General features: G+C 36.0%; 1 long non-coding RNA gene across 1 annotated transcript; it reads left to right on the forward strand.

The window, feature by feature from the left end:
• Nucleotides 1–15,246: 15,246 nt before the first annotated feature.
• On the forward strand, nt 15,247–55,273 carry LOC118623019. Its single transcript, XR_004958173.1, has 6 exons — nt 15,247–15,351; nt 26,791–26,929; nt 42,091–42,213; nt 48,808–49,001; nt 51,425–51,534; nt 55,213–55,273. It is a non-coding gene; the product is annotated as an uncharacterized LOC118623019 (long non-coding RNA).
• Nucleotides 55,274–72,089: the final 16,816 nt, after the last annotated feature.

Genomic DNA, 72,089 nt, shown 5'->3' on the forward strand with positions numbered 1-72,089 from the left:
TTCTATTGCATTGATAGAGATGACCAATAGCAATCATTTCCAAAAACTTTTTATTGAGCTTGTAATATCAGTATCCTTGAGAGATTCATTAAAAAAAAAGTTGAATGGGTACCTTTTATGTACTAACAGTGCTAAGGATTGAGTTGTTAAAGGCAAATGAAGGGACTGGGAAGGGATCTGACAGGGACATGAATGAACAAAGTACTGGAGATTTCCAGGGAATATGCTGCCTTCCACTCTTCTTCACTTTCAACGTGAGCTGGCTCCATGTAAGCATACACTCACCCAGCTCTGGTGATTTGGAGGACATAAGGCATTTCTGAGAAATGTGATTATAAAGCACTACTTGAAACCAATATAATTATACATTCCAGAAGATTCTCTTCCTTGAAAGTCCACGTATAGCTCTTTCACTTTCAAGTAAATAAGTTTATATAGCAAAGAAAGAAATCCCAAAATCAAGTCCATCAACTAGGTAGTTATTCATCTGATCTTGCTAGCTGCTATTCCTCTCACTGGCTCATCTATTTTCCTGCTAGATTTATATGGTTAAAGGATCAAGAACATACCTGTGTGGATGACTTATTTTAGCTACCCAATTTTTTATTTCTTTCTTAGACTAGGTATTATTTTATGCTGACTTCATATCAGTTCATTTTTTGGTCAATTCTAACATAGCAATACTCTTTGAACACAAAAAACTGTTGTCTCTTAATAGATATTACATTTCTAATATAACATAAACAGTTTTTACTTTTGGCTTTTTAAAAAATAGTGATATTACAAATTGCCGCTTATATTTCTGATCCTTTTCCCAAATGAATCTTTGAGAATAAATCAGTGTACTACTTCCCAAGTTTACATCATACAACACTGACATTTGAATCACTGCAAAAATGTGTCTTGGAAATATTTCAGTGTCTTTTTAGTCAAAGTTTTATAACTTAATCCCTACATGGGCAATTGTTGACTTTGCTGTATCTTTTCCTGTATATAACTCTATTTAAGATTCTCTGGTCTGTTCTTTTATATCAAATGAGAGAAAGAAGTAAACATGCTCTAAATATAAAGATACAAAAGATGTAAATACATCATAGAATACTCTCATTATTGTCTGACTGAGAATCTTTTCCTCTTCAGGGTCTTTTGAAAAAACAGTGGTACCAGATAGACCAAATAAAGCTTTTCCTTCCCATTTTGCATTATTGCATTTTCTCTTTTCCCTTTTAAGCATTACATTCTCAACTCCCAGGAGCTCCCAGTTTTCCCCTTTTCACATCTATAATTAGCATAATTTGTGAATCCTGGTTTTTGCTCTCTTTTGACTCTATTCCATATTTTGCTTCTTTTATCTTTCTTCATCCATATCTGTAGTGCCAACATTTTATTTAATTTGCCTACTCATGTCCAGTCTTTTTCTGTCATTACTGCAGAATTTTTTTTTTTTTTAATGCATTCTCTTTCTCAGTATTTTTCTATAGAATCGTCATAGCATTCATTCGAAATACAAAGTAATTATTATTCTCATACTAGGCATTTTATATAAATAAAAAAACTGAAGGAAAATGACCTGGATAGTGTCATAGATAATGACAGATTCAGGTTAAAGATTTGAATCCAGGTCCAACTTTAGTCCAAGGCTGTCCTGACTGCTAGACTGTGGTTTCCCAAGTCTATGAGAGTAAGTTATGACATTTTGAGCTCCAACTTTAATTTATTTTCCTTTATATAAATTCATAACAGTAACCTCCAACCTTGTATTTAGTAAGTTGTTCTTTTTTTTTTTTCAGGGCTTCCCATTTTAAGTAGTATTTTCCACAGAATACTAATTTGAAGAAGGCAAAAGAAGCCAAAGTGTACTGGGTCAGACATGCATGACTCAGCACATTTTTGCTAATTAGACAGATGATGTGCATAACCTCAAAATATCTTTTTTAAAAAAGTATCATACCATGACCAATTCTTGGTCCTCAGACAAAGAATCGTCCAAGAATCAAATTGCTCCCAATTTGTTGGATTTTATCCTTTCACTATTAAGAATGGTCTCTCTATTTCCTCAGAATTATTTGATATTAAAGAAATCTTCAAGGGTTATTATCAGACACTGATGGAATTAAAAGCCCACTGATTTGTTCATAAAGCGTCAGACAAGATTAAAAATAATACATATGTGGTTAATAAAACTGCACTGAGAAAAGAACATATGCTTATATTAGTGGGTTTTATTAATAGCACTCATGCATAACTATTTTTTGTTTAACAAAGAGTTGAAATTTCTATATATATAGAGTCATCCTTAACCAGGCTAATTTTGAGCAGTATGTTTCCCCTTTTGTAGAATATAATGTCACATGAAACCATGGGAAAAAACAGAATTGACTTATAATTTTAGGCAGCTAATTTCTTAATATATTCCTGATGTTTGATTTCCAGAAGCTCATTAAGCTGTCTGGACATAATACAATTACTGATCACCTGTACTGTGTAGGCTGTCTTCCTTGTTTTAACCACCCTCCCCCCAAAATGAGACTCTCCTCTTTTTCTTGAACCATTGTGGTAAAGGAGTCATTGCAAGTGTAAAGGAGGACCCTTTTTGAACTAATTGTTGTTTTTTATTTGAATCCAATCAAACTGACAAGTGATTAATTTGAGGTTCTAAAATTTGTGGCCACTGAAAAAATAACTTTCCTGAATTAATGAAAGATATCCAGATGGCTGGCTTCTCCCTAGCCCTCAGCACCTCCAGTACTCCTAACCCCTTTCTCTTCTTTCTGAGGTGTTCCAGCTCTAGCATACCTAATTTGGTTCAAGTACAAAAAATAAATGGGTTTACCAATGTAGCTAATGTTCTGAAATTGTGTGTGTGTGTACTGCGTTATATATGATGTGTTATACACACACAATCACTTATCAACTAATTTTTCTGTTATCTTGGCATAAGTTTTAAGTAACAAAATTGTATATTCTAGGTAATTCTTGTGGACCCACGTTCATGACATAGAGGAATAACTGTAGGCTTTTGAAAAGAATACACCTGTGTTTAAATCCAGCACTTACCATTCAGATAGCTTTTCACAAGTGGAATGACTAAGTTTATGTGTAGTGAAGCAGATTGCTCTCTCTAGCAAGGGTGGGCCTCAACCAGTTAGTTGAAGGCCTGAACAGAACAGAAGGACTGGCCTTTCCTTGAATATGAGGGCATTCCTCACACCTGATAGCATTTCAGTTGGGACATTATTTTTCATCTTGCCTTCAGATTGGAACTGACACATCACCTCCTCTTAGGTCCTGAGCTTGCTGGCCTTTGTACTAGAATGACACCATCTACGTTTTGGGGGCTTTAGCTGGCTGACTACTGACCTTGGAACTTGTCAACTTTTATAATTGCGTGAGCCAATTTCTTCTAATAATGTCTTTCCATATATATATGTATCTCTCTCTATATTTACATAAGATATCTGGAGAACTCTCACTGATATAACAGATTACTCACTCAGTCTTTTGCAACATCAATTTCTTTACATGTGAAAAATGGATAGTATTACCCATTTTACAAGGTTACTATAAGATTTATCAGATCACATGGCAAAGTATCTTGCATAAAATAGGTATTTATTAAACGGTAATTGTTGTTGTTATAATGATGATTTTTCAGAGCAGAGAACCTTTCTAAAGGCCCTAATCTTGAAGGAGACAGTTCTAGTTAGCTGCCTCACCTCCCTTTTTTTTTTCTTTCCAACCTTTCCTTCCAACTGCTGGAAGATGGAGATTTTGATTTCTGACCAAGTCCCGTTTCTGTTCTGATGTCATCTCCTTCAAAATTCCTGGTTGAAATTGTTTCTTACAAAATTCTCTAACTCAGCAAAACAGCTAACTATCCATTGGTAATAATTTTGGTTCTCCTATTCTATCTCCTCAGTCTTCAATTTCTTTTCTTTCTTTTTTTGTTAATCCTCATCTGAGAATATTTTTTCATTGATTTATAGATAGAGTGGAAGGGAGGGAAGGAGAGAGAGAGAAATATCAACATCGATTGGTTGTCTCCCTCATGACCCTGACCAGGGATTGAACCTGCAACCCAGGTATGTGCCCTTGACTGGAATTGAACCTGAGACCCTTAGGTTGGTGGGCAGAAGCTCTAACCACTGAGCAAAACCAGCCAGGGCAACCTTCAATTTCTTAGGATTGAGGTACCTGGACTCACCTTTATATAACACACAGTCCTTAAGCCTGGACAACAGAAGAAGTTGTCATGAGAATTTGGACCTTTCAGGCTTGAGGTCAGATCTAGGAATGTGGCTGGAAGATGTAGGTTGTGTGGGGGATTTGAAGTCAGATGGGTCATGTCAAATACTCAATGTAGAAGGCCATGCTTCATAATTCCCCTTGAAGTGAGCGCCTTTTCTTCCTAATTTTTCCTCCCTTATACCTCCAGACACACATGTACCATTTTTTTATTCTGCTACATTTCTCTGACTTGCCTTGGTGTATGTGCACCAAAATTGCAGTTAGGAGCCATGATTGAGCAAGTGCTTAACCTTTCTTCTCTAATTCTTTCAACTTTAAAGTGGTGCTAGTAATACCTCCTCCTGGGATCATGGGGAAAATCATATGATGTATACAGTGTCTCATATCTGGCCTAGTACACAATAGATATAACATAAATGGTAATTATTGCTATTATGAGACTCAGAATAGACTATGAATTGCAGGGTGAGGCTACAGAAGGGAGATTAGGCCAGCAAGATGTAGGGCAATGAAACCTTGTCAAATTCATGCGGGCAAAAAACTAGAGTTGAAGTAGAAGGTACTTCTGTATATCAAAAATGTATATTAGAAGTGTATATGGATTGGCATATGCATATATATGTATGTATTTACATATACAGTTGACCCTTGAACAAAGTGGAAGTTAGAGGCACATAGTTCTCTGCCAGTTGAAATCCAAGTATAACCTTTAAAACTACAGTCATCCCTTCATATGTGAAGATTCAACCAACCTCAGATGAAAACAGTATTTTCAATCCACTGTTGGGAATCCAAAGTTGAGAATGTGAAAATACTGTTTTATATATGTGGTTGTTGAATCTGCAGATTTGAAATGTGCAGATACAAAGGGCAGACTGTTTTTATTGAAAAAAAAAATCCATGTACAATTGGACCCAGATGGTTCAAACCCTTGTAGTTCAAGGGTCAGTTGTACATGGCTATATGTATATATACTTAAAGGCCAAACTAAGTTCAGGTATTGGATTGTCCAGCCAAATGGAAGCAACTGGCAAGAAGAAGTGCTGGAGCTGGTTTGTAGGGACCCAGAATCAATAGGAGGGAGCAGGAAAAATTGACAGTCCAAGTATGACAAGAATATATGTTATGGGCAAAATTCTGAAAGATGACAGGCTGATAACTTGCATATTGTCACAGTGAAGCATGAGATGATATCTCCTTATGGTTTTGATTTGCATTTCTCTGATGATTAGTGATGTTGAGCATCTTTTTATATGTCTATTGGCCATCTATCTGTATGCTCTCATTAGAGAATTGCCTATTCAATTCCTCTGCCCATTCATTTTAATATTGTATCGTTTAGTTTTTGTTATTGAGTTTTATGAGTTCGGTAAATAATTTGGATTTTAACCGCTTTTCAGATATATGGTTTGCAAATATTTTCTCTCATTCTATAGGTTGCTTTTTCATTCTGTTGTTTCTTTTGCTGTGCAGAAGCTTTTGAGTTGGATGTAGTCCTAGTTGTTGATTGTTGTTTTAGTTGCTTGTGCTTATATCTAAAAAATAATAGCCAAGGCCAATGTCAAGGAGATAGTGTCTATATTTTATTCTAGGAGTTTTGCTTCAAGACTTATGTTTAAATTTTTAATCCATTTCAAGTTGTGTGTGTGTGTGTGTGTGTGTGAAGTAGAGGTCTAATCAATTTAATTTTTTTGCATGTGTTTATCTAATTTTTCTGAAGTCATTTTTTGAAGAGACTATCCTTTCCCTATTGAACATTAGCTTCTTGTCAAATATTAGTTAGATATTGGTCAAAGGGTACAAACTTGCAGATATTCTAAAGATCTAATTAATACACAGAATTATGATTATAGTTAACAATACTATATTGTATATTTCACAGTTGCTAAGAGACTAGATTGTAAATGTTCTCACCACAAAATAAAAAAAAAATAAATGTGAAATGATAGAGGTGTTAGTTAACACCTTGGTGGTTATCATATTGCAATGTATAGATGTATCAAATCAACATTTTGTATACCTTAAACTTATACAATGTAAGATGTCAATTATCCCTCAAAAAAAAAAAAGTTACAGCCAGAGTATGAAGAACCATAGAGGCCCAGGCATCAAATACTTGTCTTATTCCCTCATGACAGCATACCCTTAACAAGGATGAATATGGTTAACTGTTATTTTTGTGGACTGATTCTTTTTTTTTTTTTCTGGACCACACAGCTACACAGAGAATTAGAATTTGATCCCAGCATTTCCAAACACCAGCTGCTCCACAGAGCATGCATTTGACCACATCCCACACTACTACAGTGCATGCTTCCTGAGAAAGCTTTAGGAAATAGAAAACACTTGAACTACCTTTTGAATGGCCTTCTCAGCAAAGGGCCCTGAATGGGAGAGAACAGATTTTTCAGAGAGATAGTCGTTAGAGCAGAGGGTATCTGAGTATAGGCACAAAGTGGACATGATAATGGAAAATGAGCTTTGAAAAAAGTTTAAGTTAGTAGTCCTTGAGCTAATAAATAGACATATTACCCTGGAGTCCTGGAGTTGTTGAGATCATTAGACTACATTAAGCAAGAATGATACAATGAGATTTGTGTTTGAATGTGTAGAGAATGAATTGGAATGTGATTAAGCTGGAAACTAGTAGATAAATTAAGAAATATTTCAATAAATGATAAGAAATGTCAAGAAGCCCAGTGTAGAAAATGTTGGCGATGTTGGAGAGCAGGGAATACCTTTAACAAGTATTAAAAACATTCAATGTAAGGGAAGAGAGTGAGAGGGAGGCGTCACTAAATGAGGTAATTAACACTGGAGGAGGAGTGACTTCTGTTACCAAGAGATTTTCCAGTTGGCTTGCGACCCTGCTTTATCAGGAGTGATTTTGGCAGATAATGTGCTCCTTGGTCTTAGCCTACTACATAGATTTCTAGGAAAAACCTATTCATAGTCTTCCTAATTTGTGAAACAGAAGGATACCTTCGGATCTTGTTGAAAAGGGGTGTATTTATTTGTCTTTGTCATCCTCTTGCAATTAAATTGCTCCTTTTCTGAATCACTGAGATTCAGAAAGTGTTGATAAGCTCTAAAGAATATTTGGTTCAGATTCATAGTTACACAGCAGATAAATTTTTTCTGATACTGAAGATGAAGTCTTCACTTAAAAATATTATGTAAATTGAATAAACATCATTCTGCCATATTGTGGCATGCCTACAGGTACCTGTTCAGTTACATATTTTGTAATACTTTTTAAAAAAATATTACCATCTCATGGTACACCTAGGAAAACTATTTTTGTAGGTGCTAAAATAAATATATATATATGTGTGTGTGTATATGTGTGTGTGTGTGTGTGTGTATATGACTTTGTCTTTGTATGTGTTTATGATTAAGTGTTATTGAGCATTAAGAAATAAAATGCTTTATAATTTTTTTCTAAAATCTAATACAGCAAACTTAATACCCTAATTGCAAACTAACAAGAGATGCTTTTATCATTACTTCAATGTTTGTAAGGTTATGACTCATGAACAAATTACTTTCATGGATGGGTTGCGTTTATACAAGACAGGGTGTGAATTTTAAAAGTGAATCAACAAGATAGGACAGATTTAGGTGTGGACACGTTTACGTAACATGTTTAAATATGGGCATAGAAAAGTAGAAAAACAAATACCTCTTTTGGCATGTTCGATACCAAAAAAAAAAAAAAAATTGTGCACAATTGTATTAATGAACATTTAAGGAGATTGAACAAAAATTGGCCTTAGGTAGGACCCTGGCAAAGATCCCTTCAGTAGAGTCAGTTGCAAGCTAGTGACATCTTAAATCCCTAAGAAAATATGGAATAATGCCACTTGCATCTTTCATTTACGACAGAAAGAATTGCAAGCTCATTCCAAATGGCAGGCTGCTCAACAGTGGCAAATGAAATTAAACCAATAATGGTAATGTGAATCTGTGGGGGGATAAAAAGGAAATAGACATACAACTAAAAAAATTAAAATGGAATATTAATACTGTGTTTCACATCTGGTAAAACATGTCACTCACAGGTGATATTCTAACTCACTCTAGTGATGGTCAGTCATATGCATTGTCCTGTTACATGCTGATTTGCCCTTTTGCAAATATAGTCCTATTCTTGTTATGTATTTTCCCCACATCTGAATCCTCAATCCCTCAGACAGATTTAAGATGTCACTATATTTAGTGCAGTTCTTTATAAAATAAGCTCTCTTAAGGGCTGATGGATCTTAAATAACTTTTCTCAGAACATTTAACAAGGATCCAGTGAATCTTCTCTGTGGTTCTGAAATCATACCAAGTGTCTCCTAAACAACTCTGCCCATGGGTAAAACCAGCCGGCTCATAAGCAGTCTCTGAGCAAGTTCTGAATTGTGCAGCAAATAGAACACTAGGTATTAGCATTTATATCACAGCTAAATTGGTCTTATTAAAAGATTAACTATAGACCAAAAGATAACTCCTAGAGGCTTACAAATTCTCTTTTAAATGTATCTCCCAGAAAGAGCCTACAAAAAAATGAATTATCATCTAACTAACAAGACATTTGTTGTTGGTGGTGGTCGGGGTGTGGGGGAGATTATGTAACAAAGGAGCTCAGATATACTACATAGACACGGAAACATTTTAAACTATCTTTCTGTATATATATAATTATGCATTTATTATGCAATATATATTTATGCACATATATAAACGCACATGTTTAACTGTAATTCTAAATATACATGGGCTAAATCAGATGCTTACATCATACTTCAGTTTTACTAACTCTTGAGATTTTCTGTTACTAATAATTAAGAGAGTAAATCAAATTGTCACAGGTGGATTCAGAATTTCTGGGATACTAAATCTGCAGGTAGATAATCGGCAGCATCTTTTGGTCCCTTTTACAGAAAACAGTTTCCTCTTTCCCAGAAATAGCAAAGACTTGTGATACAAATACTCTTGCCCTGAGCTTACCGGTATGCTCTGAGCTTCCTGACATCCTTGTGCGGTTCTCAGAAATAATGGTGCGTCCCTTTTCCTCTGGCTTATAGCTACTTCATTCACCATTCCTAGAGGGTAGCTAATATCAGTGTTCTCAGGTACAGAATCAAAGCTTCTTGCCCTGGCCGGTTTGGCTCAGCGGTTGGAGTGTCGGCCTGCGGTACAAAGAGACCCGGGTTCGGTTCCCGCTTAGGGCACGTACCTCGGTTGCAGTTTGTCCCCGGCCCTGGTTGGTCGTGCGGGTGGCAGCCACTCGATGTGTCCCTTCACATCAATGTTTCTCTCTCTCTTCCTCTCTCTCCCTCCCGTTCTATCTGAACAAAAAATGGAAAAATGTCCTCAGGTGAGGATAAAAAACAAAAAAACAAACAAACAGAATCAAAGCTTCTTTCAAGGATTAATTCTCAGTAAAGTTTCTCAGAATCCTTGAGATTATCTAGAGGACATAAACTTTCCTGATGATTGTGGAATGTATGGTCAAATGACCCTTTAAAGTACCTTCACAGATACTGCATTGCAAAGATAGGCAAATAGGAGGTGTCCAAAATTTGATACCCGTACTTAGTAAGAATCCTGATAGATGTTACGTATCTCTGCCATAATCTGTGAGACATCACTGTCTTTCTCTTTCTCTCTTCTCCTTGTCCTCCCCCTCCCCCTCCTCCTCCCCCTTCTCCTCCCCCTCCCCCTCCTCCTCCTCCTTCTTCTTCTTCTTCTTGGTGATCTTCACCTGAGTATATTTTTTCATTGATTTTTTTTTTTGTTAGTGACAGTGGAAGGGAGGGAGGGGGGAGAGATGGAATGAAGCACTGATGTGTCAGTTGCCTCCCACAGGGCCTTGACTGGGGCTGGAGATTGGACCTGCAACCCAGGTATGTGTCCTTGACTGGAATCAAACCCACTACCCTTCAGTCAGCAGACCGACACTCTAACCATGGAGCAACACTGGCAAGGGCCCTTCTTTCTCTCTTTTATCCATATATCCAGCCCTGTTCATCCCATCTGTTTAGCATCTTCACGATGGCTGAACCATCTTTTCTTACATGGATGTCGTAAAAACATCCTCTTTGATTTTTTCACACATACCACTGATCCATTCCAATCATTCTTCATGACAGTCAAGGTAACTTGACAGTAGTACACACCTTATTTTAGTCTTCTTTCTCATTAAAATCCTTCCATGACTCCTGTCTGTTCTTAAGATAAATCCAAAATCCTTAATATGTTCTATAACATATTCAATAGTTTCATCTCTTGTAACACTCTCTCTTGAGGTGAGGTCTTTGGCCCTTTCCCAACATTTCCCCTCTCTCTGCCTCATGACCTTCCCAAATGCTCCTCCTTCTTTGGAAAATACTTTTTTTTTTTACTTTTAAAAAAAATTTTAATTAATTAATTTATTTTTGTTACAGATGTTTCTCCTTTTCCCCCCACTGATTCCCCCTCCCCCATCCTCACCCTATCTCCAGCTTTATTGTCCATGTCCATTGTTCATACATACATACATATAAATTCTCCCTGACCAACCCCTCTCCTGGGGATTGTCAGTCTGTACCCCACTTCCATATCTTTGGGTCTATCCTATTCCTCAGACTGTTATGATAATTATATTCCACAAATATGTCAATCATATGATACTTGCCTTTTTCTGTTTGGCTTGTTTTGCTTAGGATGATGCTTTCCAGGTCCCTCCATGTCATCTCAAAGGATAAGAGATCTTTCTTTCTTACAGCTGCATAGTACTCCATTGTGTATATGTACCACCACTTTTTTATCCATTTGTCTACTGATGGACATTTGGGCTATTTCCAGATCTTAGCTATTGTAAATAGTGCTGCTACAAACATCGGGGTACATATATTCTTTCTAATTGGTGTTTCAGGCTTCTTAGGGTATATTCCTAGAAGTGGGATCACTGGGTCAAATGGAAGTTCAATTTTTAATTTTTTTGAGATAACACCATATTGTTTTCCATAGTGGCTGTACCAGTCTGTATTCCCACCAGCAATGTACTAGAGTCCCCTTGCCAACACTTGCTGTTTGATGATTTGTTGATGGTGGCCATTCTGACAGGTGTGAGGTGATACCTCATTGTTGTTTTAATTTGCATCTTTCTGATGATTAGTGATGTTGAGCATCTCTTCATATGTCTCCTAGCCATTTGTATGTCCTGTTTGGAGAGGTGTCTATTTAGTTCCTCTGACCATTTTTTAATTGGGTTCTTTGTCTTCCTTTTGTTGAAGGCAATATGCTCAATTGATATTTGACAAAGGTGGAAAGAGCATACAGTGGAGTAAAGACAGCCTCTTTAATAAATGGTGTTGGGAAAATTGAACAGCTGCATGCAAAAAAATGAAACTAGACCATAAACTTACATCATACACAAGAATAAACTCAAAATGGATAAAAGGCTTAAATGTGATCCATGAATCCATAAAAATCCTAGAAGAAAATGTAGGCAACAAAATTTCATACATCATACACAGCAGAATTTTTACTGATACATCACCTAAGGCAACAGAAACAAAGGAGAAAATGAACACATGGGACTACATCAAACTCAAAAGCTTCTGCACAGCAAAAGATACAATCATGAAAATGGAAAGGCAACCCACTGTATGGGAGAGCATAATTGCCAATGATATGTCAGATCAGGGGTTAATTTCCAATATATATAGAGAGTGCTCATACAACTCAACTAAGGAAAATACTTTCTACTCCTCTATCCATTTCTTTATCCATAGGTCCTACTAATCCTTTGTATTTTAAATTAAATATCCCTTCCTCAGGGAATCCTTTACTGATCGCAATAAAAACCATGTGAATAGGTAAGATCACCGATTATATACTCAGCCCAATATACTTCATTGGCAAATAATCACTGACATTAATTGTTTTATACTTGTTTTCTCCTTTAGACTTTAAAGTTTGAATGAACATGGACTGTATCTCATTCTAGTTTTACGATGTTTACATCATTGTTTTTTTTTTTTTTTTAAATCTTTATTGTTGGATGTAAAATGTATTACAGATGTTCCACATTTTTCTGCCAATGACCCCCTCCTCCCCACTCCCGCCCCCCTCCCGCCTTTTCTCACACTATTGTCTGTGTCCATTGGTTATGCATATAAGTTCTTTGGTTTATTTCTTCCCACCCCCCAACCCCTTTCCCTTTGAGGTTTGTCAGTCTAGCAATGAATTTGTACTTCTTAATCTCTTCACCTTTTTCACCCATTCCCCCAAACCCCTCCCAACTGGCAACCAACAAAATGTTCTCTGTATCTATGAGAATGTTTCTGTTCTACCTGTTCATTTTGTTTGTAGATTCCATTGTTGATAGATATGTATTCATTGCCATTTTGTTTGTTCATACATTTTATCTTTTTCTTCAAAAAGACCCTTCATCATTTCATATAATAACGGTTTGGTGGTGATGAACTCCTTTAACTTTTTCTTGTCTGGGAAAGTTTTTATATGGCCATCAATTCTAAATGACAGCTTTGCAGGATAGAGTAATCTTGGTTGTAGGTTCTTGCTTTTCATCACTCTGAATATTTCTTGCCACTCCCTTCTGGCCTGCAAAGTTTCTTTTGAGAAATCAGCTCACAGCCTAATGGGAACTCCCTTGTAGTTAAGTAGCTGCGTTTCTCTTGCTGCTTTTAAGATTCTCTCTTTGTCTTGAACCTTTTGCATTTTGATGGTGATGTGTCTTGGTGTGGGCCTCTTGGGGTTCATCTTGTTTGGGACTCTTTGTGCTTCCTGGACTTGTATGTCTGTTTCCTTCACCAAGTTAGGAAAGTTTTCTGCCATTATTGTTTCAAACAGGTTTTCGATTTCTTGTTCTCGCTCTTCTCCTTCTAGCACGCCCAAGATGCGAATGTTGGCACGCTTGAAGTTGTCCCAGAGGCTCCTTACAGTATCCTCATTTTTTTGGATTCTTTTTTCTTTTTGCTGTTCTGATTGGGCATTTTTTGCTTCCTTATATTCCAAATCGATGGTTTGCTTCTTGGATTTACATACTCTATTATTGAAACTGTGTAAATTATTCTTTATTTCAGTTAATGCCTCCTTCTAACTGTGTATCCATGATTTCTAACTGGCCCTTTTTTATGCTCTTGAGGCCCTCACTAAGTTCACTGAGGTTCTCACTAAGTTCATTAAGCATCCTTATAAGCAGTGTTTTGAACTCAGCATCTGTTAGGTTGCTTATCTCCATTTCACTTAGTTCTTTTCTTGGGGTTTTGTTCTGTTCTTCCATTTGGGACCTGTTTCTTTGTCTCCTCATTTTGGCTGCCTCCCTGTGTTTGTTTCAGTGTATTACTTAATGAGAGGTATGGGGCTCGCTGAGACCAGATGCTGCTCATTTGAAAGAATTTAGGAAAACCTGAAGCAGGATCCAAGACAGGCCAATCCTATGGTTAAGCAACTGGCAACAGCTTGGGTGGGCTTGAAAGTTGTGTGGGGCAGGGCGGGGCCTCAGGGAGTCAACGGGGCGGGGTTACCAGTGTGAGCCAGGTTGCTGGAGTCCCAGATGTGGAGGCTGTCTGCCGCCCCAGGGAAGAGCTCACCAAAGGAACAGAGGCCTCTGACAGCATGTTTGTCCCGGAGAAAGCCCCCTCTCCAGCCCTCGCTCCAGTGCCAAACAGCTCAGTTCTTCCCTGTATGTCTCTGGCGCCCCTCGAGCTGCCTCCCCTCCAAGCTTAGAGGGAGAGAGTCCGATAATTTCTTGTGCGGGCCCTTTAAGGAGCTGCCTGGGGCTCCAGCTGCTTAAGTTTCCCTGAGCCTCAGTTCCTGCTGATTTTTCCAGCCAGAAGTTATGGGGACTTCTCTTCCTGGCACTGGAACTCTGAGCGGGGCACCTGGTGTTGGATGGGGACCCCTCAGTACTCAGGAAGGACCTTCCCAGCTGAGGTATCCTCCTGATTTTTATCCGCCAGACTTGGGTGTGGGACCAGCCTGTCGCAGCGCCGTCGCCCCGCCCCTCGTGCTTCCGCCCCTCCTACCAGTCTGGATGTGGCTGCTGCTTTAATTCCGTAGTTGTAGGACTTCCATTCAGCTTGATTTCAGGCGGTTTTGAATGATGGTTGTTCTGTAGTTTAGTTGTAACTTTGATGTGATTGTGGGAGGACGTGATACCGCGATTACCTACTCTGCCATCTTGACCGGAAGTCATCATTGTTTTTCTTATACCTAGGTGAAAGCATTGCATCCAGTAGGTGCTCAATAAATATTATCTATCACTTTTTAGGTACATGTATAGCTTTTAATTCAATAGAGTAAATATGAACAATAACTGTAATACATTTTTTATTACACTGTTAAAACTTCAGAGCACATAAAATATTCAAATTTTTTCTTATTTTTAAGTATGAACAAAGTATTCAGGTGAACCACTTTTTCTTGGAAAATAATGTTGTTTTTTTTTTTTTTTTTAAATCTTTATTGTTGTATTACAGATTTCCTTCTATACCCTCCTCCATTAACACCCTCCTCCCTGCCCCCCTCCCACTGTTGTCTGTGTCCATTGTTTATGCATACATGCACATAAGTTCTTTGGTTTATATCCCTCCCTTCCCTCTGAGGTTTGTCCGTCTGTTCCCCACTTTCATGTCTATTTTGTTCGTCAGCTTATTTTGTTCATTATGTTCCACAAATAAGTGAGATCATGTGATATTTGTCTTTCTCTGATTGGCTTATTTCTCTTAGCATTATCCTCTCCAGGTCCCTCCATGCCATCTCAAAGGGCAAGAGATCTTTCTTTTTGGGCAATTATGTCTTTTTCTCTTAATATCACATGATGCCTGTACAACATATAGGTGAATAGTTGGTAAATTCTTGATAAAGTTTTAAGAGGGCTTTCCACTGCCCTAATTCTTTGACTTAGCTATTTAATTTGTTTTTTTTTGTTTTTTTGTTTTTTTGTTTTTTTGGTTTAATGTTATCCTATGAATTCTAGGAACCTGATACAAAATTCCTAAGGAACTCATTGGAAGATACTTTAAACGATACATCACCATGTTTTACTAAAAAATATCCCTCTGCCCCTGGACCATATTCAAGAATTTTACCCTCTTCCAAGAGGTGAGTTCCTTCTCAAGCTGGTACATTGTCTAGAAAGGTATTGGTGACCATACTTATCAAGTTAAAAGCTACTTTTTAGCCCCAAAGTATTTAGTCATTCTCTACTAGGAGTCTACTAGGTCTCATGCAATTAAAATTCAAATTAGACTTGTCTTTAATTAGTATAAGATTGATATTATCCAAACTAAATACAAATGACAAAAAATAAATAAATATATATCCCAAACTATGTTTACAGCTCTTTCTTATTTAGGGCTATAGTTTTACCTATGCACTAAATGATGGTGTTTTATAACCTCAATTTGGGTTTGAAATACATTTAAGTTTTTTAATTGTCATATAGTCTGGGGCAGGGAGGGGGCTATGTATGATGAAGGAAAACCCCCACTGGAATCACATGTGCTCTTGTACCTGATTTGAGTCAGACTGATTACCTGTATGTGATTATACTGATAGAAAATACTCATGTTTGGACCTGCACACCAAATTGGATTTTTATAAGCAGCTATTGCTAACAGAATTGCTCCTGTATTTCTTTCTGAACTGTATCATACAAGAGAAACTTAGGAATATGTCTTGGTTCTCTTTTCTTCATATCATCTTTCAGCGGTTTCAAATTAACAAAGGTTAATGGTGAGAATAATATCTTCTCTTTGTGTGTTAGCATATATGTACAAATTCAGAATGATATTAAGATGAACATGTGCTTTTTATATTCTGGATTTAATTTCATTTTCAGATTCTAAACATATAGATGTTAAAATCTGTGCTTAGGTATAGATTTTATGTCTCTTTATGAAAAAAATAATGTGATTTTTGGGCTGTCTGATAATGACCTATTTATCTGGCTTATACCTAAGAAGTTTTCCTTCAGTTATTTATTTTATTTTAAAATTTAATTATTCCAGTCATACATAAATATGTCTGCATTGCAAAAGATGTAAAACAACACAAGCAAAGCAAAAATCCCTCCTGGTTATCACATCCCTCTCTCTTAATCTCAGTCCCTTTTCTAGCAGTGGCCATAACTAGATGTTTGATATGTATTTTTTAAAAATATATTTTAAATATATCATGTAAATATATCAATAAATATATAATGAATTAGATCAAACCTCTCTCTTTAAAAAAAAAAATATATAATTTTAATTGTTCTTTATTAAAGAATTGAATTTATTATCATAAACTTCTCCACAAATAAAATATTAGGCCTAGACGGGTTCACTGGTCATTTCCAACAAATATTTAAGAAAGAAATATGCCAATTTTATACAAACTCTTACATAGGATGGGAGAAAACATTTTATACTTTTATTGATTTTTAGAAAGATGTGAAAGTGACACATTGATCGGCTGCCCCTACTGGGGATGGAGCCCAAAACTGGGGCATGTGCCCTGACCTGGAATCGAACTGGAAACCTTACAGTGCCTAGGACCATGTTCAACCAACTGAACCACAGTGGCCAGGGCCCCTTCTCTTGTTTAAAACTCTCTAATGGCTTCCCACTTCACTAGGCATGAAATGTATGTCTCTCTTCTTGGACTACAGGGCCCTTCAGGTTCTGGTCCTTGCTTATTTCTCTAACTTATTTCCTGCACTCCCCCACTTGCTTACTGTGGTTCAGGAACACTGGGTCATTCCATTTCTTTAATATGTCCTGCATCTTCCTCCCTTAGTATATCATCATGAGCCCTTTTCTCTCCCCAGGACCATCTACACCCAGCCTTTGCATGGCTGGTACCCTCTCATCATTCAGATCTTACCTTAAATACTATTTTCTCAGACAGGTCTTTTCTCAGAAGCTATTCTAATTATTTAGTCTCCCACCAGGTACTCTCTTGCTAATTATTCTGTTTGAGTATTCACATAACTTACTACAACTTAGAATTACACATTCAAAAACTCCCCATGAAAATGATCTGCTTTCTTCATTAGAACATAAGCCTCATGAGGGCAGGGTCTTTGACGGGCTTATTCACTGGTTTATATCTCCAGTGCCTGGATAGCACCTGGCGCACAATCACTACATGTCGATGAAAGAAGACTGGAAAGCCTGTTCACATTATGATTCATATGAATGTTTTAAAAGTCAAGTGGAATTGGATACAGTTTCTATTTATAGTTGTGTGTCATAAGTTACTTAACTTTTTAAAGTTTTCTCACTATTACAATAATAATAGAAATTGCTTCATCAAATTGTTGTCAGAATATTAACTGGGATAATGCCAGCAAAGTAATTGGTCTTATCCATGATATATATAGTATGTGCTCATAACAGCTAAAAGGAGAAAGAGGATAGGATTGTGGCTGACTTTTTTTTTCAATCCTCACCCAATGATATCTTCCATTGATTTTTAGAGTGGAATGAGGGAGGGAAAGAGAAAAGAGAGAGAAAACATTGATGTGAGAAACACATCAGTTGGTTGCCTCCCTCATGACCCTGACTGGGGCCAGAGGGCCGGAGACTGAGCCTGCAGTGGACAGGGTCTGGGGCATGGGGATCAAACCTGCAGCCCACGTATATGCCCTTGACCAGGAATTGAACTGAGACCCCTTGGTCCGTGGGCTGACACTCTAACTGCTCAACCAAACTGGCCAATTGGGATCATGGCTGATCTTAATTAGATGTTGCTCTTTTGTCTCTCCCCCACCCCCCCAAAAACCCACAATGATTTGGCATTCATCCATGGGAAAAAAACATCTTTTGGGAGCTGTGACATCTAACACCATATGTCACGTGACTCGAGAGGAGTCTCACCACCCCGTGCGTCAGGTGATAGGCATACAGACCTCAGTGTCGGTTTTGGACCTTGCAGTGGCCCATAAACTGGCACCAGCCACTTTTGATTATGGTCCAGGAGTCCCTGGAAGACACTTTCTTGGATAATCACCCACCAATGAGAGAGCCTTTGTGAACATCCGGGTTTCCAGCAGAGAAGTTCCAGTACACCATGGGAGCAAAACAAAACAAAACAAGAACAAAGACACCAAGTTTGGAGGCATTGGAGAAGGTAAAATAAGCAGTTTTACTTTACCTGTGTCACCCTCCTCCAAGGCAGCACAGCTTAGGGCCAAGAAGAGTCTTCTAAGCCCTAACAAATAAAATAAAATAAAATGAAAGAGGAGATAATATAACTGGTCCACAGAAACACAAATTTCATAAGAGACTACTATGAACAATTATGCACTAACAAATGGGTGACCTAAAAGTAATGGATACACCCTGAAAATATAAAACCTACCAGGGCTGAATCCTGATGGGATAGGAAATCTGAACAGACAATTTACTAGTAAGGAGGTTGAATCAGTAATAAAAAAATCTCCCAAAAACAACAACAAAGCCTAAGACCAAATGGTTTCTCTCATGCTCATTTAATGAAGAATTAATGTCAATTTCTTTCTATCCCAAAAATTGAAGAGGAGGAAACACTTCCAAACTTATTTTATGAGGCCAGCATTACTCTACTACCAAAGCCAGATAAAGACACAACAAGAAAACTACAGATGAATACCTTTGATATAGATACAAAAGTCCTCAACCAAATATTAGCAAACTGAATTCAACAACACATTAAAGGGATCATATTCCACAATAAAGTGAGATTTATCCCTGGGATGCAAGCTGGTTCAACATATGCAAATCAATAAAGATGATACATCACATTAATAGATAAAAGATTAAAATCCTATGATTATCTGAACAGATGCCGGACAAGCATTTGACATAATAAAACATCTTTTCATGGCAAAAAATAAAAATCTTAACAAATAGGGTATAGAAGGAACGTACCTCAACATAATAAAGGCCACATATGACAAACCCACAGCTAACCTCATTCTCAATAGTGAGAATTTGAAAGCCTTTCCTCTAAGAACAGGTAAATATAGGGGTGCCCACCCAGTCTTACCACTACTATTCAATGTGGAAATTCTATCCAGAGCAATCAGGCAAGAAAAAGAAATAAAAGGCACCCATATTTAAAAGAAAGAAGTAAAGCTGTCTTAGTTTGCAGGTGGTATAATCAAATATGTAGAAAATCCTCAAGATTCCACCAAAACACTGTTAGAATTAATCAACAAATCCAATAGTTTCAGGATAAAAAAGTCAGCATTCAGAATCAGTTGCACTTCTATACACTAACAACAAAATCTCTGAAGAATAAATAAAAAACCAATACCATTCATAATAACACCAAAACCTATAAAATACTTAGGAATAAATTTAACCAAGAAGGGGAAAAGATCTGTGAACTAAAAATTATGGGACCTGATGAAAAAAAAAATTGAAGAAGATACAAAAAAAAAAAAAAAAAAGTAGATAATCTGTGTCATAGATAGGAATAATTAATATTATTAAAATGCTCATACTGCTCTGGCCAGATGGCTCAGTTGATTGGAGTGTCTTCCGTACTCCAAAAGGTTGCAGGTTCAATTCCCTGTCAGATTGCAGGTTCAATTCCTTTTCAGACAACATATCTAGGTTCTCTCTCTCTCTCTTCCTTTCTCTAAAAAAAAATTTATAAAAACATATCTTCAAGTGAGGATTGAAAAACAAATGTTCATACTACCCAACCCAACACCAGATTCAATATAAAGCTTATCAAAATTTCAATCACATTTTTCAAAGAATAAATGATTTATTCAAATGGAAGCACAAAAGACCCCAAACAACCCAAACAATCTTGCCAAAGAAGAACAGAGCTTGAGGCATCACACTCCCTGATTTCAATCTATACTACAAAGTCAAAGTAATCAAGACAGTATGGTACTGGCGTAAAAACAGACCTGTAGACCAATAGGACAAAATAGCCCAGAAATAAAACCCTGCATATGTAGTCAACTAATATTTGACAAGAGAGCCAAACATACTCAATGGGGAAATAATACACTCTTCAATAAATGGTGTTGGGAAAACTGAAGAATCACATGCAGAAGGAGGAAATTGGATCCCTGTGTTACATCACTTACAAAACTTAACTCGAAATGGATTAAGGACTTAAATATAAGATCTGAAATCATAAAACTCCTAGAAGAAAACATAGAGAAAATCTTGTAATTGGTCTTGGCAATAATTTTTTTGGAAATAACATCAAAAGCACAAGCAACAATTGTAAAAATAAATAAATGGGACTACATCAAGCTAAAAATCTTCTGCACAACAAAAGATACAATCAAAAAATGAAAAGGCAACCTATAAAATGAGAGAAACTAATTGCAAGTAATATCTGATAAAGGGTTAATATCCAAAATATACGAGGAATTCATATAATCCAATAGCAAAAACAAACAAATAAGCAAAACAATCTTATTAAAAAATGGACAGAGGATCTGAATAAAAATTTTTCCAAAGAAGATATCAACTGGCCAACAGATACATGATACGTGCTCAACATCACTAATCATTAGAAAAATGCAAATCACAGCCACAACAAGGTATCACTTCACATCTGTTACAATGGCTCTGTCATCTAAAATGCAAGAAGTAACAAGTATTGGTGAGGATGTGGAGGGAAAAAAAGCCCTTGTGAACTTCTGGTGGGAATGTAAATTGGTACAATCACTATGAAGACAGTATGAAGGTTTCTCAAAAAATTAAGATAGAACTACTGCATGATCCAGCAAGCCCATTTCTGGATGTATATCCAAATAAAATGAAATCAGGACTCCAAAAAGATATATAACATCCCATGTTCACTGCAGTGTTATTTACAATAGCCAAGGTATGGAAATAACCTCAGTATCTGTTTACAGATTAATTGGATAAAGAAAATGTGACGTATTTATCAGTCACCCCAATAAATTTAATTAAAAAATAACAAATGTAATATATACATACAAATATTATTCAACCATGAGAAAGAAGAAAATCCTGCTATTTGAGATGTGTACGGACCTTGGGGACATTATGCTAAGTGAAATAAGTCAGACAGAGAAAGAGCAATGCTGTATGGTACCACTTACTTGTGGAATCTAAAGCAGCCGAACTTATAGAAACAGTAAAATGGTGGAAAGTTGCAAGAAGGTAGATCTTAATTGTTCTCACAACACCCCCCCCCCACCCAAAGGTAATTATGTGAGATGATGGAGGTGTTAACCAACCCTAGTGTGGTAATCATTTTATAATATACATGTGTATCAAATCAGCACATTGTACAACTTAATCTTAGACAATATTAAATGTCAATTATATCTCTACAAATCTGGGGAAAAAATGACAGCTAAAAGAAAAGAAAGTAAAGAAATAGAACTAGGTTTAAAATTTGGTATCAACTAATAAGTCACATTTCTGAGGCCTCTCATTTTTTCTTCTAATTTTTTAGCTCATGATTCTTACTAGGGAGGAAAAATAAGTGTTTTTTTAAAATTTTTGTTTTGTTTTGTTATTGTTGCTTTTTTTTTTAATTTAAGAAACATGAGAAGGTGGGAAGGCAGAGATAAATTGCATTGGAAATCCATCTCTTCTTGCCCTTGGATGGATGTACTTCCAATCTTTTATTTTTTGGAAATAATTCAGGTATGAATATGGAAGGAGGATCAGGAAACAGAACACACTAAAACTCCCTATTTTATTTACTACATAAATATGTACTATTAGCAGAATTTTCTATCTCTACACAGTTTAGTCTACCCTCAGTGGACAATTAACCATATTATAAGCAGCTAACTTAAGATGGAGACAAAAAGATGGTCTGATTGTTACTTTAGGACTAATGTTTGCCTATTTCTAGTAGACAGGATTTCAGTTTATCTAAAACTGTAGACAAGCCTTTCCTACCAACCAAATAATCTTCTGTTATTTACAAACAATTGCAGTTTGGAGTCCCATTTAGTTTGTTCGTGAAGACAAACAGGAAGGGAAAGATGTGAATTTCCTAAGACTCTGCATTATAAACAATCAACCCAGGAAAGGAAGCCGACCGCTGTGGTGGGGTTCTCTCTGGACCTTCACTTCTTCATTCTCTTCTTCTGTCATTAAAACAGAATGAAATTAATCTGATTAGTAGGAATTTCCCTTGTTGAAAGGTTATTTAAAAGTAGGCTGAAAACTCTGCAAAATGTTTTCTTCATGTAATAGCATAAACTGGAAATATCCAAGTCTCTGCCACCATTTCAAGTCTCTGTAACAACTCTGGTTGGTGGGGAAAGATCTGGAAAGATATAAGGATGAGATTAGCTGGGTATGTCTGACCTTGGAACTCAGGATAAGAAATAGATAGTACTATATAATGAACTTCAGCACCTCCAGGTTCAAGAAACCACAAGCAGTCTGCAGTAGACTCTCTTAATTCTCATTTTTCACTTAACTAAAAAGTCAGTAAAATCCTGAGCTTGACATATTGTCAGAAGATCTTTTAGTTTTCTCTAAGGTAAATTTCTCCTCTTGCTTTGTCTAATTTCTGCCAATCCCCTTTCTAGTTCCTAGACCTTTCTGCAGTGTGTTTCCTTTCTTTCCTTTTCCTGAGAACCTTGGCGTGGTTCTTGGGCCGAGTGTGGAGAGGAGCCAGCCGTGGGGAAGCTGACCCCAGCCACTGCTTCCGCGGTGGAGCTTCATGGAAGTTATTTCCCCTCCCAGTGCCTTGCTTTTGTCTCTCTAAATGGTACTTAACTGACAACTTCATGGGGTTGAGTGAAGATTAAGTGAGTTAATAAATTAAGTGTGTTTAGAAAGTTTTCTAGTACATAAGAAGTGTTATGTACACTTTAGCTACTCTCTTTATTTCCAGTGGAAGATTTGGTTTAGTTTTATCTGCATTTGTTCAATTTACACATTTATAAACCAGTCCTTTCGATACTATTTTTTTTTTTTTTTAATCCTCACCGGAGGATATATTTTTACTGACTGGTTGTCTCCCATGCACAGCCTAACCGAGGATGCAACCCACAAGTGTGTACCCTGCCTGGGAATCGAACCCATGGTGTACGGCATAACGCTCCAACCAACTGAGGCACCCAGGCAGGGCTCGAAGATACTCTAAATACTTAGAAGAGGTTTTTCTAGGTATTATTATTATTATTTTTCTGCCAACTGCCTGTACTAATGGCTTATTGGTCAAGAAACAGTTTCTGTAATAAACATTATTATTATTTTGTGTCCAAGAACCATTTTTCTTTAACTTTTAAATAACATCTGGTTTTCTTTTGGGGAATTGTCTCATAACCTTCAGGTACAATCTGTTAGTGAGCGTGTTTTCTTCTCCTCAGGCCTAATTGGGCATTCTGGGAATTCTGAGGATTTGAGTAGAAGGGAAAATTGACACATACATTAAAAATGGTTGAGAGGAAAGGTGGTTGGGGAACTGGGTGAAGAAGGTGAGAAGTACAGATTGATAGTTACAGAATAGTCATGAGGATGTAAAGTACAGCAGAGGGAATATAGTCAATAATACTGTTATCACTACGTATGGTGCCAGGTGAGTACTGGAAATACTGCGGGGGGCGGGGGTGGCACTTTGTAGAGTATATGTATGTCTAATCACTATGTGGTACGCCTGAAACTAATACAAAGTAATATTGAATGTAAACTGTAATTAAAAATAAAAATAGATGAGGCTCTATTTATTTCAGCTGCAGTGCACCTGGAGGAACTTCTCAAGCGGGTCCTCCTATCTTAGACTGTCTGAAAGCTACCCAAGTTTTCCTCTTAGTTCTCAGTGCTCTCCCTGTATCCATGGAACACATTATCTTCTTCTATGCTTGTGTCCAGAAAAAATTTCTTTTACTCAAAACTGATGAATCCTATTTGCTACAGACTTCTTCTCCCTGTGCACTCTCCACCCACACAGTGTGGGCCGGCCCCGGTGCTTGGCTCTGTGTTCTGTGTTTCCCCAGCAGGCTCTGCGATTTTCCTCCTTGCCACAGGGGCAGGTATATTTCATTCTGTTGCATCTGTCAGAAAGAATTGTTTCTTGAGTAGTATCTGAATTGAAAATGGTTTCTCAGTTGAGCAAAAATGATCAAAGCTATACTAGATTTGTTTAGAATGGCCTGCTTCATTTCCCCCAGCACTTCCTGAGGGTAGCTGCTTTGGTCTTTGCTCGCTGGTGAGTGGGTGTGTTCTGGTCATGGTCCATGCAACCGCACCATCTGGCTGATGCTTACTGGACCAGCAATGTGCACCTAGCCCAAGACAGCAAGTCCATGTTTCAGCAAGGCAGGAACTTAGGACTTGCACAAGGTGACTAGAAGAAATGTGAAGAGAGCCAATCAGATCCATCTCTGAGGAATTTAGAAGTGGGCAACAGACCTATCTAGGGCAGTTTACCTTAGGGGCATCACAATGACATATGAAATGTTGCTATGGTGCAGAAAGGGCTGAAGTCCTCCCTTGGAGACTTGTGCAAGCTGAAGCAGAAGGGACCTTGAAAGAGTGGCAGATGAATGAGGTAGTCTAGCAGAAAAAGGCAGAAATGCATGAAACCATGATCTCAACGGGGACACTGGGAGGCTTTGGTTTCTGGTGGTTTTCTTGGTACAGTTCTTGTGAAGCACTGCTGCCTTCAGATTTCTGGGATCTTTGTATATTCTTAAAATATTACATGCTACACTTTCCCCCTATGATCCATGAAGTGAAATGTTTCCTGCTCAAAGCAGATAGTATGACACTTCCGAAGTAACACCAATAATCCTACTCTTTGGCAGTAGGTGGTCAGGATTATTTTTCTTAAATAGCATAGAGAGTCTCTTGCTTTAAATTAAACTATTGGTTTTGCATTTGCCACCCATTCTTCTTAGATTGTTGCTTTATCATAAAGTCAAAGCAGTAGTGGTCTGGACCGAGATCCACCACACCTTTAGGCTGCACCTGTTGTCGGTGTGGTCCACTGAGTCTTGTGACTCATTCAGGAGCACCATGGTTCAGGCAGATGCTTAAAGTTGTTCAATTTTTCTCTTTAAAGGAAAAGATAAATTAGAATTTTCTGTGGAATTGGGACAGTTGCTTTGTTCAGATGTAATATAACTATCTCTACCCCCTTCTCTTCTGTAACTGCCAATTCCCCTTGACAAAGTATAGAAAATCTTTTAGGAGTTTCTTGAAATTATGCTGCTACAACAGTACAATGATTTTTACAAGCTCTGGCTGCTGAGGTAGCACTGAGTAGTCAGCACCGTGGAGTGTGAAGTCTTGTTTGGTTTGACCTCAGCCTTTATAACTCATGAGTTATTTAAAATGGTGATAATGGTAGTACCTGAGCAATGGCTAGGATATAGGATAATCTACTATTATAACAAAACCTCTTACTACAGAGTATGAAATGAATAGAAAATGGCCCTATAATCCTCACACATAGTTGCAACATGTGGGTCCCAGGTGATTGCTACAATTTTTACCCTCTCCATTTAGCAAAAAGGAGAAAAGGATGAGGAGGTCTTATGACAACTGTTTCACAGATATACCTGAGAATTGCTCATACATTACATCTTTACTCTTGCTGAAAGGTCACCTCCTTGCTTCAAAGATGTTGAAAAATATATATTTTTTTGGGTGAGCCCAGCTTCAAGACTGGGGAAAAGGAGAAGGATACCTAATAAGTATCTTTAGTTTTCTGCTGCAGTGCCTCACAAAGTTGCTGTGAGCTTTGCATTAGTTAATATAAATAAAGTATTTGCAAATGAGTTTAGACTCAGAAAATAGAGTAACAAATCATATATGGATTCCCAGTTACATGTCAATTTATTTCCAAAGCATTTGCATTGCATTTCTTTGGCAAGAAAACAGAAGCTTTTTCTAAAGAAATCATAAATACAATATAGCACATTATTTAATCCAGGGTTACTAAATCTTGATAGTATTGATATTTTGGGTTAGATGATTCTTTGTTGTAGGGGGCTATCCTGTGCCCTGTAGGGTGTTTAACAGGCTACGCCCAATAGATGTCAACAGCACACTTACTCATAGTTTCCATAACCAAAAAGGTCTCCAGACATTGTTAAATGTTCCATTCAGTGGGCTGCGGAAGGAAGAGTGGGCAAAACTGCTTTCATTTGAGAATCACTGCTCTAATCTCAACTCTGTCATTATTATTATTTTCAATGCATATGTTGATTTTAATCTGCCTTCTGAAAAAATTCAGAGTATCTTTACCATTTAGTCAATCAATAAAAAAAAATACTCATGACTGCGAATTAATGAGAATTGTCTAAAATTTTGCCATGTCAAGAGACATATTCTCACCCTGGCCTGGTAGCACAGTTGGTTAGAATGTCGTCTGGATACATCAAGGTTGTGAGTTCGATCTCTAGTCAGGGCACATACAAAAAGCAACCAATGAACTCATAAATAATTGGAATAACAAATCGTACTCTCTCTCTCTCTCTCTTTCTCTCTCTAAAATCAATCAATAATTTTTTTTTTTTTTAAAGAGACAAGCTCTCTTGGATTTTCTAGGGTTTTCCACTTGTTCATTGAGTTAAAAATAATCTTGGTTCTCTGTTTTCAGCTGATAAAAATAATTTTGGCCCCACCTAAATCTGTAACTGCATCTTCAACTTTTCAAGATTTCTCTACAATATATACCATAAAATGACCACCAGAGGGTGAATTTGTGTTCCTTAGAGATCCAGATGAAAGGGTGAAAGGTAAGTGGCTGGACTTCCCTACAGGGACCTTTGGGAAAATATTGTCTAAAAATGTCATAGAAAATTTCTCAAAGTAGTAACATACATTTTTCAAGCTGCCAATATGACTAAGGGACTGTGGATCCTCTCAGTGGACAGAAAACGTTGCAAAGCCTTATTGGTGTGTAGTGGGTTCTTTAGAAGAGTTAATGCATCCTCCCCACGATACTGTTCCAAATTATACCATGTGGGTGGAGCTGAGTTAAGACTAAGAATCACAAGCATCTTGTCTGCAAAATCCACATGAACTTATAAACATAATATATATTTTACTGAAATTATTACAATATCATTGCATGAAGCTTGAGAAACTCAGAAAAGTTCAAAGATAAAAATTCCTAAATTTCATTCCCCTCTCCCAATGAAATTTAGTAATTTATATATGAAACATTTGTTTTATTTTTTTATAGTTTATATTTTGATGAATGTTCTAGTGTCATCTTCTCCTTTCCTCTTTTTCCTTAGATAGAGATGCTTTCAAGTTATGCCATCATCAAATAATGATAATTTTATCATCTTTATCTATCTTTTTCTTACCTTATTATATTAACTGGAATTTCCAAAAACTGTTAATGTAGTGAATAATGTTAAACTAGTAATAATCTTGTTTTTGACTGTATTGGAAATATTTCTGTCATAATCAAATGTAAAAATAGCTATTATTATTATTTTAAATGGGATTTTAAAATATTAATTAATTAATTTATTTTTATTACAGATGTTTCTCCTTTTCCCCCCATTGACACCCTTCTCCCCCTCCCTCCACGCCTCATCCCCAGCTGTGTTGTCCATAACCATTGGTTATGCATACATGCGTATAAATTCGGTAGTTTATCTCTCCCTCCCTCTCACCCCCTCTTCTGGGGATTGTCAGTCTGTACCCCACTTCCACGTCTCTGGGACTACCCTGTTCTTCAGACTGTTATGTTCATTATATTCCCCAAATCAGTGAGATCATTTGATATTTGTCTTTCTCTGCTTGGCTTGTTTCGCTCAGGATAACACTTTCAAGGTCTCTCCATGTCGTCTCAAAGGATAAGAAATTTTTCTTTCTTACAGCTGCATAGTACTCCATTGTGTATAAATACCACAGCTTTTTTATCCATTCGTCTACTGATGGACATGGGCTGTTTCCAGATCTTAGCTACAATAGCTATTATTTAAGATAGATACTATTTCGTATCTGTTCTGTCTATGAGGTAATTATCTATCATTGATAATTGATTAAAGTTTTATAAGTAGATATTGAATCTAATTACATGTATTTTAATTTCAATTAACATTGCCTTATTTTTATCTTATTATTATTGTTTTTAATTGACTATTTTTTTTAGAGAATAAAGAAGGGAGAGAGAGAAAGAAAGAGAAAAACAACAATATGAGAGAGATACATTGATCAGTTGCTTCCTGCATATGCCTCAATAGGGAATCGAACCCACAACCTAGGTATGTGCCCTGACTGGGAATCAAATTTGATACCTTCCAGTGCACAGGATGATCCTTCAACCAAATGATCCAAACCAGCAAATACTATTTTTGATATAATAGATTATATCAGCAGATTTTCTAATAGTTTTCTATTGCTGGAGTTAACTATATTTGGCTACTGTGTGTTGTTATTCTAAGACAGCAGTGGATTCTATGGACTCTTTAAGATTTACTCTCTTTACGTATAATTTAGATTGGCTTATGGTCATATTTCAAGTGGCATATTTTTCAGAAGCCTGTCTAACAAGAAAACTTTTCATAGTTTAAAAATGGTCACAGATTAATATCATCCATTATCACTTAAATACTCTGATAAAATCCTACAGTCAGAAATTTGTTTTACTTAAGTTTAAAATTTTAAAGTTATGTTTAATTAGAAACTTTCAATTTTCCCAAGGCATATTTAGTACAATGTGAGCTAACTAGAATTCTGCAAAACACACTTTGGGGAAGATTTATTTGCTATTTTTCTTGTGGGGGATAACTTTAATGATACCAGGTTCTTCAAGGAAAGAAATGTGATGGTTTTACATATATTTTATATGTCTGAACGATTTAAATAGCACTGTAATTATTGATTCATTTAATTTACTGCTATATGTATGTGAGAAGAACAAACTTTTCTGTTGAACGTTTTTTTGAAAACATTGCAGGTACTTCATTGGTTATAGCTTTATTTAATTTTTCCAATATTTCTGAACAAATTCTGACCTATATCTTTCTTCAAAAATATTTTTTTTTGAAAATAATCTATTAACACAGAGCTTTATACAGATTCTTCTATAATTAAAAAAAAAAAAAACTCTTACAATTATATTCTTTTAAAGACCTTTGGCAAACTTGTCATTTATTTTTTTCTTAATCTTGTTAGAAGTTTGTCTATTTTATTAGTCTTTCTGATGAACCAGCTCTTAATTCTACTTTTCAATTCTACTATTATTCTGATCTATAATTTAATAACTTTGTCTTTGATTATTTTAAGATATTTTATTCTTACTTTCCTAATTTTAGTTGAATTCTGACTGCATTTTGATTGTCTTACTTATAAATGAAGGACTGAAGATTGTGCATTATAAGCACCCTTTGAAAATATCTCCATAATCAGGTGGTCTTCACATTTTGTTACTTTAAACTTGTCTAATTGCACTATTGTGGAATTAATTTTTCTTTGAAGCAGAGTTATTGGAAGTTCGTTTATTTTTTAATTTAGTGTGTATGTGTGTGTGTGTGTAGCAACATTTCTAAAAAAATAGAACTTTGGTCATAAAGTTCTGATTTTAATAAATTCAGTGGCCTTACATTTTATTTTTAGGTATAGTGGTCCAGCAGTGGGGAAAGCTGTCAGTGTGCCTTCTCATTTTTGTTTGATGTGATAACCATTTCAGTTTTAGAACACAAACCTCTACTTATTTCACCTCCAACTTACCCTTTTTAGGGACTTTATGATCAATAGCCCCATGTCCTGGTGATTTCAAGTACATAAGGAAATGGATAATAAACAAAAATTGAATGGTTCATTTTAAATCATTCTAATTATTGTAGCAGACTCTTAAAATTTTTCTATGACATAATTATCTATAAAAATGTGAATCTTTTGTATCTATTTCTTTACTTTTTTATTCTCATTTGTTTCACAAGTGCTTGGCATATTGTTTTCAAAGATAGCTAGAATTCCTCCTATCTCATCAGCCCCCTTAGTAATGTGACTTTATCACTCTTTTTATCAAGAGATCAATTTTATTTCCTTTCACCTTGATCCATGCTGGTCCCGTGATCTGCTATGACCCATGGAATGTAATAGATGTGACTTCTGCCCCTAAGTGTTAAGACATCTTGGGGCTTCCATTTTTCCTCTTGAAAAGATGCTCAACTGAGAATACCAAACTATAAGAATAGACTGAGACTACCAAGTGCAGACACATTATGTGGGAGTCACGGTACCGATACGTGAGTGCACTATCTTGGACCCTCCAGCTCCAGTCAAGCCCCTCCAGCCAATACTGTATGGAGCAAGAGAATCTTGCTTGAGTTCCTGATCTGCAGAATGGTGATTGTTTTTAGCCACTAAGGTTTGGAGTGGATTGTTAGGCAGCAATAGATTGCTAGAACTGTCTTTGCTTCCTCTTGATAGTATGTTGTCTTTTTAGGGTGCAAACCATGTCCAATACAATTTTTTGGGGTGTTTCTCTACAGAGCAATGTATGGATTGCACAGTAACTGTAACTAAGTTGATTGCACTTAATATACCTGCAAAAAATTTCTCAAGATCAGGTTGATAATATCCAGCGACTATTAGTGTGTTTTGGAAAAGCAGTTTTGTTATACAGTAATTTGACATTTTAATTCATGACCTCATGCAAGTCAATGGATTACATGAGGTCTTGGTGCTGTTCATTGAAGTCCCTGAGCACTTCCATCTCCAAAAAATTTTGTGAAACCACAATTCTGTGACCAGGCCCAGCTAAAGCCATTAATAAAATAGAGAATAAAAATAGGTAGGTATAAAGCATTGGAGGGAAAAATGAATGTAAGTTTAATCATGCCATACTTCAAGGTGGTTTAATTTATTTGTTCTGCATTGTGTATCTTGGCCTTCTGTTTTACAGTAAAGTAAGTAATATCAAATAAAGCACAAATAGATAGTATAGAAGTGACATTGTGACTCCTATACAACTCCCTAATCTCTGTAACTGAGAAAAATACCACACATTGAGGAAATAAGTATTAAATGACAGCTATAGAAAAATGTGTCATCAGTATACTAAATCAAACCTGTGGTCTTTTATCATGAACACAAAATAAAGGCTAACCTCTGAGTAAGGTATAATATTTTAAAGCAGATATGGGCATTGTTAAAGGTGTTACTGTTTTGCTTCCTCTCTCTCTCTTGTCTTCCCTTCCTTTTTTCCTTCCTTCCCCTCGTTTCTTCATTTCTTCTACTGAATGGGCTAATTATATATAAAAGAAAAACAATCTAAAGTGCCAAAATGAATTTTTGGTCTTGCTTCTTCAAGTAAATTTATTTTGATTGGTTGGAAATGACTTCCTATCTTACTGTTACCCCTGACATCTACGCATGGGAAGTTGCGTCTTTATTTATCTATTTTTATTTCTTCCATTAGTGTCTAAATAACAGCCACTTGTACTGAATTACTGCAGGGATTGTCTCTCTTTCAAAAAAAAGTCATTCATTAGGGCGCCTCACCTTTCCCAAGAGCCCTGTTCTCAGCTTCGTGGTGGCCGGCAGCCAGGGAAGCAATTTCCTTTTCTTCACAAGGGGTTGGAAAGCATCTGATTATATCGGGAAGAGGTATTTCAGTTTTCAAGGTGAAAGAACACTTGCTTCTTTTACAGATAATGGAAGAAATAAGATACAGTAGTGAAAGGCAGAGGGCACACCAATTAAAAATATCCAGGAAGGGGGTGATGTAGTCTGTCCACGTTATCTCAATGTAAATTAGCAGAGCCGGTTACGATACTAGTTTTCTCCACTCTGACTTAAATAATTCAGCTTTTAAAGCAGATGTTTCTTGAACATATTTTCTATACCAGAGCAACTGATTGTACGATATTTATTACTTAGAAGGTCTTCAATTTTGGGTCCCTGTATCGGACTAATATTGGGTCCCTGTATCGGACTAATGTTAAATATTGAACTAATATATAATGCTGGGAGAAAAAAAATGTTCTATTTAACTGATTTTACCCTAGCCTTTAGAATATTGTTTGGGGGGGGGGGGGGACTATGGGAGTTACTGGAATTAGAGGATGTAAGAATAATAGTTATTAAAATTACCTTTGATTGTTGTGACTCTTAGATAACACAACATAAATGAAAAATGCCCAGCTCACACAGGATATTCAAATTAATATTCAAATTAATATTTCTTGTCTACACTTTCCCACATATCCTCTTTACCAAGGCTGTCCAATAGAAATGTAATGTGAGCCACAAATATGAACTACCTATGTACTTTTACATGTTTTAGTAGGCATATTAAAAAATGCAAAAACATATGCTACATTAGTTTTAATATATTTTGTTTCTTTTTTTATACTGCATCTTCAAAATCTATAATGTTCAGATTTTACATATAGCATAAATAAATCTAGACTAGTCACCTTTAAAGTTCTGAATCACTACCTATGTCTCATGGCTGCCATACCAGACGACACAGCTTTAAGTTTTCTTTATTCAATCTCTGTTTATTTTTTTTTCTCATGTTTATTTCTAGGATCATATTTTTAACTTCTGGTCTTTCTGGTCAAGTTTTCCATGTCTACTTTGAGGGAGACACATGAGGCTTGCTCTTCCTGCCTGTGGAAATATTTGTATCGTAAATATCCTCGCCTCTTGCCTTGGCCGGTTTGGCTCAGCGGTTAGAGCGACGGCCCATGGACCAAAGAGTCGCAGGTTTGATTCCAGTCAAGGGCACATGCCTTGGTTGTGGTTCAGTCCCCAGCCCTGGTCAGGGTCGTGTGGGAGGCAACCAATCAATGTGTCTCTCTCATGTTGATATCTCTCTCTTTCCTCTCTCTCTGCTCCTTCCTTCCCACTGTATCTGAAGATAAATGGAAAGATATCCTTGGGTAAGGATTAAAAAAAAAAAAAAAAGCTCTTCACCTTTTTGTTACCATTATATGAGAAGCTATCCAGCATTAACTTAGGAATTCAGCAATTCTTTGTGGGCAGATAATTCACACATTTATGCTGTTGTAATATCAACAATCTATTTTTCTGAGGAGGCTATTAGACATTTTGAAAATCAAAATCTCTGAGGCTTTGTTTTGAAATACGTAAAACAAAGGAGTATTAACAGATGATTGCAAAGGTCTTCCATACCTTTGCTAGGTTATGACTCAAAGGTTATTCATATTAACAATTCAGACTCAACATTGTGTGGGTGGCCCTTCACTCAGCGTCCAGTTTCCCCACTACAGCGCGTTACTTCAATGTGCACTGAATGTCTTTGAGCAAAGTCTTTCTTTGATATAGTGTATTCCGTCAATTCTTCCTTTATCATGTATCACCTGTATTTAGACCTTAATCATCTCTCCAGCAATGTTGTGGGTGTTATTCCATTCCTCACAATCTTTTTCTCTTTAGTGTTTAAGATTTTTAAAAATTTATCATATTTTAACTTTGACATGAGCCTCATATTTATTGATGAGAATAAACAAATAGGAGAAAGGCCTTAAGTTTGTATATGTAAGGGGATATGAAGTAGATATTGGGGAATTAAGGTCCTAAGTTCAAGACTGATGCTTAATATTAGTCTGAGGGTGAAGAGTAAATGTTCGCCTGATCCAGAAGTCCTCAAAGAAGCTGGAATGCAGAAACATGTTAGTTCGGAACTTAATGCACCTTATTTTTATCATCAAATAGATTCTTTATCTTTAAGGTGTGACTGATGAAACTCTGACAATGAAGCAGTTTAAATGCCATAAAGTTTGAATTTTATAATCTAGGATTTAAGTCCAGTCTATGAAATTTATATAGCCATCTGTAATCATGGAATATTTTCAAAATATACCTATAGTGCCATCTCAACTACAGCACAGCCAGGCCCCATGGAGAATTAGAACATTGTTTACCCTTTTCAGTATATAGTATATAGCAGCACTTTCAGGATCAATAACATTACTTATCGTTCAGCAACATACATACCATTCCCCAGAAGGTGCTTTCTCTTCTAGCCACTCCACGATACTCATGATTCAGTGCTCTCTTTTTTACTATTACAACTACATCTGTTTTTGCTACTTTTGTCTTATAAAAAACACGCAGAGATAATTAGATTATATATCCCACATCCAGTATAGAACAGCTTTCTTACTTAATATCCTCCAGACTGCAATGTAGGGAGAGCGTTTCCTTTATGTCTAACCTAGCGATGGCTTATTATTTGACCATTCAATTGTGGTGGTGGGGTTTGCTGTCATATAACTCAAAATATAGCAAATTTCATGCAAAGAGCTATCTAGAGGTGCTTTTCCTAACACATTTTTGGTTATGTAGCAGACACATAGAGCTTTATGAGTTTCCCAGAGCAAGCACTACCGTCCTTTAGGAACTCTTTGAACCACTGGTATTATAAAACAAATAGTACACAGACTTTGTCCTAAAGGAGCTCACAGTCCAGTGTAGAAATGCAAAATTTTTTTCTTTGTTAAAATTATGGTTATGCAGAGAGATAAATGGAGGTGCAATGAAGAAGTGATTACCTTTACTTGGAGAGTCCAAAAAGCCTTCATAGAAAAGTTGATTTTGAAAAAAATGTCTCAATTGTAGATGGTCCCAATTGGGTGTGGAGATAAGGAAGGAAAGGGGTGTGCCATTTCAGAATAATGCTGCAATCTGAATGGAAGTACAGATGTATAATCCAGAGGCTGGGAGAAATATAGCAGTTAAAGTATAGAATGCAGGGGTGGTATAGCAAGATGATAAGTGGGATACATAGTTTGTGGCCTGATTATGGAAGGCCATGTGCTAAAGGGTTTGGACTTTATCCTACAGGTAATGGGGAGCTATTGAAAGTCATTATGTAAAATAATAAACTTTGTATTTTAGGTTAGGTTAGGTAACCTTGATAGCAGAATATAAGATGAATTAAAGTTGCAAAAGACCTGAGGATTCAGACTGGGAGTGGGGATATTACCACTGTCTATGAGAGTGCTCGTGAGATAAAGCTTTGAAAAAGAAAGCTATTGATGGAAAGAAGGTAGCACATAAGAAAAGGGAGAAGGATGAAAAATAAACAGGTGTAGGTGAACCGATGTGGGGCTAAGGATGAAGGAAAAGACTCGAATTATTCCCAGGTTTGTTCCTTTATTTCCATGTAAATCATGGTGATTGTGAAACATGATTCAAAGAGAAACCAGAAGGACAAAGAAAATTGGAAAATTTCTGTGTACAATTCTTGTCATTTCAAGAGCTCAAATCAGGAGGTATGGTAGTTGTCTGGATACCTAACTTTAGCTACAGTTATGGAGGGGAATGTTAGAGAATGTCTATAAAGAGGAAAAAAAGACCAAAGACAAAGTTGTAGGAATCTTCATATTATTTTCTTTATACTGTGGAATCTATAAAAACTCAAAACAAACAAACAAAACAAAACAAAGTAGAAGCACATTCATGGAAACAGAGACCAAAGGGACAGGTACTAGAAGGGAGGAGGTAGGAGGATGGGTGAAAAGGCGAAAGGGAATAGAGTCAATAACACTGTGATAGTTATGTTAGCACAGTGACAGATGACTAGAATTAGTGATCACATTTTAAGATATAAAAAAGTTGAATCACTATATTATACACTTGAAACTAATATAATCAATATATTATTGTATACTAATATACATAAAAAAGACAGAGTTGTAGGAACTTCAAGCTTTTAAGACATGAACAAGCATAAGAGACTGAGGGATATTTAGCAAGGCAGGTGGAGAACCAAGAGACAGTAGTAAACAGATTAACAGTGGCCAGGAGGGCACATCGGTCAAATGAAATAAGGACTGAAAGAACCCACTGGAAAATAATACATTTACTGGAACATTTATAGGGCAACGGGGAAGATAGAAACTAGTTTAAAGTCTTTCTGCCGAACTTCAAGGTCACAGTTTCTGGGAACATCACATGACACGGTATGTACAGAAGTGCTCAGCACATGATGTGATTAATGCTGATTTACCTATTTGCTCCAAACCTTATAATTTTCTCTTTCAGTACTTGTACCTTGTAATATTTTTCCCCCATTTTTTTTGGCACCAGAAAATTCCTTCTGAAAAAACGATTAGTATAGATTTTGGTTTCCATTACTACCATTGCCCATTACTTCATCAACTTCAACATGCAACAGTCACAGACCTGGTTCATTTTAAGTTGGAGCTTCTTTCTCTAAGCTCAGAATTTGGAATTCTTTTCCAAGCTTGTTACAATATGGCATATCATTTCTTTAATAAAACTCAATGCTTAAAGTCTAATAAAATTATTTTGTAAAATTACTTTAAAATACATAATTATAATAATAATAGGAAAGTAAAATAAATATAAAATTTTGATAAAAATTTATGTTCCATTATTTCTACAGGGTTGTGGTATTTTTGGTTTTGTTTTTTAAGTAAAACCAGTATCTATTATCCTCTTCTTTTTTCTACCTCTCCCAATTAATTTTAAATCTTTTACTTATTTCTTGGTTATTTACTTGCATATTTCTTAAACATAGTCTTATACTATATTACTAATATAGCTATCCTTTTCCAGTTTTAGACATTATGTATTCACTTGTTACAGTGAAAGATGGATATTTACTTCTTTTACATCCCCACTCTTTTTCACTTTTTTCTCCCATTTCCTAGTATGTTTATTTTTGTTTGATTAATAATCTGTTTTTTACATTATTGTGTGTAAATATTTTTAAATTAATCTACATAAGTTATTATGTTTGTATTTACTTTCCTGGATACTTTTTTTGGATTTCGCCTTTTAGTTAAAATTTTGTGTGTGAGTGTGAGTGTGTGCACATGTGTGTCTGATTCATTTCCAAACTCTGTAAAGTGTAAATGTCTTCATAATATTTTAAACATATAGGTATTTCTACAAATTCTATCTTCTTGGAGATATCCTTTTAAGATAGTTTTCTCCTTCTGATCTTCTCTAGTTATTGTTTTATTGGTCTTTTGCATAGCTATTATTTTTGGAGATCTCCCTTCACAAATTGGATCTCCTCTGTGTAGGTTCATGTATTTCCAATTCTTGGTTTACACTCTCATTCTAGTGATGTGTTTTCTATTAATTTCCAGAGAAAGACCTCATAGTAGATCAAGTCTGTGGTACTTTGTAAATATGAAATGTCTTTATTCCATTTAGCTGCTGTAAAAATATAGGGTAGCAATAACAATCACTCATAATTTTGAAGTCATTATTGTACTTATTGGTTTCTTTGTTTGTCTAGTGTTGCTGCTTGCAACTTTGATGCCATTTTGTTGTTGTTTTTTCTCTTTGGAAGTTTTGCTCCTGTGTTCAACATTTTAAAGTAGCATGCATTGGTATGGGTCTTTCACACTGTGTTAGACATTTTATGGACTTTTCACTCTGAACTTCAGATATAGAACATTTTGTTTAGTTATTTCCTTGATAATCTTACCATAATTTCTTTTGTTTTCTTTTCTATCATTTAGATAATGAATCTCTAAGATGGGTATTCTACTTAATTCCTTCTACTTAATTTTCTAAGACATTTTATTATAATTTCTTAAACATTTTCTTAAGTTAAAATTCAATAGTTTCTAGTTGATCTTTTTCTTCATCTCTGCTGTCATATTTCTAATTTCCACAAGTTTTCTTTACCGTCTGGATATTTATCCAGTTGTTTATTTATTATTACCTTTCCTTTGCATTCACAATTTTGCACAGAGGCCTAGTTTTTGGTGCTTCTTGCTTTTGACATGCCTTCCTTTCTGAGTTTAATTATTTCTAGCTTAAAAAAATTTTATTTATAAAATTTTTATATTTATTTATTTTTAATATGGTGTCATTTTCACGAATGCACAATTTCCTATCTCTGGGAGGCAATGTTAAACACAGACACTCACACATTTATTCTACTTCCATTACTCTATTTTCTTCAAATTAGTTATTTCTGCTTGTTTGGTCTCTGTCTTTACTGTTAGAGGCTTTCTTTAACTATCTGGGGAATCCTCAGCTGCCCATAAATATTTAAGAATGAGTCACTAAACATCTGATTAGAAACTTATGGGCTTGTCAACCAGTGTGTCTCCATCAGTCGACAGCTAAAACTACTTCATTATTTTAGTAGGGTGTCATACGAAACAGAGGTAAGCATGTGTTGGCTTTGTGTACAATCTAGAGAGCTTGGAATATATACTTTTTTGATATAACCTCTTAATATACAGCATTAATTAACACCATTCTAAGCATGAAAGTCACAACTTCTAATGTTTTGTAAAATGAAAAAAGTAAAGAAAATCCAACATACATTTCCAGAGGTGATAAAATTGAATCATGAATCCCCTTAGTAACAAATAATCTACATCTATTTTAATGTGCTTCACACATCTCTTAATAACCATGAAGGGAATACAGAATTCTCAATAGATCAATTCCATGCTTCGTCTTATTAATCATTCGAACTTTTATAATGCTGGAAGTGCCAAAATATCTCCTCAGTGCAGCTGCATGTTCACGGTCCAAAACATTCTTTCCAGTATGACTTGATTATCCTCATCAACTTTGTAATAACCTTCATATGTGAGGTGAGAGAGTGAAAGAAATCAGTCTTGCCACCAGTAAGAGTGGATGTGGAGTTCTAATGTGAATTCTGATTAGAAACAGTGCACTGTTTGTGAGGACAATTAGTCGGAGTGAGTTGCTCTAGAAGAAACATGAACTGAAATGGAAAAAACAAAATAAACAGAGTGCTTCTCATTTTCAAGAACTTGATTAAACATTTAATAATTTCAAAGAGTAAACAAATGTTTTGTCAAAGAAGGAGACATCATAGTAAATGTTAAAAAGGCAAAAAGATGAAAAAATTGTATATAGGGATGTCAGTATGACTTAAAACCTGTTTGTTAGTAGAAAAGAATAAACTACATGTAAATTAGGATGAAAAACTGCCCCCATTCTTGTGCAATGTAATTCTGAGGTTTGAGTAATTTCTATATGACTTAAAATAGTCCACGTCAGTGAGTGGTTTTTATGGGAGACCTCTATACAGCCAAAGAAATTGAAGAAGGTAACAGAGTTCCCCTGAGGGCTAACCTCCGCTATTCAAGTTAATGAGATATGTGCCTGAATAAGGCCTCAGTCAACATAAAAAAAAATTTTTTTTTAACATACGAGGTTAGAAAAAAGTTTCATTTTTCCAAATAGACTTTCTCCTAATGAGCACTTCAAATTATATTAATGTCTTCAAAATAATTTACATGAATTCTTTTTTCCTAAAAAAGTTTATTTACGCCACTTGTCCCTCAGAAAAGAGAAACATTCTCATTCTTGTTGCATAGAACAAAAATGAAAGCATGGCAAAAAGAAAAAGAAATGGTGGCAGGAAAGGAAGGGTAGTGATGTTCTGAAATTAAGGAAGTCAAAATAAAAGTGAAAACTATTCATGTTTCTTTTCCCTTCGTTCTATTTCCAAACATGCACTCTTAAATTAGCATAGAAAGATAATTATTTAATGCTTAATGGAATGTAATTCCATTAGATAAATTATTTTAAAATGAAAGATATATTAACAGTTTCATCTAATGCTAAAATTTAAAGCCAAGAGAGAAAGCACAGTAAACAAATTAAAATAGAAAATAAAAGCATTGCACAAAAACCTAAGCAAACAGTGCAATGCAGAACCAATTCTAAGGAAAAAAAAAATTTTTTTTTTATGCCAGTTAAAAAATTAGTGGGACTATTTAGTTGTGTGGACTCATGAACTGAACCTCAACAATACCTAATGCTCTTTAATAATTTGTCAAAATTGGTCCAATTTTAAAATTTCATTTAACCTAAGATGGTAAAAATTCATAATGTTTACCAGAATTGAAACACAGATGTTACTGCCTTGGAAAGTTATATATCCATCATCCATTCATTGCTCTGGTCATTTACTTTATGAAAAATTACTAAGTGTTTACTGTCAGCTGAGTACCAGGACATTGAAGAAGAAAAACACATGGTTTTTACTCTTCCGGAGCTCAGGCAGTTGGAGAAGGCAGATACAAGAACATACAATAATAGAATTAAGTGCTATGTGATGTGTTTGTTTTTTTCAAAGATTCTGTTTATAGTTTTAAATGTACAATTCTGATACACATTGCATTGTGTGCCCACCACCCAAAGTCAAATCTTCCATCACCTTATATTTGAACCCCTTTATTTTTTATTACCCTCTTCCCTGTGGTAACCACCATACTGCTTTCAGTGTTTATGAGTTTTTGTTTGATTTTCTTGTTTGTTTATTTGTGGCTTTCAGTTTTATATCTCACATATGAGTGGAATATTATGGTTCTTGACTATTTCAGTCTGACTTATTTCTCTTAGCAATGATATTCTCAAGATCCACCCATGTTGTTGAAATTGCAATATATCATCTTTCCTTATGGCTGGATAGTATTTCTTGGTGTATATGTACCGCATCTTTATTCAATCATCTACTGAAGGACACTTTGGTGTTTCTGGGTCTTGGCCACCTTGAATAATGCTGCAATGAACATAGTGGAGTGTATATATCATATAGAGACGGGATGTTAAGTGTTGAGAGTAAAGAAAGTTTTCAGAAGTTATACTGGATTTCCATCTAAGTATGATGAAGTTCTCAATAAGTCAGTGGAGGCATTATTTCAGGTAGAAGCATTAGCGCAACAAGCCAGATCATGAAAGGGCATGGATTGTTGTGGAAACGGCAGCATAAATTTTGTAGAATTTCAGAATATGGTAGCAGAGCCCTGGCCGGTTTGGCTCAGCAGTTAAAGCATCAGCCTGCGGTCCAGAGAGACCTGGGTTTGATTCCCTCTAAGGGCGCGTACCTCAGTTGCAGTTTGTCTCTGGCCCTGGTTGGTCGTGTGGGTGGTAGCCACTAGATGTGTCCCTTTCACGTCGCTGTTTCTCTCTCTCTCTCTCTCTCTGTCTCTCTCTTCCTCTCTCTCCTTCCCACTCTACCTGAACAAAAAATGGAAAAATGTCCTCAGTTGAGGGTAAAAAAAAAAAAAAAGAAAATGGTAGGGGAGGAGATAAAAGAAAAGCAAAGGGTCTTACATATGCTACAAAAAGGAATTAGTACTTTAGTGTTTAGGTACTGGGGAGACACTTAAAGATTTTAAGAGGGAAAGTGCCATGATTGGATTTACCCTTGGAAAGATCTCTGATAGCACCTTAAAGGGTGAACTGGAAAACAATGAACATTTAGGCATAGAGAATAATGAGTAGCAATGGTAATAAAAGAGAAAAGAGTAGCTTTGAGAAATATTGAACAGTTAGAGCTATCAGGTCTTCGTCACTAATTAGACTTGAAGAGAAGGTAGAAAAAAGCCAGGAGTGATTATCTGGGTTCTAGTTTGGCCAAATGGAGAATGATGTTTTTATTACTCAGATAAGGAGAGGAAAATCAGAGTAAAGATAGTGAATTTGTTTTGAGTAAATTGGATACTTTCATAATGGAGAGTAAAATAATTCACTTGAATACAAATACCAGCAGAGATTTTTTTTTTGGGGGGTGGGGTGGGGAGGAATAGTTTATTCCTCTAAAATAAATAAGCCTTTCTTCTTCTTCTTTTTAATCCTGGAAATGTATTACTAATATCAATTGATCTCTTCATATTTGTATGTCTACCTTTCTGTTCCTGGAAACAGGTATTACTTAAACTTACTTTCTCTGGAACATTGCCTTTGCAAATAGCCTGAAGAAGTAAGTAGACTTAGGAAAGTCTTTGCAGATGAAAATTCTGCTTTCCTCATTGTATTCCCATTAATGTCCTCCCCTTTTCTTGACCATGAAAAGGAAGAATTCAATTAGAGGACACCTTTAGGTTTAAACGTTGGCTTATACTAACTGGATTTATTTAGTTATCACAGGGCTAACAGATGTGCCTAAAAACCACCTTATATTTCCTTTATATTGTTCCAGGGACAAGACGAATGGTGACCAGATGGTCCAGTCCAGAAAAGCATAATTGCCAACTCTGATTTAAGCTGGAAAAACTCCTCAAAGGAAAATGGGAATTTAGCTTCAAGATAGTAGTTTCCATATGTGAGTGAGTTTTAAATTCTCCGAAAGAAGGGAGGAAAGGAATAACAGAAAAAAATAATTTGCAGGATTAAGATGATAAGTTTATTTTTAAGGAATCTACTTAAAATATTTATTTCTTGCTTGTGTATATTTGTACAAGTAGAAATAATTAACCTCTTTGTTTTCAGACCTTAGTGTTTCTCATCAATACTCTAGAAGGAGTTAACTGAACTGACAGATTTGATTACTCAAAGTGGTCAGTCTCATTTTTTATTTCACTTTGACATAAGACTTGGCACAGGTGTATTACAAGCTAGGCTCATTTATTGCTGCACTTCTAAGTTATAAATCTGGTTTACATCTATGGAAAATGTAGTGTAGAATTGAAGACATGTCCAATTATCTGGGCAATTTGTTTTATGAACTTATACCAAATTAAATAGAAAGCATCGCCAGTATTTGTTCCTCTTCTGTGGGCTGCAAATCAGTTAGAAAAAATACTTCTTGAACAGGGGCATTGAAAGTTCTGGCTTTTCAGACTGTTTCCTGAATGTGTTCTGATTAAAACAGGATCTGAAAGTCTGATTGATAGTCTCTATTTCCTTTCTTAATGTCACAAATACATTCAGAATGTTGACTCCTATGAAAGGTAGAATTGCTGAGCTGGATTGCATTGCCTTCAGCAGTTCTTCATATTAGAGGAAATGATTTGACTAAACACTTAAATCATGGATATGCAAGGCTGGGTTTCTCAGGAAGTAGTTATTGAAAGGGATTTTGTAAGTCTCTCATCTATAAAAATGAAACAAAATTCAGCCTGGGATGGGCAATCAGGACATAGTATTAGGTGTACATGCTTTTGGACTTTTACAAATAGAGTGACTTACTTAAATAGTATACTATATATCAGTGACTTGCTAAGCATTTATATATAACCACCTTTCTTATCAAATGAGGCAGAAAAGGTATCAATAGGGAGAATTATTAGGAAGTTGAGAAATAATGAACACTTTTACCTTTAGGAAAATTTTTCAATAGAGAATACTCTGTTAGAAATATCAAAGATTGTGTATAACAATGCTAAATGCCGCTCCTGAATGCTAAGAAAATAAATGGTATTAGGTGATTAAAAAAGAAAAAAAGGAAAAAGAAAATACCCCATTAGGTTTAAATCTGCCATCATGTGTGGTAAATAAATGAGCACAAATAGAGGGATTTAGAAAATAATATTCTGTGATAAAGGCAAGATTTAATTGCCTGGTAAAAATAATTTATCTTTGTGGGTGAGGATTTATTCCCTAGAGGATGATCAACACCCATCTAAAATAAAAAAAACAATATAAACAAATTTGAAACTATTTCTCAAGAGAGCTATTATAGAGGCCTTAAAAGAAATCTCCTTATTCCCACATACATTTCTGATCAGTTTTTTTTTCCTGTTGTTAAAATTAAGTGGATGATGTATTAAAACTTATCTTCTTTGCTTTTTATTCTTCCCAGTATTCACGCCATACTCTATTTTCTCCATTTATTATACCAATTTGCTTTTAATTTGACAGTCTTTCTTGTATTTCAATGTATTGTTTTGACAGTTACTCATCAAGATTTTACTTGAAAAAAGAAAATCATAATTCATGTTCACATTTTAAAACTTAACTCATTTTAGTCTTTCTTCTCATTTCATAATGTTATGTGCACCACAATGACACAGACTATATCAGATGAGATAATGGATGAAAACGTATAAGTTGATCTACTTAAAGAGGGCTTATTGGATACTAAAAACTAAACTGAAATCAAATTTAAAAAAATAGAAGACTGTCAAAACTTCCTCACATGAGATGGACAATATAATTATTTAAAAAAGACAATACTGTTTATGCTTTACCAATAACAAGCTAAATTATATATCGTTTACTCCTGTTCTTTCCCCATGGCATTTATGACCTGAATCAATATATCCACACTGGCTTGTGAATAATATTAGTTTGACTAAATCTACACACTGCCTTCTCCTTTATTTTCATATTATCCATGATAAATGGGTTTTGTTTTCACCTACCCTACACTTTGTCTGCCCTTCATATTTTTGTTTCTATCTATCTATCTATCTATCTATCTATCTATCTATCTATCTATCATCTATCATCTATCATCTATCTATCATTGATCTATCATCGATCTTTCATCATCATTATCATCATCTTTTCTAAGTATTTCAACAATACACTTTGACATGGTTCTGATGAGAAAAGTGAGGTTTTCTTTTGCACTTTCTTTTTAATTTCCTCCTACCTCCTATTTCTTATAAGTTTGATAAAGAAGATGGAATGGTTAAAACTCTTTAACCCTGCAGTGTAGCTTTTGGAAAGATCCTTTTGATTGTCAATGAAAGTTTATTAGGCAAAGGTGTCTAACAACCTACAGGGTGTATAGTGGGTAGCTTGCATGGAGGTCTCTCTTTAGTCAGTGTATTATGTTAGGAATCATCCACTAGTAGCCCTTGAACTGCACTCTGTCTAAAATATAGAGAAAGAAAGACCTAGACAGAAAATTCCTGCCTTATTCCGAATCTCCCTTTTTTCTTATTAGGTAGGCCAGCTTGGGATGGAGTCTGAGGTAGAGAGTGTTCTTCTGATAGAGAATCAAAGAATTTCATGACTTTTTCTCCTCAAAAAGTCCACTTAGAGGCTCATGGAATTGAACCAAATAACTTTCTTCCTCCTTCACAATAATTAAGGAAAATGATTGAAAGCAGTATAATTTTTTAGTGCAAGCTTTATGAACACAAGAGGAAATATTACTTTTAAGTCAACATTTAATTTGTTTATAACCATTGTTTATATGGTGATGCTTTATTTAATTTTTGAATATTTGAGGATTATAATGATTATGCTAAAATCCATGTTAATATGATAGAGAAATGTAATATTCCTTTGTATGGATTTTTAAAAAAGTCTTATTCCAATATATATTATTTTATTTATAATTTTGGTGAAATGATTAGTACAAATTCTACAGAATTTGGATGGAATTTTAACATAACTGTACTTTAAAAATTATTCTTAAATGAGGCCAGTATCTTATTAAGTACAGAGCTGCTATATTACTACTCTTTTGAAGCACTATTCTAACCAATAAATGGAGAAAATTATTCTCATTCATAAAGGTCAATATAAATCTAATGCTGCGAACATCCCATTTACTTTAAAGAAAACCACTACTTATTAAAAACATTTTGACAAAAAATTACTTCACACAAAGAAGTTAAATACCACTGTTTAATGTTTTATTGCAGAGCTGGGAACATTACATAAATAACAATAGAAATAAAACAAGACAGAAGGGCTGTGAAGCAGCCTGGACTTGATTCACAGGAGGGACTGTTGAAATTTATGCTCAAGTTACTGAATACAAATGTATATAACATCTGAACATGTGGGTGCCACATTTAATTATTTTTAAAAATCTGCTTTTTAAAAAACATTGACAAATATCTGGTAAATATTTTCTTTCCAAAATATAGAACTTTTGTCTACCCAGTAGCCCTGCCTTTTCAACGGGAACAATACCTTATCCCACTTCATTGTCCTAGAGATGCCATTTACTACATAATAGTTGATTAATTTCAAACTGGAAAAGTTATGATACCTCATTCCCTTGTCCTCTGGTTGGTCTAGTTATGACATGATTCGAGTTTGCCAGTGCATTCTTTTTTTTCACTTTTATTATTTATTTTTCATTGATTTCAGAGAAAGAGGAAGGAAGAGGGAGAGAGAGATAGAAACATCAATGAGAGAGAACATCGATAGGCTGCCTCTGCATGCCCCCCCCCCGGGGGGGTCCAGGTCCTCAACTGGCATGTGCCCTGATGAAGAATTGAACCAGTGACCTCTTGATGCATGGATTGATGCTCAACCACTGAGTCACACAGTCTGGGCCTCAGTGCATTCTTTATGAAGTATATATTTGTTATCATGTGCATGTATTGTTGCTAAAGTTTTAATATATGAAAAAAGAAATCAACTTTTGTAAATAGACACTTTCCATGCCTCATTGGCTACAAGAACAAGGTTAGTTTTCTGGGGAGTGGGTCAGTAGAGAAAAAGAGGAAGAGAGAGAAAAGGAGAGAAGAATGAAATGGAAGGAAAGGGGGAAGGGAGAAATGGCTAGTCCTGATGACATTCAAATTATTTGAATTTGGGGGGGTTGGGAGATGGGTGAAAAGGTGAAAGGATTAAGAAGTACAAATTGGTTAGACTGAGGAACCTCAAAGGGAAGGAGGGGGAGGTGGGGCAGGAAGAGATAAAGTAAGAAATGTATATGCATATAGGCATAACCAATGGACACAGACACTAGTGTGGGGAAGGCAGGAGGGAGGCAGGAGTGGGGGGGAGGGTCAAGAGGGGAACAGAAGTGGCACATCTGTAATACAGTCAACAATAAAGATCAAGTTAAAAAGAAAAATAATTATTTGAGTTTTTGGTTCTCTACTTGTAGCTTGGTTGTTCTGCAAGATATCCCAATATCTTTCCAATAAAAAAGCTCCTTTAAAATTTGTTCTTATCGAGTATCCTTAATTATCACCAAAATATTTCAAATAAGTGCAATTTTTGACTTATTTCACAGGTCTCATTTGGAGAGATATCCACTTGAATAAAGGCAAACTTGCAAACATGGTCTATATCCAAATCCAGATATCTTCATAAACTATTTAATATCGATTTTGATTAACTTTTAAAGAAAAGAATAGCCAAAGTAAAACTGTTTACTCTATTGAGATGCTTAGAAGTCTTTTAGGCTTTGAAACTTAGGCATTCTTTAAGGAGTAAGAAAGGCAGTTGATGAAATAAGTTTACATATGAGGCTTGATTACTCAGTTTATCTCCTGTAGACCTAAATAATCCCAGTGATTTTGAATGTCTTCATAGAATTACCAAGCTGTAAAATAAATTTTGCCTATTTCTCTACACAAATCCAGTTCATTATTGTCTGTAAAATAAGCTCTTATAATCCAACTTCAAATTTCCTCTCATTTTAACACCCTTTCTAAGGGCCTTCATTGTAAAAAGAAGTGTTCTCAGCTCTATGTTGATATAAACACAAAGTCTCTGACATAGTACAACTTATATTTAATAGAGGAGGTAAATAAAATATGTCATTATAATACTGAATGACATACAGAAGATACAGATGCTTACTATAAAGGTTTAAGGATACTTAGAGCTCCAAAGACCTGTGTTTGCCTTTTTGGAGACCCTCACTAATCACTTGGTTTTAGCCAGCAGCCAGAAAACTGGAAAATAGAACCTGTTGGGTAGCCCAGTAACCTCTGTTTATAATTCTACAGTTAAGACTGTCTTTTTCAGTATAATGGCTGTGCAGAATATTTTTTGATGAGTGCAAATCAGGGCAGAACTGAGGAACATGCCTATTGGGCAGATTACCAGTCTTCCGAAGGAAGATGTTAGCAGCTGCTGAACACTGATGATGTCACTCTGGCCTCTCATAATAATTTTCCTGTTTTCTGGACTTATTTTTTTTTAATCAAATGCAACGCTTCTAAGTCTTTAATTTCCCCCAGAGTGCTGCTTTCCTGTTTTGCTTACTGACGTTTACTCTGATTCAGCTTTCCTTCTTTTGACACACTCCAATCTCCCTATTTTCTGAAATTGGTTCACGGATAGCTTTGGCATCCCTGCTCTTTTGTTTAAGCTCCAAAGGAACTTCAATTTACTTGTACCTTAGTTTTCTTAGATAAAATTTAATATCATTGTTGGAAATTTAAATGAATTTAATTTAGATTCATTTAAATCCCTTTCTGAACTCTACTGCTAATTTGTAGATTATAGGGATAAATAGAGGTTTTTCAGTAGATTGGAGAAAGCCATGATGAGAAGACTGTGACGATGTCAAGGATAAAATGGAAGTCTAGAGAGAGTTTAAGGGTAAACTAGAAAGCTAAGGAGAGTTTAAGAAAGAAATACTACTTAAAGTTATTATATGATTTCACATTTGCTTGTCTGTTTCTCCCAGTGTAACACTTGAAAAATTATTCAGTAAATATAATGTCTAACAAGTCATTGATGGCAAACAAATATTGTTTCAAAAAAAAAAAATAAAAAATAACAGTGAGCCCTGACTGATTTGGCTCAGTAGTTAGAGTATTGGCCCTCGGACTGAAGGGTCTCAGGTTCGATTCTCAGTCAAGGGCATGTGCTTCGGTTGCAGGTTTGATCCCCAGCCCTCGTCAGAGTTGTGTGGGAGGCAATCAATCATTGTGTCTCTCTCAGATGAATCTTTCTCTCTCTCTCCCTTTCTCCCATCTACTCTGTCTAAAATTAATGGAAATGTATCCTAGAGTGAGGGTTAACAAACTGACAAAAAATAACAGTGAAGCTTAAACTAAGGCCTCTGAAGGATGAAGGAGAAGTATAATCCATAGTACCTGACCTCTCTTTGGAAAAAGAAAAGAAGTCCAGCATCTCTCAGATTTCGGGTTTAGTGTTTTTCTGCATGGTTGGTGGTATTATTGACAGAGCAGGGGAAGTAGAGGAGTTAGCAGGTTCTGAAGGTACAGACTATGACTCTGGTTTTTGTTACACTTATTTTTAGTACCCATGGGACATGCCAAAGGAGCTTCTGGTAAGAAGTTGGATATTTGGATCTGGAACTCAGAGGACATATAGAAGTTGAAGATCTGGGCTACATGATGAGATTCTTAGAGTGGGGAACCTCAGTAGTTAAAAAGTGAACTGCAAGAATATGCCATAGAGGAGGTCAAATAAATTGACCTAAGAATTAGAAAGGTAAGCAAAAGAATATTGCTATGGAAAGTTAGAGAAGAGAAAATATTGAATGTTATGATATGGAATCAGTGTACTTCCTGTGGTAGTCCTATGGTTTGACCTAGTAAATGGGAGAAGCAGAACAAGATGATCTATATAGGCCTTGGTGAGACTCCTACCACCGTGGCATGGCCCTTTTATCCAAATTTGCCTCTGTAGGATTGGCTACAGAGCCTAGCGAAGGCTGCGCATTTCTCTCTCTCTCGCTGGAGAGCATTTGCTTGTTTACTTCAGAGGACTGTCTCTGCTTTTTTTTTTTTTTTTTAATCCTCACCTGAGGACATTTTTTCTTTTTCTTTTTGTTCAGATAGAGTGGGAAGGAGAAAGAGAGAAACATCGACGTGAAAGGGGCTGCCACCCGCACCACCCAACCAGGGCCGGGGACAAACTGCAACCGAGGTACATGGCTTTAGCGGGAACCAAACCCAGGTCTCTCTGGACCGCAGGCTGATACTCTAACTGCTGAGCCAAACCGGCAAGGGTAGGACTGTCTCTGGTTTTAAAGTGAAGAATTTAACTTCTGAGTCCTCAAAATAATCTCTGGGCAAACACTCCCACTTTAACCTGTACTTGTTTCTAAACTAGTATTTGAACATTGTTGGTAGTACAGTGCTTTGTACATAGCTTGTGTCCCTCCAGAAAATGTCAAATGAATGGATATGTCATTAATGACTCCTATATATATCAATCTGTTCACACGGCACAATGAGGCTAATGCAATGAGTCATTTTGCACTGTGCATGTGGGCACAATCCGTAGTCAATCTAGCACACTTTCAGAAAAAAAGTTTTTGATCATTTTAAAGTGGATTCAATTTGTGAGATAAGACTGGTAATGAAAGGAAGTGAAATATGATGAGTTGGGTGAAGAAAATGTCCAGTTTATATATTACTTACTCTTGGTAATTTTTATGAGAGTTTTCTTACCATTTCTATGCTTTAGCTTTTGATTCTGGAAAATTGAGTCTACTTGGACTTGGGCCATTGGCCTATTTTGTGTTTCCAGTTCTTGCAAATTGGAACATATCTGAAATTTAATAATTTCAGAGTACCTAAGCCAAAAGTGTATTAAAAATCCCCATTTGAGTTTTTCTAATGGAAAAGTGAAGTGATATCCAATAGAGAGGGGCTCTCTCTTCTATAGACTTGCCCAAAAAATAAGGGACTATTTACTTGTGAGTTTGGAATCACTGTGCCAAAAAAGTGGTGTATTTGGATGCATCCTATCACTCATTCTATTCTTCTGTTAAGAATTTTATTTTGTGTTTCACAGAATAAAAATCTGGCTTATTGCCTTTAAATATTCATACAGACTCATATATAATCTTTGATTTTTTTAAATGTTTTTCTTGGTATAATTCTTAGATCAACATTAAGAGCTTCTATAATTTATGATTCAATCAATTGCATTTATGAATATAAAATGCAACCAATCAAGCTATCAGAATGAAGATGCATAAGTCAAGTTGCTCTGAAAATGAGCATTAGTTACTAGTAGTTGTGAACTACATTCTGCTGTTACAAGAAAACAGGTTACCTCTGTGAGAGCTATAAGGCAATCAAGTCAAATAATCTAGCAATTTATTCTTGCTGTTGTTTCTACCCTGTTGAGGGGACCCACATCTGGAATACTACTGCTATGGACCGAATGTTTGTGTCCCACCAAAACTCATGTGCTGAAACCCCAAACTTCCAACGTGATAGTATTTGAAGATGGGGCCTTTGGAAGATAATTAGGGTGAGACTAGGTCATGAAGGTAGGGTTTACATAATAGAATTAATGGTCTTATAGGAAAAGTAAGTGAAGATCCAGAAAGCAGCAAGTCAGGTAATTTCTATTGTTTAAGTCACCCACTTTATGGTATTTTTTAAAATAGAAGACCAAACAAATTTTTAAAAAGTTCAGAGACTGTGAGGTATTGTGTAGAATATAAACAGGTTGATATGACAGAAAAATAGAAGTGACCAGGGAAGACTTCCTCCTAGAAATATTATTGTTGTCAAGAATAAGTCTGTTTAGTGTTACAAAGAGTAAGGGGAGAGAGTGTTTCAGGAAGAAGAGAACAGGCTTCTCATTTGTCCTGTGTGTATCCTGGAACCACTCATGTGTAGTCTAAATATTAAATAAAAAGATTTGACAAGAAGTAGACAAAGATGAAATTTGTTTTGGATTTGATGGGGATGGAGAGGGACTTTGAAAATATAGATTTTTTTTCCTGGGCAATTATGCAAATCATTTAAAAGAATATAATAAAAAATTATTTAAAACAGCAACTATTGTTGAAAAGGGAGCTTCTTGGTAAAATCTATATTGTTAGTTTACATTCTTACTCTTACTTTTCTTTTGCTTTTCGGTTACAAAACTTTTTTTTTTGTCTCTCGTAGGATCTACATTCATGATTGTGAATACCTCTCTACAAATGGACATTAGAAACAAGGAATGGATTGGGAAGTCAGTATAGATTTGCTGGAGTGCAGTGTTTTGTTTCTGCTGTGTAAGTTAAGGTCTAACCTCTGGAGCCAGATTTCTACACCGATTTCCTGTCTGAGGCTCTGCAAATGTGGTTGGCACCACACTAGGGTGGCTCAGGTAGCCAGGAACTGAGATTATGTTTACCATTTTCATAAACCCTCATGGAATAAATATAGGCTCCAGTCACTCTCTATTCTACCCCCCACTATAGCCATGAGCAGGAAGGAAGGATCATTTTCATCTCCTGGTACAATGAAAGCTCTGAGACTCTAGTTACAATTTCTCTTAGCAAATGGAATCCCAGAAGTGTCTGCACATAGCTAAAATGCACATGTATTCTCCTCTTAGGGTTTTTTTTTCAGACCATGGTTGAAAAATATCTGCTCTTTAAATTATTCCATTGCTTTACAGAGGAAGTATTAATTACATGACTGCAAGCATAGATCAGGCTGGGATGTAATTACAGGGCTTGCTTTGTCTCTGTTGTCCAACAGAATTAGGCAGGAAGTGCTCATGATGCCAGCAGTTTAAGGTGTGTTGGAGCCCATTATGTTTCTGGTTCTCTCAAGAACTTAAGCGTGGATCAAATGACATTTCTGTTGCCCAATTGTCTGGAAAAAATGACAAAGCAAGCATTAACAGAGATACAGTTTTATAAATTTTATGTTTGTACATTGATAGAAAATGGTGTAGGAAGCCTGGGGGGCAAAGGGGGGAAAAAGAGGGACATCTGTAATACTCTCAACAATAAAGATTTTTTTTTTAAAGTCCTCTTCTAGAGCATCACTCTTGTTTTCAGGTTGTTCTCCCTTTTTTTTCACAGTGAATCCATTACTGGCTCTACATTTGGTTTCACATTAACAATGTGAAACAATGATGTAGCTGAGAAGATAAAAATGTGTTTGCATTATGTAGTTTATTTCTTTCTAACAATACTTCTATATAAGTTGTTTTTCTTAAATGTCTAATCTCAAATTAGAATGTCAGAATAAAAGTGAAATTTCTAAAATTATCTTTCTATCTCATTCACTTTTTGATTTATTTTTTTCTATATTTTTGTTTTTCATCATTCTCATACAAATCAAGTCTGTATAAGTTTGTGTATATCAGTTTGTTTTGTTAAAGCAGACAGAAAGGGTAGAGGCAGACGCAGATGCAGAGAGTAGACATGGTCCTCAGAGGGCAGGGTGTGGGGGGACCGGGTAAAAGCATGAGAGAATTGAGAACTACAAATTGGTGGTCGCAAAATAGTCACAGGAATGTAAAGTACAGCATAAAACATGTAGCCAATACTATTGTAATAACTTTGTATGGTTCTAGGTAGATCCTAGACTTCTCAGGGGGATCACTTTGTAAAGTATATGATTGTCTAACTATGCTATACACCTGAAACTAATACAGAATATTGAACGTAAACTGTAATTAAAAAATAAAATTAAACAAGTTTTATTTGTTAGTTCTATTGCAAGTTTTCTTATAATGATCAACTTACGCTCAGCTATTAAGCTTTCCCTTCAAGCAGTTAAAGAAGCTTTATTTTGTTACTGTTTTCTGATAGTTGAGATACCACATCTTCTGAAAACTCTGCCAATTTATAGATTCTCCTCCACCTCTTCTCCTATACCAAATATTATATTTCTTGATATTTTTCTTGTCACTATTGGGCAATTTATACTACATCCCTAGTCTTTCCTCAAGACTTTCCCAGCATTAGCATGTTGGGTTTCCTCAAAATCCACCCCAAGCTACACTTCGAGGGCACATGCACATATGACCACTTTTAGTCCCAGTTACATAACCTGACATTGTTGCTGCTTTTGCAATTATCACTTTTATTTGTTATTCAAAGTTTCATGTTTCGTATTTGTATTCTCTTCCTTTTAAGAGAGGATGACAGTTTCTATGCTATAGCTGAGCAAGAGAAATGAACCCACAGGGTCGTACACTCTTTCTTTCCCCTCTCCTTTTGTTTGGGGTCACTTGGAAGGCAATGACTTGGACTTTGACTAGCATCTTCTTTCTTTGCTAGGAAAATAACACTAAATTAGATTGGTTGAGTATTTCAGAAGGAAATGTAAAATAATATTTAATGTATTGCAAGAGTTGGAATATCAGTAAACTTAGGTACTATGAAACAAAACAAAAATATTCAAGGTGAAGTTTATGCTCTAAAATGCCCACCTGGTGCCACAGAAGGAGCAATCACATGAAGTCAAAGAGCCTGCGTCTGTGGCTTCTGCCTCCTACTTGCTGTGTGATTTCTCCGGACACATCTCTCAATTTTGTTAAGTGATCTCAATGATCTCGTGTAAAAGGTAGAATGTTTAGCCATCTCCAAGAGTGTTCGTGTTAAAATTAAAATATTAAAGTGACTAATAATCTTTTGTTATCTTCTGTCCTATAGCTTTACGCTAGTCTGTGTTCATTTTCATTAAATGGGAGCTTTGCTTTTAAACCTGGACTTGGAGAAGGAAAAGTGATGCGCCTTCGGTGGAGATCACACAGGTCATGGTTAGGAGCACAGACTATAGTCAAGAATCTAGTCAAGCACATTTGGGCTTATATCTCAGCTCTCCAGCTTCTGATTGGCGTGCTCTGGGGCAAGATGCCTGACTCCTCATAACGAAGTTTCTTCTTCTGTAAATTGTTAATAATGATTGAGACAGCATTTAAAGCATTTAGCATGCAGCTGGCACAGAGTTCATAAGTATTCAATCAATGTTAGTTATCACGAAAACCACCACCACCCCAGCTGCTACAAGTCAAAGGTTCCATCAATAAGCATCGGAATCTCAGGCAGGAATATAGTGTTGCAGTTGTTTTCTTTCCTTAAAATTTTGACAACATACTATCCAAGCGTCACTTATGTATGTAGCATAACTCCACATTATAGAATAAAGTTACTACATTTTCTGAATTAGTTCACAGTATAAATGTAGGGTTTTATTTAAAAAATGAAAATATTCATGTATATTGTACTTAGTTTTCCCTTTCAACAGACCACATGTGGGTATTTATAATGCATATTTCATTTTAATACAAATAATTGTTGCTAAATGAATACGTTAAAATTAATAATCAGTTCCCTGGAAAAAGCAGGGAACTTTATAACAGAACACTTGGTTTTGTAAACCATTTCTTCTAGCTCCTGGCAGTGTGATGTGAGCATATACTTTTCTGACTCCTATTTTGATCTTTAAAGTTGGTATCATCTCAGCCTCCTTGCACTTATCTCCTTGGGTCAGAGAAAATAGATACGGTTTTATGCAGGAAAAAGATGGCAATAATGAAATTTATATTTCTCTTTGAAAATATACAAACATGTGAAAGATGGGGTAAGAATTCCTCAGATTTTATTGTACATAAATATCTGAATTTAACTAAATGGCATAAGAAAAGACTAATAAGAATAAGTGTTTCAATTATTAATTATTTGAAGTCAAACTGACATACATTCTGTTAGTTACAGGTGCACAACATAATAACTGATATCTGTATATATAGGGAAATGATCACAACAATAAGACTAGTAAACATTCACCAGCATGCATAGTTATAGGTCTTTTTCTTGGGATAAAAACTTTTAAGATTTATAATCTTACCAACTTTCAAATATGAAATACAGTATTATTAGCTATATTTGCGATGCTACACATGATGGATTTTTAAAAAGTGATTGAAATAGTGCTTTCCATTTCAGAGAATTGAACACCCTGATGTTTTTGGCAGAAGTTTTAAGGAGACAAATTTTAATAACTAGGTAAGGATTATTTTAACACATATATGAATTGCTGATCTATTCATACATCTTCCCCCAGTACTTAAAAATGGTTTGATTCACTTCACACTCAAGATACCACAACAGACTTTAACAACCAGGTGCTATCACATCAACGACCAGGAACCCGCATTCATAGGTTTTTAAATGTTCTTTTTTGTTTAGAATTTCTTTTTTTAAAGTTGTTCATATATATTATTACTTTTAATTACATTTTATTGGGGTGACATTTATATAAGTTTCAGGTATACCTCTTAATAATACAGCATCTCTATGCTCCATTGTGGGCCCATCACAATGACCTCTAGTCTCCCGGCACCATATATTTGATCCACTTTGCTCATTCCATCTGCACCCACCCTCTTTTTATTTATATTTTTATAGAATATTAAATTTTAGTTCCTCTTCTCACACCTGGTTCAATTTTTTTAATTATTCTTAATATCTCAATCATCTTACAGACCACTGTACTACTTAAAATCAGAGAACTGCCACACTTCTGAGCCCAGGGGCTCGAACAGAACTCTCCAAATCCTGACTCTCGGAAAAGAGCTGCCAGAATGATATTTCAATACTACCCTCCTGATTCTAGCCCAATCTTTTTGTAGTTTGCATTTCCCCAGAAGCAAACCCTAAAACAAATACTCAGGTTCAAGTTATTTATTTGAAAGATATTTTAGAAAATGCCAGTGAAGAGTGGGAACGTAAAACAAGGAAGGAGAGGCTTTCTATCACAACTGTATGAGCCAGCAGGTTAGTACGGAGCGAAACCCCGTTTTGCCTTCACCGAGATCTGAGTGCGTTTCAGCACGACATCAAGGTGGGGACAACAGGCTGCGATGGTTTGTACACCAGACTTCTCTCTGGCATTGGCTGTGGGGTGCTCCGGGGGCCTTCACTCTTAGGCGTTTCTAGGACACAGTGGCTTTGCAGCAGATAAAATACACAGGCAGTGAATGCAGGTGTAGGCAGCGGAAAATGGGGAAAGAAGCTAGTAGGATGGTTTGAGGGGATTTGAGTGGGGCGTCAACAGTGGTGCTTTCCCACTTTAAAATCTTCCAGAATAGGAAGCATAGACATGGAAAACAATAAAATGCTGGCATGTCCAGTTGCCATTATATTTTACAATGATATGTACACAGTTCTCTTTTTAGCCTAATTTTTAATTTCTATAGCATCAAGACTAAAATGTTCACTCCTTCTGTGTGAATGTTTCTTCTAGTATCTCACCCTTAAGCTTTATCACATGGTTTTTTGTTTTCAAAAAAAGCTTCTTTAGTTTTGCATAGGGATATTATGTAATTTCCTTTACCATAATCTTTATTTGGACAGTTACATTCATTTGGTTTTGTTAAAAGAGTTATAGAGTAAAAATCCAGATCCTGGAAAGGAGAAAGAAAAGAAATGTATTAAAAATCATACTTGTGCTTGCCTCCTGTCCCTCTGGTCAGGGCAGATATCACTAATGGATTACATCATTCCCTCGGAGAGACTCTTCACCCTCAGCGTCAATCATGTTTGTCAATATCACTAACCCTCATGTCCTATTGTACTTCCACTGGGTTTCTTATAATTCAAACCACAGCTCAATTTTTGATCACTTCAATAGCTGACCTTTACTTCACTATTCTTGGACTAGAGAACACTTCTGCAGAAATGGACATACTAAGCAGATAAATACCATTGCTATTTATTGTCTCAAACTTTATTTGGACCACGTAACAGTGTCTGGTAATGGTTAGATGTCTCCCTAGTAAACTCTACTGCTAATCCTGTGAAACAATTTTTATTCATTACAACCTTTTGTGGCACGTCTCAGAAACCCAACTTGAACTAGTTTCAGCAATGGGGAGGATTTATTGAAATCTTTCTGGATGTCTCACAAAATGAAGGAGCTAGGACTAAGACTGGTCCTTTGTTAGAACTGGAGCGAGGAGATTACATTTCATCTCTCTCCATCTTGTGTTTGTTATCTTTTTTGTGAATTGATTTCATTTCTTTTTCTGTGCAGATCACATCTGCTCTGTCTTCCATACTTTGGGAAACTTGGGAAATACAATAAAAGGACAACAGGAAGTGGCACTCAGGTTTCTCTCTTAAAAGCCGTATTACTAGAAAGACAGAGACTTTTACAGCTCAGTTTCAGAAATTCTACGTGAACACTTTGATTGGTTACACTTGAGTCTGGCTGATCAACTGTCGCCAAGGAAGCAGTTTGCAATAGAATAGTTGGGCAGTTCCAGTGGGAACAGTATGAATGAAACAAAGTGAACAGGACAGGTACTGTCCTGTGAGGGTGACAGACCAATTCTACCATAGACATTGATTCATTAACCTTTCTATTGTTTTGTTTTTATTTTAAAACTCACCTGAGGATTTTTTTTAAATTTTATTTTAGAGAGTGAGAAAAGAAGAGAGAGAGCGAAAGAGAGAGAGAAGCATCAATGATCAAGATAAACATTTGATCAGTTGCCTCCCGAATGTGCTCAGACCAGGGATTAAGCCCCAAACCTAGGTAAGTGCTCTGATTAGGAATGAAACCCGTGACCTTTTTAGTGTACCAGACCACACTCTACCAACTCACTTGGCTGAGATCTACTTTTCTGAAATTGTAGCCTCTTTATACTAATCTTCTCAAAAAATGACCTTACTTTGTATTTCATGAAAATAATGTGAATATGTCTGTAAAACTTCATTTGTTCTTTCTTCTACTGCCCCTTTCTATAATAAAATAGTTGCACCTCACACTTATGGTGAACCTCTAGGTCCTCATTATTTATGGTCTGCCTTATTGTCTCTGAACGGGTTCCTCCAACTCTTGCCTTTATATCGTCTGGTTCCACCCACACAACTGCCAGATAAACTTTCTGCATAATTGCTCTCTTAAGAAGGCGCTTTCTTGGGATCCTTATTCCAATAAAATAAACTAGGGAAAAAAACTATTTAATTTGGCATTTAGGGTCCTCTAGTCCATGATATGTTATAACCTACTTCCCTAATTTTATCTCTTACTGCTCCCCTACATGTATATATTATACCTTAGATGCCTTCATTGGTTTCTTTAACAGACTGAGTTTTCCCATTCAGTAACTTTCTCTTTTTGTTGTCAATATCTGTAATTCTATTTCTACATTTTGAAATCTCATTCACCTTTCAAGATTAATATGATTAACGAACTCTTCTGAAATGCTTTTCTTCATCTCTCTACCAAAATAATCTCATCTTTTACAAAGCCCATTATACACTGTCCTCTGTCTTATATTGTGGTAATTGAAGTACTTGTGCTAATCCATTCACTAGTTTAAGTTTCTAACCCAGACATTACATACAACCCTCTTTGCTTTCAACGACATTGGTTTATATGGAATAGACTTGCATAGAATTTATGTGAGCCAATGGGAAATAAATACCTTTTCAAATGTTGTCTGGTAGAATCCATTTGCACATAAAATTTGCCACAAATGTAGACTTTACTGAAGTTTGCATATGGGCTTTAGTTGAGAGGTTTACATGAAAATACACATAGGTGGTATGTCTTTTCCATAACAACCTTCCTCCATCTTGTGGACTCTTTAGATTTTACAGGAGTAAAATGGCAACATTCTCCACCTTTCTCTCTTTTTTCCTTATAGTAAGTTCTCCCCATGAAGCCTTGGCACAGCCACATCCTTCTTATGTATTTTACTAAACTGCAGGCAAAGGCTGGTCTTTATCATCTTGGTACCTCTGCAGCACCAGCATCCATGCCTCATGCACACTTGAATTGCTAAGTGGCATTGAGTGACTCAGAGGTGAAGAGTCCCATTGCTTCAACACATATAGTAATATAAGGACAGAAACAGAACTAGAGAATTATTGAACACATATCTAACTTTCAGCTCTGCCTTTTAAACTATAGGGCTCTAGCAGTTATGAACATGCCCCATCTGTGAATTTATACCAGCACATTCCTTCCTTTGTGGGATAGGGAAAAGTAGAAGGGAGCTAACTATGTGATATAAATTAGATTAATAGCCTGTATGGAGAACTATATTAGGGGACTCATTCATAGTCATAAATAATTTTATTAGCTCAGTTCCTGGTTTCACTTACCTACAGTAAGCATCTTCATTACACAGTATTTTCCATCTCTTGAAATGAGTTCTCTTATTTTCCAAAATGTAAAAATAATTAATTCTTCATGATACCAAAATCGGAAAATTGTTCTAATGGTTGGAATTACAAAACTCATCCATGTCCTAATTAAGAACATTGTTCTCTTATGAGTGCATTCATTTCTGTATGACTGTAGCTTTCAGAATGGTCTATGGGAAGTAATCTTACATTTGCAATAATTTTTATATTATATACATCCCATGGATAATTGTTTAAAAATAAAATTATTTGAAAGGACATTTTAGAATATCAACCTAAAATAATAAATGTAGAATTTTTCTCTTTCAACTACTCCAAATCTTAATGAATATATAAAATAGGTTGTTGAAGCATATTTTACTAGATATTATCCCCCCTGGGTATAACAGATATGCATATTTTATTAGTCAAGTCTCGATCAGAGAAACAGCACCAGAATGAGTGATAAAGTCTAGGGATTTATCATAGGGATTTCACCTTAGACATTTGTAGAAGCTGGTTAAACAGTTTGTAGAAGCCTGTTTTTCTTTTCTTTCTAAAATAAATTAATTTATTTTTGTTACAGATGTTTCTCCTTTTCCTCCCACTGATTCCCCCCGCCCCGCCCCGTCCCCAGCTTTGTTGTCCATGTCCATTGTTTATGCATACATGCATATAAGTTCTGTGGTTTATCTCTCTCCCCACCCACTATTCTGGGGATTGTCAGTCTGTACCCAACTTCCACGTCTCTGGCACTACCCCATTCCTGAGACTGTTATGTTCATTATATTCCACAAATAAGTGAGATCATATGACACTTGTCTTTCTCTGTTTGGCTTGTTTTGCTTAGAATGATACTTTCCAGGTCCCTCCATGTCATCTCAAAGGATAAGAGATCTTTCTTTCTTACAGCTGCATAGTACTCCATTGTGTATATGTACCACAGCTTTTTTATCCATTCGTCTACTGATGGACATTTGGGCTGTTTCCAGATCTTAACTGTTGTAAATAGTGTTGCTACAAACATGGGGGTACATATATTCTTTCTGATTGGTGTTTCAGGCTTCTTAGGGTATATTCCTAGAAGTGGGATCACTGGGTCTATCCCCATCAAAATACCAATGACATACTTCACAGAACTAGAACAAATACTTCAAAAGTTCATATGAAACAACAACAACAACAAAACAAAACACTTGAATAGCCACAGCAATCTTGGAAAAGAAGAACAAAGTTGGAGGGATCACATTATCAGATTTCAGGTTATACTACAAAGCCACTGTAATCAAAACAGCCTGGTACTGGCACAAGAACAGGCCAATAGATCAATGGAACAGAATAGAGAACCCAGAAATGGACCCAAGACAATATGCTCAATTAATATTTGACAAAGGTGGCAAAAGCATACAGTGGAGTAAAGACAGCCTTTTTAATAAATGGTGTTGGAAAAATTGGACAGCTACATGCAAAAAAATAAAACTAGACCATCAATTTACACTATATACAATAATAAACTCAAAATGGATAAAAGAATTAAATGCATAAGCCTGTTTTTCTATGTTGAATGCTGGGACTGAAGTTGATAGAGCAGGTCTTTGGGAAGGAAGGATGGTGCAGTTGGTGAGGGATGGGGTACATTTCTACCCATGCAGAACTGGAACTAATATAGATCTCCTGATGGACTCAACATCAGTGCTGCCAGTGACTTGTCTGTGAGGCTGGTGCCCTTCACTGTGGAACAAAACACACAGCCGGCCCAAGTGTCAGAGAAACAAAAGAAGGAGATCTGATAGGATTGGTGGTCTTTTGTCACCCACAGGAACTTGGAACTCTGCAGAAAAAGAAATGATGAGAATCACAGTTCCGTTGTGGACAAATGGACACAATGCGAATCACCTTGCATAGGTTAAAAACAAACAAACAAAAAAAGAAATTGAAATCCAAACATTCTCATTTTTTGTCCTGGAACAAACATGAATATCTTTTGGTTTATGTTTTCATCAAGATTCTTCTCATCACAGATTCTGTGCCTGCATCAGATAACGTCTTAGGAAGTCTCGTCCAGGTTACCTTTCCTCCAAACACACTGAATATGATCTTAGTTACCAATGATATTAAGAGAAGATAATAAGATACAAAGGAAGCAACAGCCATATGATGTGGTAATTATCAGTCTGGGACCTAGAAGCTTTAAGAAAGATATTGGGTAATAAGGACTTGGAGACTTGCATGTTTAATGTCTTCATCGATAGTGACCTGATGGGGGTGTTTATTATGATGGTGAAGATCTTATGTTCTAATCCAAAGCCCACCTGAGAGGACTGGAAGGCTATGTAAGTTGGCAGGGAAGCCTGATAATGAACCAGGGCTGCATACAGACGATTAGTGCAAAGTGCAAGGATACGTGTAACGCACAGAACAACAAACAAAGAGAACCTTGTGTGGAGTGTGAAAGAAGCATATGCTTACAAACTGCCCAAGGCTTTAAAACCAATTTACTAAGAAAGCTTTTACAGTGGCCCACTTTGGAGCCATTGATAATTAACCAAACAAATAATTCAAAGTATGTCCAACCAGTTTCAGCAAATTTCTTTAGGGAGTTGCAATACTTTAAATTTCATATTATGATGTTGTTGGATCAGCGTCTTCAGCTGCAGCATGTAAACACAGGACTTGATTCATGATCGTGGGGGTCATAACTTAAGATCAATATTTTAAATGATGTAATAGAAAAGCAGCAAGGAAGCGCTCCTTAGTAATAAAGAGCAATTGAGTCTTAGTTGTGGGCATATGGAGTCATTATGAATTCTGCCCAGTCTATAGATTTATGCTTGCACAAATTACTGAGTGATAAAAGAGATTACATTTTCTTCTAATAGCAATGTAGTTTCATAACTTATTAAACACTATAGATTTCTTCATGCATGACACCCAGAAACCAAAAGTATTAATCTCTCCCCTTATTCTTATGGGGTCTGAATTTAGCAGCTGGTATTTCTGCTTGGCGGGGACTCTCGGTGCTTTTCTCTATCTTGATAAGGGGATGTAAAGCTTTTGTGACTCATAGTCTGTGGCATTAGGGAAGAAGCTTGGGATTTCAGGTCACCTGCTTAAGGGATCTGCTCAGTGCTAGTTTCTGCTTCTGCATAACCGGGGAGGGGAGTCATTATTCCTCTCGCACAGGTTCACCCTGAGGGTCACCCAACATAGTAGAATGCAAAGTGAGTTGTCAATGGAAAATACTATAAAAATGACAGCTAATTTCTGATTTACATCTTAAGTTTGTAGTATCTCAGGGGCCAGGGACAAAGAACAACCACTCATGGGAAAGGGCCTAAATCGAACTGTTTTATTTGTGAAACTCTCACTTTCCACCTTAGACATACTCCTTCTGATGTACACTGAAATATACATCATTTGACCTTTCTCAGAGTCTGACATTTCCTTTGTGATCCACTGTAAAGTATGGAAAGTAACATCATAGTCTTTTTTTCATCCTCTTCATTATTCTCCTATTCATGGTCAGCAGAATTTGTCGTTGTGGGTCACAAGTTATCCATTTCCAGAATTGATTTGAAAATTGTGTTTGGAAACGGGATTGCCTTTTCAGTCGATAGTAGCCATCTTCTCACTCCCTTTTTCCTACTTACCTGTTCCATAGCCATCCAGTTCCCCATTCTCTGGTCTATTAGCAGACTTCTGCCAATACTTTAAAAAAAATCTTGCCTGGATCATTGTTTGTTGATTATTTTCAGCATTACTATCCAACAAATATTAAACCCTGAGGTATTCTGACTATCCAATGTCTTTGTTCCTACGCCAGGGCTGTGAAGATTGCTAGGGAAAATTATGCATACTGTATCATGCACACCTTTGTAAATGTCCTGTCTGGACCTCGCTGGAACTCACCTAACCACAGGCACATGAGTGAAGCAGCCAAATAAATGTGTTTATAAGATGCATTCTCCTGAACCAAGCCTTCACTGCCCATGTGGCTTGCTGTATTCTTTACTGCTCGTGCTCAGGCTCTGACCCTTTGCCTCCTCATTCCATCTGTGTTTGCCCCATTTCCAGTTTTGGCATCTTGGCTTATTCTTACCTGCTTGATCTTCTGGCTTCAAGCCAATTTCCATGGGTTGCCAAGTTCGAACTGATTATTTAATATTCTGAATACCTTGGCTTGGCCCCAAGACTCTGTTTTATAAAATGTTCCTATGGATAGCCTCAGAAAGGTCTGTGTATTCAGGATCTGTCCTTTCCTGAGAGGATCCAGAGTTAGACATTGGATTCCAACCCAAATTGAAACCACAAATCTCCCTGGCAATACTTCCTCCCCATTCTAATCAACTTTGTTTTTTCAAAGCAGATTCTGAATATTCTACCACTTTCATCAAACTACTTCACTCTAAGCCTTTCACTTTTCATTACTAACTTTGTTTTTTACTTTCCAGAGAAAACAGAAGTCATAAAAGTGCACACTCTACCCCAACAATACCTGTCCAGCCCTTACCCCAACAATACCTGTAGCTTTCTCAGTCCTATACTATTCTCCTCAAATCTCAAAGGAAGACTATTTCTTTGTCCTGTTTGAGGGTATCATATCTTTTGATGATCATTCTGTAATCTTATTTTTAGCCTATAAAGATGTTGAATTCTTTTGTATTGTTTGCAACATACAAACCTATTCCCTTTAAGCCGTACTGTCACTCTATTTTCTTCAGTTCTTGCAGAAGTAGCTTTCCTTAACTCAACTTAATCTTCTATCTACTTAGCTTCTCCAAGATAAACTGCTGTAGTAGCTATTTTCCTCCAAGTAGACATTTCTGGGAAGATCGGCTGTAAGGAATTTTGTGAACTAGTAATATATTGATAAGGGTCCTCATCCATTGGTCTTAATTCCTTTTGAAGTTGGCATTTTAGAGCCCAGAGCGCCAGTTCCTGTGTGGTGCTCCTTGATGGTCCTTATTGAGTAAGTCAATCAAGATTTTCCTATTCTCCCCAAAGCCCTATCCACTATCAAAATCTGCCATCCTCTTTCCAAGGTTACTCGCCTAATCTTATAAAGGCTTACTTACACCAGTGTCTCAGAGTGGCTTAATGTACTGTGCCTCATGAACAGTAAGTATTTTAACAAAATACCCGAAGTGTCTTATTCTCAACATCATCATTGTCATTATTATTATCATTATGTGTTACCACCATTTAGATTCCATGGTAGACCAATGACAGAGAAAGATTTTTGGTTCATAAGTTTTTGTTTACTTGTTTGTTTTTAAATATGTATTCTAACATTACATCATGGAGGCAGCTGCTTGTTTTGCCCACAGTTTAGCTCTTTCTTGAGAATAATTTTTGGGGAAAAGGATTGAAGAATAGAAGTAGCAGAAAAATTGTCATCATAATGAATTCTTTTTTTCACTTTGTTGTCTCATTTTCTCTTACTTTTCCTAATATTCCTCAAATTTTATTTTTGTTTTATAACACTTATTTCTTAAATAATCTCTCTTGATTTTTCTTTCTAAGTATTCTAAAGTAAGCTTGAATTCTCAGTAAAGGATACTTCATTGTGACTTTCATAAAATATGTCTACTTTTTCCTATTCCTACACATAATAGGCATCTAATATGTTTCATGTGAACAAAATTCTTGTAACCAAATATAAGTAGCCAACAAATTACTTGTAGGAAAATACAGTGCAGTACATATTAGTTAATGGCCCATTTATTTTTGTTGTCTAACAACAATTGAGGGGAAAAATATTTGGGCTAAAATACATATTGATATCAACTCAGATTTTATTTTGTGGAATGTGATCTCTGTAGAATAGATCCTTTTTGTTCTCATTTGTGAGCCTGATGAGCATATGTTAAGTATGTTGGAGTATATTTCATTATTTCCTTTTTCAAGTTGGAAACTGAGGCTCTGAAAGTTTAGGAAAACTACATGAGTCCTTGGTGACAGGTTATAAATTCCTTTGGGTCAAAGGTCATATCTTATTATAGCCTGCTTTCCTGAATATGTGTATCTTAAAAAGTTTTTTTTCAATTACAGTTTATATTCAATATTAGTTGGTATTTATTTCAGGTGTACAGTATAGCAGTTAGACAATCATATACTTTACGAAGTTGAACATGTGTATCTTCATGTAGTCAGAGCTCAATAAAGGCTTGTGGGCTTGAAATGCTTGGGACTAGTCCTAGGTCTCCTGACCTTCTGCCTAGAATTCTTCCTATGACACTACTTTGTTGTATAAAGAGAGTATTACAAATTGGAAGTAGGCTCCTTATTAAACTCCGCTTACTGCCTATAGCCTTGGGCAATCCAAGATTAAACAATGGGCTTTCTAAATAGGTGCAGGGTTAGAGTGATTGTTATCAATCACATCCACCTGCCTTTTGCTTATGGGACTAGCCACTACAGTTGATGATTTTTGATTCCTCTCATTCTTCCTTTTAAAATATGTTTTTGTTGAATTTTTAGAGAGAGGGAAAGGGAGAGATAGAAACATTGATGTGAGAATCATCATTGGCTGCCTCTTGCATGCCCCTATTGGGGATGGAGCCTGCAACCTGGGCATGTGCCCTGACCAGGAATCGAATAGAGACCTCTCAGTTCATGGTAGGGCACTCAATCCACTAAGCCACACCAGCTGGGCGCTCCTCTTCTTCTTAGTAGAATCTAAGTCGCAAACAAGATGTATTACAACCAATGTTGCTGATCTCCAGCAAAATGAGCCCAGCTAATGACTTCTTGCTGCCACTACATACTAGTTTTAGTGACTAGTCATGGCCAAGTTTCATATTGCCTTCAGGGAAATGTGCTAGATGTTGAAATGGAAATAGATGAGGGGATAGGGTGATATGGTATATAAGGGGCACCTTTCAGAGAGTGAGGCTCAAGGGGCATATATTTGTGTTGGTACAAAGCAAGTCAAATAATCAGGAACTGCTTGTAAATAATATGATTGGAAATGCCCACCATCTGGACACAATGATGCATTTATAGTGACTATCCCACAGAGCATCTAAGTGCAGATGTTCATTATATTTCCTTTGCATGAATCCTAGAGGTTTCCTTTTGATTCTATCTAACTGCCTTGCTTGCCTAAAGCACACATACAAAACTGGTTTAATCCTATTTTGAATGGGTGATTAGTCATTTATATAACCAATGTGGCAAACTTTGAAATTTTCTCTCTTTATACTATATAAGTTAAAAAAAAAAAAAAAAAATCAACCAGGCATTTTGTTCCTAGCTCTTACACAGTTACCTTTGGGTTACAGGATTAAAGAGATAGGTTTATGAAAAATAAATAAATAAATAACGTTTAACCTTCTTAGTCTAGGGAAACTCTTTTAGATGAACTGTTTCCCAAAGTTCAAATTAAATAAAACATTGGCAATATGTTTCTAGATAAAGCTTCTTATGAAAGCTCCTAAAATTAGATCTTTAAGATCATCATTAGACAGATATATAACTAGAGTACGGAGCACATAAGGTTCATTCATAATTAGGGTCTATGGAACTGAGACAAAATTGTTTAAATTGTTTATCTTCAAACCCTGCATGTCATAACACAGCACACAGGCTCAACATTATTGTTTTGAAGTCTTCCAACTGAGAAAAAGTGTTTTACACATTAAACATCAATTTTAATACCTTCCTTAATATATATGTATGTATTTGGTGGTATCATTCCCATTGATATTTAAGTGACTTGAGATTCAGATTTCTGTAGTTTTGTGCTAGCATCTTCTATGTATCCAACAACTTCACAGCCAACAAACATCCTATTATTTTGTTAAAAGGACCACATGTCCTGTGACTAATAACCAAAGCGTGATAAGAAAGTGGAAATTTTTTCACACCAAGAAATCATAATTCGTTTTCTATTTTAAACTTCACATTTTGTAATTTAGAAATCTTTTAGAAACAATGCAGAAACATTCATAAGGAAAGAAAACACAGCACAAGCTAAAATCTAATCAGTTAGTAACCTCACTTTTTCAGGAAAGAACCAGCATCTAACCATTAGTACCAATAGTATCCTTGAAAGCTGAAAAATTGGATCAAACAAATCTTCGTCTCTGTAGAAAAACAGATTTCATAACAGAAGAATATTTATTTCCAGTTGGCAATGTATTTAAGATAACTACCTTTATTTTAATCTTCACACTCATCTAATTTACCATTAACGTGTAACAAATTATGCATGGGATTTAATCCCCAACATGTAATGTATATAGATGCACATATTTCTCATTCCTTCAGTGTGACTCCATGCTTTCTTCCTACTCTCTCAAAAGAATCTTATTATAAAAATAAATTAAATCTCAACTTTCCATATATCCTTTTGGTTTTACGATTACCTAGCAGGAAACGTGCTGACCACCAAACGGAAAAAGCAGATATACAAGAGGTCAAGCAAAAGGCTCGAGAGCAGGGATTTTAGTGATGTTAAGGAAAAGAACCAGAGAAAGTTTGAGGATGTAATGTGTTTTGTTTTGTTTTTCTTGGTTCTTTCAAGAGGAGATCTCACACGTAGTTCAGATGGCATCAATTTCTTCCAGGAAGTTATAAGGCCAAGGGCAGGAGAGGCATTAGAACTGAGCAGGCGAATATTGGTTCTGTGAATTAAAAAAAACAAAATGAAAATGCTATAGAGCTTGGACCCAGCTGAAGCACAAGGGAACTCATTTCGCTTCCATAGTGTAGGATACGGACCGGAGAAGGTGTAAGAGGAGACCACTATCCACTGTGGATCTGCCCATTTCTCTGCACGTTGGAGCTCTGGCTGTAAACATACCAAACTTCTGCATTTATCCTCAATCTGTTGACACGCTTTGCCCCAATAATGACATTTTGCCCAGCTAATGCTTACTTCAATCCCAGAACAATAAAAAACGCCTGCACTTGGTGTCTAGACATCAGTGCATTATTTAATATGAGTTGTTAGAACAGTGCCCGCAGTGCTAGTTTCATATATACATAATTTACATTTAAATAGGCAAAGTGGCCACCCAGGGACACCTGGCACAAGCACTGTGCCACCTGCATGAAGGAAAGCACAGTGTTTTATGAGAAAAATACATCAGTTATTTCCAGGAATGTGTACAATGTGCTGCACTAAGTAAAACAATATGATTTAAAGGATTTATAGGCAACAAACCAGAAGGCCGTAAGGGCAAAAGGAAAGGCAGTTTTTAGAAAGAAGATATGTTCATATGCACAATTTACACACAATAATAAAAACATGTACCCCCCAATTTCCAAGATATTTTCTTCAAAGTTTCAAGTCAGAGAAAGAAGAATAAATTAAGAAAAAAATATTTCTTTGAGTGGCCAGGCTTTTCAAAAGCATTAGATTGTGTTAGTGCCATGGATCCTCAACTACAACACTTGTTTGAAACACGTTCACTTTAGTATAAAGTGTCTGGGACATTTTAGAAATGTGCAAAGAAGGACATGCACACAGATAAGTCAGAAATAACCTCTTAGCGATTTTGGTGTATATCCTTCTAGTCATTTCAATTTTCCTTTTCATAAATGTTGAGCATTTTAAAAAATGAGATATTTGGGGGTGAGGTCCTTCCTTCTTCTCTGAGAAATAGTTTTCTGAATACCAGGTGGTTGCAGGATGTTTCTTGTTGGATATGGGAAACCTACTGGCATTTTTGGGGAGGGATCTATTTCTCTGAAGATCCCTTCGCTCCATCTTTTGCTCAACGCAAGGACTCAGAAGATGACTTTCCTTGCCTGCTGTGCTCCCAACTCAAAACTGCACACTGTCCTGCTTTGTGGCCTGAACTAAACTGTGGACACCTTTTGTACTCTGTTTTGGCCCAAATTCAGAATATTAGATGTTTCTGAAATGGGGAAATGCTAACTTTCTCATCACTTTTAGACATTTTCTCTATCAATATTACATTTTTTTCCTGTTATAGTCCCTCAAATAACCATGGCAATAAAAGCATAGAATTTGACGTTATTTTTGAAACTGTAATAGGAGAACCATACTGCTTAATACTTTAGTAACCTGATTTAAAAATATTCTATATACTTTCAGATAAATCAATCACAAATTTAGTAGTGATGTCAGAAAAACCAACACCTTTAAGTGAATCAACTTTGCTGTTCATCTTCATGATTAATCCTCTTAAGTTTATTAGATTTAAGCATGCAGATTCACAATGGCCAAGACCGAAACATTTTATTTTGATAATTGATGGTACCAATTTAATATCGTATCATTTTACTAGTAGCCATTTACAAAATGTATCTAAACCAGGAAATTTGTTAATTTTTAGTACTAGTTCAGGCTTACTGAGTGTAAAGGGGTAATTTCTTTAAAAAAAGGTATAATAGCCGGCTGGTGTGGCTCAGTGGTTGAGCATTGACCCAGGCACCAAGAGGTCGCCGGTTGAATTCCCAGTCAGGGCACATGCCCAGGTTGTGGGCCAAACCCCAAGTGGGGGCATGCAGGAAGTGGCCAATCGATGTTCTCTCTCATCAATGTTTCTGTCTTTCTCTCCCTCTCCCTTCTTCTCTCTCCAAAATCAATAAATAAAAATAAAAATACAAATGGTATAATGCTTTCTAGGGGAAATAGGAATATAAGTTAGCAGGCTGGGGAAATTGTTCAGCAAATTTACTAGGCTACATCATATTATGTTTAAATGTCTCCTATTTAATGTATTGAGTCCCAGTTTTACCTTTTTCTAAAATTAATAACAGAGTAAGAGAATTTTTAAAAATATGTATTAAAATGCCTGTGTTGGACATATGCTAGGAAATTTTGTCCTAAATCTATTATTTTGCAACCTTATAAACCATATATTTAACATCAGTTATAAATATATTTTATGTATTAATCTTCAGCACACATTTTTAGGTTATTTCACAAGAGTGTCTAGGAGTTTCCAAATGTTTCCTATTAGATTTTTAAAAAATGCAGTATGTTTGTGAAGTCATTTTCTTCATAACTGCCTTCGCATTGGATCTTAGTTGCTGATTTTATAACTAGTCTTTGTGGCTCTGAATTTTTTCACTATGCCTTGCATGAAACTTTGTTTCTAGGGAATCTCTCTCTCCTGCATTGATAAAGCAGTGTAACATGCTACTCATCACAACATTCTTGAAGTGTTTCTAATGTTTGAATCCATTGTACATACATATAGAGAGGAAAGATTAAAGGTGGTAATGATTCCTTGGTAAAAGAGACACACCAACTCCCTGACTTTAAAATTTAGTGGGAGAGGCACAGAAACAAAGGAGAGCATTAACTAGTGTCAGGAAATAGGGCTATGAAGAAAAACAAAGCAGGGATGGGGGGTAGAGAGTGAAGGAGATGTTCCTATAGACAGGTTGGTCGAAGGAGTTCTCTAAGAGGAGGTGACCTTTGAACACAGAACTTATTGAATGAGGCAGTGTACAGTACACAGCAAATGCAAAAACCCTCAAGTGATCTGTATGTGTTTTCCATGTCTACTGAGATCAGCACAGCCTAAGCACAGGAAAAGAAAGAGAAGTGGTAGAATAAGAGGTTGAAATACAATTCTGGGGCCAGAACACAGGAATTAGTAAGCCATGGTTCAGCCTGTTTGCACTGGTACAACCAAACTCATTTAAATATTGAAATACATCCATTTCATCGAGCTACTCAGAGCCCCTTATTATCTCTGTGCCTTGGCCGATACCCTGATCTTTCCCTCAGGACTGACACATCAGTAAGGGGTGGGGTGGTCGGTGTTATTGCATTACTTATTAAATGTTTTTTATTTCACCCCTGACAGTGAGGATTTAGGCCTCTACTCTAGTGTTAAGGAAAACTATTGGACAGTTTTAAGTAATGGGCAGGCAGTGTGTGTGAAATAATTTTATTTACTGGTTTAAAATATCAGAAGAAGAGACTCAGGGGATGGAAGCAGGACATCGTCTAGAAAGCTACTGTAGAAGTCCAGGCAAGAGCTGGTTGTACGTGAGTCCAAAGTGGTGGAGATGGAGACAGTAAGGACTGGTCAGAACTAGGATATATTTTGGTAGAAGTATTTGATAGGTAAGAACGTACTTTTAAAGTTTTTTTTTTGTTGTTGCTATTACTTTAATACAAGGCTGAAATATTTTCTAAACGTAGAATCCTCAGAGAGTTACATTTATCTTTAAGTGGACATATTTTAGTTATGAATTTTGTGTTGGTGTCTTCTAGAGTCTTTCCGAGCAAGGCGTAATCGAAACGAACCATTTAGGAAAGGTAGCATGAGCATAACTCGCCCATCGTAATATCTCTACCTGTAAATGTTTTTGAACACATGACCATTCTATAATACCACAAACCATAAGTGATTTTTACCTCAAAAGCAACTAATTATTGATTTCACAAGGCAGCAAAGGTGTGTGTGTCTGTGTGTATATTTGAAAAACAAGGTAACTGTTTTCATTTTATTTTATTTTATTTATTTATTTTTATCCTCACCCGAGGACATTTTTCTATTTTTTTTTTGTTGTTGTTGTTCAGATAGAGCGAGAGGGAGAGAGAGGAAGAGAGAGAGAAACATCGTTGTGAAGGGACACATCGAGTGGCTGCCACCCGCACAACCAACCAGGGCCGGGGACAAACTGCAACCGAGGTACGTGCCCTTAGCGGGAACCGAACCCGGGTCTCTCTGTACCGCAGGCTGACGCTCCAA

The sequence above is a fragment of the Molossus molossus genome, unplaced genomic scaffold (genome assembly GCF_014108415.1).
Source record: "Molossus molossus isolate mMolMol1 unplaced genomic scaffold, mMolMol1.p scaffold_m16_p_9, whole genome shotgun sequence".
Taxonomy (NCBI): Eukaryota; Metazoa; Chordata; class Mammalia; order Chiroptera; family Molossidae; genus Molossus; species Molossus molossus.